General features: G+C 42.3%; 1 protein-coding gene across 1 annotated transcript; it reads right to left on the bottom strand.

Annotated features, from left to right (window-relative positions):
- Positions 1-42915: 42915 nt before the first annotated feature.
- On the bottom strand, positions 42916-59964 carry isoc1 (isochorismatase domain containing 1). The gene is made up of 5 exons (XM_078396090.1): positions 59603-59964; positions 54359-54478; positions 49499-49702; positions 46242-46358; positions 42916-43685 (listed from the first exon to the last, which is right to left on the bottom strand). The coding sequence occupies exons 1-5, from the start codon at positions 59843-59845 to the stop codon at positions 43539-43541; spliced, it is 831 nt and encodes a 276-aa protein (XP_078252216.1). The 5' UTR covers positions 59846-59964; the 3' UTR covers positions 42916-43538.
- Positions 59965-72089: the final 12125 nt, after the last annotated feature.

Raw genomic sequence — 72089 nt, 5'->3', positions numbered from 1 at the left:
TCACAAGTGGAAAGGTACTAAATGTACCAAGAAATAACTTCTACTGGGAGTATATTAAGTGCATAACACTTAGAGAATCTGTTCATGAAGTCAGTTTTGCAGTTCAGATTATACCTTATCTCATATGTTCCTTCATTAGCAGCAAGCTGCGAAGAAACCCCTAGACAATCCTTACATTGATAGCATGTTTCCTTTCTTCTTACCAGCTATTCAAACACTTTCCAAGTTAGTTTGCTAACCAAGTTCCAAATGGAGGCCACCTTTCGGCCCATTTGTCTGAGGTGTACAAAAACGGTTATGTCAATGTTCTTGGTTAAACAAAAATCAAGTGTGCTTGCTTATTGCCTGCGAAGAGATGCATTTATCGTCTGGCCGCTATGTTCTGGTGGCAGAACAATCACATAATTCAGGAAAATAGGTCAGATGAAAATCGGTCCCATTTTTGCCGACATGTTTCCTCAACAAATAACAGCCTGTGGCTCTGGCTTATTACCACTGCACTCTTTATACTTCTCAAGTACTTCACTGGCTATCAAACATTTTCAAATATCCCGAGGTTATGAAATGTGCCATATGAATGCATGTTCTTTCCTTTTTAAAAAACTTCATACCTTACCGTAGTTTAAACTGTGACTGAAATCACTTATTCACAGTACTGATTTTAGTGTACACTTAGTTTAATATTATTTTAAATATAACACTAGTTCTTTTTTATTATGTCAAAATAATAGCCAGAAAGGGTATATTTAAAGAAATACCTTAGTGGCATAACTTAAATACTGCCTCTTTACAAATTAGCTTTTAAATAATGAAAGATTTAGAAGTTAGTATCACAAGGTATGATCGCAATATTTAAGAAACATTTAGACAGGTACACGGATAGGATAGGTTTAGAGGGATATGGGCCAAACACAGGCAGCTGAGACTAGTGTAGATGGGGCTTGTTGGTCAGCATGGGCAAGTTGGGCCGAAGGGCCTGTTTCCATGCTGCTTGACTCTATGAGTCTATGACTAATTTATTTTACAAAATTTGCTGGTTTTGCATTAAATTAACAACCTGTGTTACAATGCTAACAGCAGCTTTAATAGCATTGACCACTACTTGATGAATTAAGTTGAGACCGGTGATTTTATTTAAAGGAATGGGGAAATAGCAAGTGGAACAATTATAGTATTGTAACAGGTGCAGGAAATAAGGTGCACACTCTATTTCTTTCCAACAATTGTAAATCAATTCAAAAAATTATTTTGAGCATCATTGTTATTCTGCAACATCAATATTAAGTTCTTGGTTTATGATTGATGAGACAAGTGTACACTTCACACCTAATATTTAACTAAGAAAACCTGAGTAATAAGCATAGGTGTGAGTCTGAAAAATGGTGCATTAGTTGTCATGCTCAGAAATAATGCCAGTAATAAAAAAATCAAAGCAAATAAATAATTTATGAGCTTGACTGTACAAGATTTTCTAATGTAAGGAAGTGTCCATGAGTTCACTTGCAAAAGAAATCTGTTATTGATGAGTTTTCCAGTCTGTATATGAGGCTCTATAAACTAAAAGCATGAAAATTTTACTGATGCTACTTTTGTTGGCTTAGCTACAATGCGTTGACCCAATCCATTCCTTTATTGCAATGTAACTAGTTGGCAAGGAGCTTGTGGTTTCTTCTGAGCGCTCTATAATGGCCTACAGTTTTACAACAGAACCACAGTGTTTTTATTGAATCTCCAGAGAACAATTTCTATCCTCAGTAAGTAGCTATGGATGGTTATATTAATTTAAAGAAGATTTATCTTTGGCCAAAAGATGAAAAGGAGTCATCCTGACATAAAAATAAAACTTCCAAGAAAGAAATGTTAATCTCACTGATAAAAATTTATCATCTCATTATATTCAGTTATACAGCTTTATTTGACCAAACTTAGTGTTTACAAAACATTAAGTTACATTTCCAACCGGGAGTGGAGTAATGTCAATTGGCAATTCAGTCTGCTGGGTTTTGTAGAATTTCTCCATTTGGCGGTGACTGCTTGGACTCAAATTTAGTCCAGCTAATTTCAGGCAATGTAGCGCCATTTTAAGAGATTGCTGAGATTGTTATGCATTGTGTGGAATGCCCAATGGGATTTTAAACACTTAGTATTTTTAAGTATTCCAAATAAGTGCTCCTGATACCTTCATTTCTACTCATTGCAAATGAAGATCATAGTTTATCTCACCCGGCCACCCACACTGAATATCAGAGTTCTGTCATGTCTGACAGAAGACATGAAATAAACTTAAATGACATTGAGTCTAACGGCAACTCTTCATTGAGCTACTGCCACTACAGCACTCAGTGTCCCAGTCACTTGCCCTGAATAATGCCATTTTTATCATGGTACTGTTTTCATTACAAAATATATCTTAGGCAAAATATATTTGAAACTGCATAGACACAAAATGCTGGAGTAACTCAGCGGGACAGGCAGCATCTCTGGAGAGAAGGAATGGGTAACGTTGCGGGTCAAGACCTTTTTTAGACTGATTAGTTGTGTCCTTTTGAAACTGATAATATAGTTCTACCTTGGTGGTTAATGACAAGGATGAAGCCAACATGGAGCATGCATAGAATATGGTGTTGACTGGACAATTACCTGAAGCAGAACGAGAGTGTATCACCATTTTGTTTCAATGATCGGGATTTACAGTTTGTTCTAATGGGAATATCAAGAATTTGAGTGTATACTCATTTTGTTTGGAAATACAATGTACTTATTCACATTTAGTTAGGGCTCTTTCCCACTTTGATCAGACGACTTACAGGCCAGTAATCCCAATTCCTGCACAAACATTCTGCTCTGCAGTAATTTTCCATATGCCATACAAAATCCATTTGCCAGTTTCTATCACTGCTCATTTCACTTTGTGATCAGCATTCAGCCAACCTGTAAAATTTTGAAGAATGTACATTTATTTTCCTGTGGCTTACAGGTTGGCTGAATGCTCATCGCAAAGTGAAATGAGTAGTGATAGAAACTGGCAAATGGATTTTGCATGGCATATGGAAAATACTTCAAAACTACATTCTTCAAAGGTACTTTTCCCTTGTACTTCTGACACAACTGGAATTGTTCATGAATGTGAGTCAAATCACTTAATAGCAATCTGGATGGGGAAAAAAAATAGTTTAAACCAGTTGAAAACTTTAGTAAGATCTGATCCTTTCTGATTGTTTGGTTGTGAGGTATTTGTCCATGGCTTACATGGTTGAAGGTAATGTGGAATGATTTGCTGTGCCATTCAATGTAGTTAAAAATGCTTCTGCCTGAAATGATCTCACGTCTGCTTCCCATATGTGCAGCGAGCACAATAATAGCAGAATTACTGTAAAGTGAACAGAATTTGTATGAATTTAACTTCTAAGCCCCCCCCCTCGGTCATGGCTGACCATGGGTGATGCATCCTGGTTGTTGGCTGCTTGCTCCAAACCTCGGCTAGAGCAGCATCGATGTGCGGTCGGATGCAAGCCTGGGCGATGTCATATGAAGGACAAGCTGTTGCCCATGCAACACTTCTCCCCTCTCACATCGCTGATCGATCCAAAGGAACAGCAGAGCCGTTACAGTTTGGCACCAGCGCCATCGCAGGAGCTGCCAGAACGAGGTTGTAGACAACGACGAACTGCCTTAGGGACTCCGACTCCAGATTTTTCTTGAGGTTTACTCCTGGAGCCTTTTCCATGACTGGATATGGCCACAAGGCAATGGAGGTTTTAGATCAGAGTTTTCCCTCTCCTAGATGGACTGCCTTCCTAGGCTGCCGAGCCTCATCTGCCCGAGACTCGTGGGGGTGGGAGTGTCTACCTTCCCGTCTATAGCACCTGCCCACTGCAGCCTTCATCCGCCTTCCCAGCATTGTGATGCTCCACTAAAGTCAGCCATCATCCTCCGCCTGTTTCACCGTTGAGGTCATGGTTGGATTGCTCTATGTCAGGGACCTCCCCCTTGACCTTTAACGTAACTATACCTTAAAAGAGGCAATGACCTTTTCCTGTGACAGCAACATAAGCATTCGTATAGATCATTAGGATATTTTTCTGTTCTTACTAAGCAAAGGCATTTTCTCTGCACTTTCCTGATGCCCTCTTTTTGACAATTGAAGTAAGTCATTATTTTCCAGTTCAAAGACTAGTGAGTTGGAAATTCATCTGCAAAATACTGGCAATTAAATCAGTTATTCCATTATTATTATCTTCATTGTATGATGGAATTATTTCAACTTATATTTATCATATTTTTTCAAACAAGCCCCTAAAATCTGGGACATACTGTATAAATTTAAGTATTTGTGTTTTGAAGCCTTCTCCTATGTAGTCAAAACAGTTGCCAGAATTTGAGACAGGAGCAACTGTGCAAATGGTGGGCATCCAAAATAATGCAAAGAAACCCCACTGGAAATAATAAGCAAATCAGGTAGCATCCAGGGGTGAAATTAATTTACATTGTTTATTTGGTCATTCTTATTTTTACAAAATGTTTCAACTACTTTCTTACCAGGAAATCATAGTGGCCAGTTCTAACTTACTTTCACCACTGATAGCATCCATATGGACCGAGTTATCATCAGTTTGATGACCATCGACCTGAAACACTGATGTTTCTTTCTTTATGGATGTTCCCAGATCTGTTGCAATCTGAGACCAGATTTCTGTTAAACGCAGAATGCAATGGAGAGGACAATCTTCTCAGACAGTCCGTTAGGATCAAGGATGACTTCCATTTTTGTCCATTGCGTTCTGAGGTAGGTCATGAGGTCAGTGCAGTGCCGTAGACTCTTCCACAAATGGGGCAGGAGATGGCTGGTGGGGTGGTGGGGTTTGATTAGTATAGGTCATAAAGTCATAAGGGCATAAGTGATAGGAGCATAATTAGGCCATTCAGCCCATCAAGTCTACTCCGCCATTCGATCATGGCTAGTCTATCTCCCCCTCCTAACCCCATTCTCCTGCCTTCTCCCCACAACCCCTGACACCCGTACTAATCAAGAATCTATCTACCTCTGCCTTAAAAATAGCCATTGACGGCCTCCACAGCCTTCTGTGGCAAAGAATTCCACTGATTCACCACCCTCTGACTAGAGAATGTGTCATGGTCCTTTCCTTTTACTGCTTGCATAGGGCTTCTGTATGGTCCTGAGACAAGAGGAGAAGATTAACACACAATCTGATAGGGATTCAAACAAGATGATATATCAAGGTGGTATATTTGTGCCAAGGGCACAAGTGAGTCTTGAACTGTTCATCCCACTTCACATCTGAGAGTTGTAATATTGTAGAATCGTGGCCAATGCGTGTTTGTGTTTTCGTTTGGAGCCTTTAGTAGAAGAGTGACCTAAGAAGCTGTTGTAGCGACCATAGAGAATGGTCCAGGTCGTCGAACCCTCGGATTGGCCAGCGAGGTCACGTGGGAACGCGACCATGGGGATTGGTCCAGGAAACGACATCGCTGATTGGCCAGCGATGTCAGGTGCGCGTTTGGCGCCCGATTTAGGCAGTTCGGCGAAGTCTTCAAGGAAGACAGTAAGTTTATATTGGTTGTCCTGTAACTTGTTGTTTTGATTCTGTATTCGTGTATTGCGGCTGCAATAAACTTCGTCTACAACTAGCAAGTTTCGGACTCGCCATATTGGTGACCCCGAACGTGATCTGGACGATCACCAACTGAGCAGGAACCCGACGCCTCGTTGACGATGACCGAGCAGGGCACACCGGAGTCAAGCGCGGCAGGCGTTCATCTTCCGTTATTTTGGACGTACGCACCGCAAGCTTGGTTTATCCACGCCGAGGCTCAATTCCACATAAAGAAGGTGTCGGACGATTCCACGAAGTACTTCTACCTCGTCAGCGCTCTATCGCCGGACACAACCAAGCGCATGATGCGGTTTATCATAAATTCACCTGCGGAAGACAAATATGAAACCATGAAGAAGGCATTACTGCGAACCTTCGGGTTAAATAAGCATGGTGGTGCGGCAAAACTTCTGCACCTACCGGAGCTTGGAGACCAACTGCCTTCCGTCCGCATGGCCGAAATGATGGTGCTAGCCGGTGAGCATACGGATTGCCCGATGTTTGAACAGGCATTCCGCGAGAAACTTCCCGAGGATGTCCGACTGCTGCTTACGGATTGTTCTTTTAAGGACCCTGAAGCATATGCAGCGAAAGCGGACGCGCTCATAGCGGGAAAAAACAAGGCAAGTGATTCCATCAACAAAGTCTCGACATCGGTGACCACGCCACAGCGACGGCAAGATGGCGCCACGTCTCCCGCCAATTCTCCGAAAGCCCGCCAAAAAGATCCGCACAAGCGCGGCTGGTGCTATTATCACCTACGATGGGGTAACGAATCCCGCAACTGTCGTTTGCCTTGTACCTTCGCGGGAAATGCCTCGGCCGATCGTACATAGGGGCAGTTACGATTGGCCAGAATCGGCGCCTCTATGTCCATGATCGATTCACGGACACAGAATTTTTGGTAGACACCGGAGCCATCGTCAGCATAGTGCCGCCGACCGACCTCGAAACCAGATCGGGTAAGACAGGTCCCACCCTCATCGCGGTTAATGGCAGCCCAATTCGCACTTTCGGCACACGGAAGATGTCCCTTGCGTTAGGCCTCCGCACGTACGAATGGCCATTCATCATAGCCGACGTCAAACAAGCGATCCTGGGCGCAGATTTTCTCTGGGCTTTTTCACTGGTTCCTGATGTCCGCGGTAACGACCTCCGACCCGCTGCTGAAGACGAGCACGTCGCTCCGGCAATCGCCTCCTCGCCCAGTCCTACTGTCCAGGCCGTCGTCGCGGCCCCCGACTCGTATGCTGCGATTCTGGCAGAGTTCCCAGAGCTGCTCGTCCAACGTTTTGACGCACCTTCAGCTAAGCACGGTGTGGTCCATCACATCCGCACCGAAGGCCCTCCCGTTTTCGCTCGGGCCAGGAGACTACCGCCAGACAAACTGGTGGTGGCACGGGCGGAGTTCAGGAAGATGGAGGAAATGGGAATTGTTCGTCAGTCTGACAGCCCGTGGGCCTCGCCGTTACACATGGTCTCCAAGGCATCTGGGGGGTGGAGGCCATGTGGCGATTATCGGCGTCTCAATGCTGTCACCACGGCTGATCGCTACCCCATACCGCACCTACAGGACTTTTCATCTGGACTGGAAGGAGCGGTGGTGTTTTCCAAAATCGATTTGGTGCGAGGATACCATCAGATTCCGGTGCGACCGGAGGACATACAAAAAACTGCAACTATTACTCCGTTCGGGTTGTTTGAATGGTTGCGTATGCCTTTCGGTTTAAAGAACGCGGCACAGGCTTTCCAGCGACTGATGGACCGCGTGGGCAGGGGTTTACCCTTTGTGTTTATTTATTTAGACGACATCCTGGTAGCCAGCCCCTCAGTGCAAGAACACCAGGCCCATTTGCGGACCGTGTTCCAGCGGCTCCAAGACCACGGGCTCATTATTCAACCCTCCAAATGTCAATTCGGCCTGCCTGCTCTCGATTTTCTAGGACACAGAATTACCCCTGCCGGCGCTGTCCCTTTGCCAGAGAAGGTGGAGGCTATCCGGGCTTTCCCCAGGCCCACCACAGTAAAAGGGCTGCAGGAGTTCGTAGGCATGGTTAATTTCTACCATAGATTCGTTCCGGCAGCGGCGCGAGTCCTGCGCCCACTTTTCCAATGCCTTGCAGGTAATCCGGTAGAGTTGTTGTGGTCCCCGACCGCAGAGTCGGCTTTTACGGCAGCTAAGGCAGCCTTGGCAGACGCCACCATGTTGGTCCATCCGAGCCCCTCCGCCCCCACGGCCCTGACGGTTGACGCCTCTGACGTGGCGGTGGGCGGGGTTCTGGAGCAGCAGGTTGGTGGCCGTTGGCAGCCTTTAGCGTTTTTCAGCCGGCAACTAAATTCGGCCGAGCTGAAATATAGCGCATTTGACCGAGAGCTTCTAGCTCTCCATTTAGCTGTCCGTCATTTCAGGTATTTCCTCGAGGGCCGCCCATTTGTGGCATTTACGGACCACAAGCCATTAACATTTGCTTTTTTGAAATTGTCTGACCCATGGTCGGCCCGCCAGCAGCGGCACCTGACTGCTATCTCAGAATTTACCACAGATGTCCGTCATATCGCGGGTAAGCTGAATGCCGTTGCTGACGCCCTGTCTAGACCTGCTTTTCCCCCTATTTCGGCGGTGGACTGCGAAGTGGATCCCCAGGAGCTCGCGGAGGCACAGCTCCTGGCGGATACCGTTTCGACGTACCAGTCCACCACTTCGGGATTGAAGTTGGCCCAGGTAGCTTGTGGGTCGGAGGGCACGAAAGTCTGGTGCGATGTTTCTCTTCCTCGCCCCAGGCCGGTAGTACCGCCCTCCCTTCAGCGCCGGGTTTTCGATGCCATTCATGGGCTGGCGCACCCGTCCATCCGCTCCACCTCTGCCTTGGTGGCAGCGAGGTTTGTCTGGCATGGCCTGCGGAAACAGGTAGCGGGGTGGGCACGTTCCTGCGTGCCCTGTCAGACCGCTAAGGTCCAGCGCCACGTCCAGCCCCCCGTACAGGATTTCGAAGTCCCGGCTTTTCGTTTTTTCCACATCCACGTGGATTTGGTCGGGCCTTTGCCTTCCTCCCGGGGCTACACCCACCTCCTCACGGTGGTGGATCGGTTCACCCGGTGGCCAGAGGCTTTCCCATTGTTTGATATCTCGTCAGCGTCTTGTGCTAGGACTTTGGCCCTTCATTGGGTAGCTCGTTTCGGGGTCCCGGCAGTTATTACAACTGACAGAGGACCACAGTTCACTTCGTCCCTCTGGGCCGCGCTGGCGGAACTGTACGGGTCCAAATTACAACCCACAACTGCATATCACCCCCAGGCAAATGGACTCGTAGAAAGGTTCCACCGCCAACTTAAGGCGTCCCTCTGTGCAAGGCTTGAAGGCCCAGACTGGGTAGACCAACTCCCTTGGGTTCTGTTGGGCATCCGGACGGCTCCTAAGCCAGATCTCGGTGCGTCGTCCGCAGAGCTGGTATATGGCTCGACCCTTCGAGTACCTGGAGATCTGTTTCCGAACACTTCAGCCCTGCTCCCTACAGTCCCATCAGCGTTAGCAGCTCTCCGGGAACGGGTGGGCTCCCTGGCTCCAGTGCCGACTTCACGTCATGGGTGTCCCATGGTACATGAACCGTCTTCCCTGAAGGACTGTGAGTTTGTTTTTTTGCGTAAAGATGCCCATCGCGCCCCGTTGCAGAGGGTCTATCAAGGGCCGTTTCGGGTTTTACGTAAGGGAACGGCTACTTTCACCTTAGACATGGGCGGCAAGAGTGAACTAGTCTCGGTGTCCCGGCTCAAACCTGCCCATTTGGACCCGGATCAACCAATCCTGGTCGGTCAAACCCCTAGAAGAGGCCAACCTCCGTTAGTTCCGCCCAGTCCACAAACCCCCATTCCGACAGTTCCTCCGGGACCCCCAGTTTCGGCAGTTCCCCTAGGACCCCCCGTTTCGGCAGTTCCTCCAGGACCCCCCGTTCCGGTAGTTCCTCCAGAACCTCCCGTTCCGGCTGTTCCACCAAGTCCGGAACCTCCGGCTCCTGTGGTTCAGGCTGTCCCTCTCCGTACTCGTTATGGTCGCGAAATCCGGCTCCCTGCTAGGTTCCGCACCTCGGGTTCTGGGGGGGGTCATGTAGCGACCATAGAGAATGGTCCAGGTCGTCGAACCCTCGGATTGGCCAGCGAGGTCACGTGGGAACGCGACCATGGGGATTGGTCCAGGAAACGACATCGCTGATTGGCCAGCGATGTCAGGTGCGCGTTTGGCGCCCGATTTAGGCAGTTCGGCGAAGTCTTCAAGGAAGACAGTAAGTTTATATTGGTTGTCCTGTAACTTGTTGTTTTGACTCTGTATTCGTGTATTGCGGCTGCAATAAACTTCGTCTACAACTAGCAAGTTTCGGACTCGCCATACTGTCACAGTTTATCTTGTGAGCGAATTTTCAGGGTTGGTCACTCCACTCTATCAATTCACATAATTTTGAAGATATTCAACAGAGCTTTATTTGTCATTCGGTACCAAGGTACCGAACGAAACTACATAGCAGTCACACACAAAAAAGAACACAAGACACATGACCCCAACAAAAACGTCCATCACAGTGACTCCAAACACCCCCTCACTGTGATGGAGGCAACAAAACTTCCACTCTCTTCCCCACGCCCACGGACAGACAGCTCGTCCCCGACCGACCCGCACAGTCCCCGCAAGGGGATGGAAGTCCCCGCGGCCGAGTCGCACCGGGCGCTGAGACGTCTCGCGGCCGAACCGGGCGATGGAAGGCCCCGCGACCGAGCCGTGCGCAGTTAAGTCCCGCGGCCGAGCCGCACCGGGCGATGTTAGGCCCCGCGGCCGAGCCGCACCGGGCGATGGAAGGCCCCGCGGCCAAGCCGCACCGGGCGATGTTAAGTCCAGCGGCCGAGCCGCACCAGCGATGATGTGATGATCGACCTTAGTGATGCATCTCACAATAAAATTATAAAATCTTAATAAACTCTTCCAGCTGCTCTCCTGTACTGCATTATCCCACATCTGTTCTTCAAAGAGCCCCCGCAGTATAGCCTGACTCCAGCCCGTGTGTCTTTCACACAAACCAAACTGCTATTACCAGAAACATTGAAAATAAACAATCCTGTCTAGAATCAAAAGCAGAAAATATTTAAAAATACACAACTGCTTTATCAACATTTGAGAAGAGAAATGGTAAGTTAACAAATCAGATGGGAACATTTCTTCTGAATCAATAGTGTAACTCCTCAACAAGGAATCAAATCTGGATTGCAGCAATGAGAAATCTTAAACATTAGACCACCAAGGAATATAATTCTCCAAAGACTACGTTCAAAGTTTTGTCTGCCCTGATATCTTTGACGCTGATGAAAACATTTGATTTAAGTTGTTTTCTTTTTTTTCCCGGTGGAATTCTTTGGTTTATGGGTTGTTAATCATTCTGTGCATACTATTGCTGTCTCTGGTTATGTTGCACTTGGAGTATTGTGTGCAATTCTGGTTGTCGCTCTCTAAGATAGAGAGTGCAGAGGACGTTCACCACAATATTGTCTGGAGTGGGGAGCTTTAGTTATGGAAAGAGATTGGATAGACTGGGCTTGTTTTGCCTGAAGGAACCTAATAGAAGTAGGTAAGATTATGAGACACATAGAAAGAATAGATGGTCAAAATCTTTTTTCCCACGTTAGGGGTATCAAATACCACAGGATATAAAGTTTAAACTGAGAGAAAATGTAAACAGGATCTAAGGGTTAAGTATTTTTACACAGAGCGTGCTTAATATCTGGAAATTACTGCTAGAGGAGTTGGTGGATTCAGATATGATTACTACGGCAGCACAGTGGCGCAACTGGTAGAAATGCTGCTACATATCGCCAGAGACCCGGGTTCAATCCTGATCTCGGATGGTGTCTGTGTGGAGTTTGCATGGTCTTCCTATAACCACATGGGTTTCCTCCATATGCTCTGGTTTCCTCCCACATCCCAAAGACGGGTGAATTTGTGCATTAATTGGCCTCTTTAAATTGCCCCTAATGTGTAGGGAGTGGATGAGAAAGTGGGATAATGTAGAACAGTATGAACAGGTGATCAGTCGTCAGCATGGACTCAGTGGGCTGGAGGCCCTGCTGTAACTCTAAAACTACTACATTTAACAGGCATCTAGACATATATGTAAATAGTCAAGGCATAGAATTATATGGTTCAAAGAGACTAGTGGACATAGCAGGTCCATGGGCCCATTTCTATGCTTTATGACTCAGCAGCCCTCCTGTTTTTCCTTCCTGCTTCTTTTTTGTATGACTAGAATCATCAGATGCTTTGCCTCCTGTTGCTACTCATGTAAACAGATGACCAAGTATTTGCCTGTCTCTGAGCAGTGCACAGCTCCCTCATATTGGTGTTTGTTAAATCCGACAGAAGAAGTGCGGAAGAGGTTTACCAGAATGCTGCCTGAATTAGAGCATATTAAGTATAAGCTGTTGAACAAACAGGGATAGTTTTCTTTAAAATGTCGGAGGCTAGGAAGGAGGAGACCTGATAGAATTATATATAATTATTAGAGGCATTGATAGGGCAGACAGTGAGAACTTTCCAGGGTGGAAATGTCAAAGGTTAGAGGGTACAGCTTTCAGATGAGTGAGGCAAAGTTTAAAGAAGATGCATGGGGGGGGGGGGGGGGAGTCTTTTAACACAGAGTGTAGTGGCTGCTTGGAATGCTCTGCCAAAGGTGATGGTAGAGGCATATACGATATTGGTGTTTAAGAGGTTTTTAGGTGGGCACATGGATATGCAAGGAATGGAGTGATATAGATCAAATGCTACAGAGCATGTGCTTATCATGTTCACCATGCTCATTGTGGGCCAAAGGGCCTGTTCAAGTTCTGTACCGCTCGACGACGCAGCATAAATTTGTTGAGTTTGATAAACCATTTTCTATTGCAATTATGCAAGTGAGAGAAAGTGGGATATATCTTGCTGGTGACTGCAGATACTGGAATTTTTTATAAAAAACAAAGCGCTGGAGGAAGTCTGAAAAAGGGTCCCTACCCGAAACATTGTTTGTCCATTTCCTTCTACAGATGCTGCCTGGCCCATTGAGTACCACCAGTATTTTGATTTTTGCTCTATCTTGCTGGTGTTGGCTGGTTTAAATTAGGAATCTGGTTCTATTTAGTCAGGCCAGATTATGTCTACAGTTGGCATCTGAATTCTGAAGCAAAACAAAGTCGCTCAACAGAATTACACCTGAACCGCAGACTGAGAATATGATATTTTTTTCCATCTAATTGTGATAAAATATTAAATATATTTTTGAGTGAACCTATTGCCTCAGAGAATCGATGTGGCAAATAGCATGTATTAAATGTATTAAAGTGCTGATGAGATAAATACATAAGGACCAAAGTAAAATAAAGATATGATGGGATAAAAGAGATTGGTGGAAAACTTCATTTGAACCATAAACTTTGCCCAAGAAGCCAGTTTTTGGTTCAATTATATTTTATTGTCACTTGTATCGAGGTACAGTAAAATACCTTTTTTTGCACACAGTTCAGTGAAGGTATTACTATACAATAGTACAATCTTAGTTAAGTACGGGTGTATCTGAATAGCACACTGAGACAGCATACAAGAGTCGCCATGTTTTGACACCATTTTTCATGATCCGTGAGAGGCACCCGATCCAACCAAGCCCCAAGCTGCTGCAGAGCTGTTTTGGGGCTGTGAATTACATTAGTTCTGGATTTTGACCAATTTCTTTCTTCGGCTTCATCAAGATTATATTATGTTACAATCATTATCTTCAGTTTGAAACTTCCCATCCCAACTTCCTGATATACTAGGGTAAAACGCAGAGAGCAAGGAAGACATCCCTTTCCTCAATGATTATTCTTCACAGAAAAGATTATACGGTGAGCTATTGCCAAGTTAAACAATAATGGCAGGACTAAGATTGGAGTAATCAAAGCCAAGTAGAATCTTATTACTATCCTGTATCCAGATTTAATCAGTTTCTACCAGGAATGTTTGCTAATAAAATTAATGGAATAGATATTTGAACATGGTGTGGAAATAAAGGCAGTCAATCAGATTAGCTCAATAACCTACTTTTGTGATGTTAATTGAGCAATAAGTATTGGTCAGAACATCAGGAACAATTTTCTTGTTACTCTTCGGATCTTTTTGATCTTCACTGAGAAAGTGGATGGGGCTTGGTTTAATAACTGCTCCAGCACCTTCAACAGATCCTCAGTGCTGCCCTGGAAAGTGAACTGAGATTCGTACACTCAAGTCTCTGCAGTGGGATTTAAAGCCACAGCCATCTAATCTGGAAGCAAGGAAACTACTGTCTGGCGGCCCACAGTTAGAAATACTGTAATAAAATAAAGTCACCTCCAAAGACTTTCTTCACAGACTATGCAATTCTATTACATCAGATTCAGCATTTTTTTTGTGTTAAACAATTGGAACAACGGAATTTCCATTGGTGTGCAAATTTTTAATAAAAGGGTAGATTTTACAAATAGAATCAGTAGAATAGAAAATGAAGAGCATTGATGATTTGTGCACCCAGTTTCCAAACTTATACTCGCGTTGAGTAACCCTCAGTACTGGGAACACTAAATCAGTATTAATTCATGGTGAGATCATTTTAAAGTGAAGATTTTGCCGAACAAGGGCCAAACAACTCCTGGAGCCCAGGTTCAAACTTGACCTATAACCTTGTTTGTGTGGAGTTAGCACTTTTTTTCTGTCACAAAATTGATTTCATATCATATCATATCATATATATACAGCCGGAAACAGGCCTTTTCGGCCCACCAAGTCCGTGCCGCCCAGCGATCCCCGTACATTAACACTATCCTACACCCACTTGGGACAATTTTCACATTTTTACATTTACCCAGCCAATTAACCTACATACCTGTACGTCTTTGGAGTATGGGAGGAAACCGAAGATCTCGGAGAAAACCCACGCAGGTCAGGGGGAGAACGTACAAACTCCTTACAGTGCAGCACCCGTAGTCAGGATCGAACCTGAGTCTCTGGCGCTGCATTCGCTGTAAAGCAGCAACTCTACCGCTGCGCTACCGTGCCGCCGGGTTCTTCAGTTTCCTCCCAAAAGTAATGGGGGAATAATAAAATGGAATGAGTGTAGCATTACTGTAAATGATAATTGATGGCCAGCATGGACATGATGGGCCAAAGAGCCTATTTCTGTGCCGAATGGTTCTCTGATCCATAATCTATAATATATGACTCAAAATGGATTTAAATTGCTGCCATACTCGTTACTTGTGATGTCCACCCTCCTGTGACTCCAGCATTGGAGCAAAGTGAAGGATGTGGCGGTATGTGGCAGCACCTGTTACTCAGCATATTCTGGACTTACAATAACAGGCGATAACCTATATTTATGCAGGAGTAGCTGATCTTCAGAGATTCCCAACAGTAACAGCCAACTCAATTCAGTCATGTTGTAAATTTCCTCGGTGTGGGACGAATAAAGGACTATATTATTATTATTATTATCATTCACGGATGCTCCCCTCCCCCACACCCCGCAACTACAATCAATCTGAAGAAGGGTTCCCACACGAAACGTCACCAATCCATATTGGCTGGAAATGCTGCCTGACCCACTGAGTTACTCCAGTACTTTGTGACTTCTTTTGTAACCAGCATCTGCAGTTCCTTGTTTCTATGTTCACTATTGCATCTCTGCTTGGCTCATTGATGTGCTCTTAGACTAGACGTCATGTATTTAAACTCCACTTCCAGGACATGATACAGTATAAATATTTGACGGTGGTCAGCGTAGACTCGGTGGGCCAAAGGGACTGTTTTCATGCTGTATCTTTCAATCAAACAAAGAAAACTTCAAGCAGACGCCACTTATTGTAGACAGAGGGAACAGCAGATGCTGGTTTACAAAAAACACACAAAGCATTGAAGTAACTCAATGGGTCAGGCATCTCTGGAAGGATTGGATAAGTGATGTTTCCGGTTGGGACCCTTCTTCAGACTCTTTATAGTAGGGGAAACTGGAAGAGAGGTGTGAGTGGGACAAAGTCAGACAAGTGATAGATGATACTCCCATTGGTTTGTGCTGGAGGTAAACAATATAATTGAACTGTTTGTAGAATGGCATGTTCAATATTTTGATCTATATTGATCTGCGTATATTAGATTTAGTTCGCCGGTTATTTCAATTCATGTTGTAGGATCTTGCTGTGTTTGCGTTGATGATGTCATTTACTATAACAATGACCATATTTAAAAATGTATTCATTAGCTATTAAAAAGCTTCAAAATCGGCAGAAGATGGCAAACAAATCTAAGTTTCTGTTTTTCCCTTTAATTCAAATTTTATTTTCCATGTTACCTTTCTCAGCATTTCAATGTTGGCATTGTCTACCCCTTTGTGCTGGGTTTTGTAATCCCACATTTTAACTTTGTTCAACATCTCTGATCTCTAGTTTTCTCCCACACCTAGATTGCTAACTAGGTGTTTGGTAACATATATAAAACAGTGCAGAAAAGCTTTGTAATTTATTACTTCAGCAATTGGAATAAGTTAGTACTTCTCTGTGTACAAATAAGCATTAATGGAACAGAACAGCAGTTTTGGCTTCAACCAATGTTTATCAAATGAACTATATTTTACAATAAGTGAGCGCATAAATGTGTACAAGTACATTCTCTGTCCATGAGAATATAATGCACCAAAATACCCACCAAGTATTACAACCAGCCTCTTATGATTTATGAAATTTCACTTAATAAAATGTTTTCCAGGAATGAAACCATTTCATAAATCAACGAACACATACATACACAATTTATACATTGCAGTTTCCCAAAAGAACAGTAAATTCTTAATCTCTATCCTAAATAACTACAATTTGGGATTATTATTTTCAAACAATTCCCATATCTTGTTGTGTTCCTTTATACCACATAGGCTAATTTATCTAATTATCTAATAATTTCGCACCAATCTGAACAGGTTCAATTCCTTTAAGTACCTTGAGATAATTGCCCAAGGCCCTTGGATTTAAACAACAGATAATAAAGTTCCATAACTAATGACTAATTAATTCTCACCTCACTTTTCATATTTGAATTAAATGGCTTGATTCCTGTTTGACTCTGAAAATTGTGGTAACAACAATGTAACCACACCTCACAACATTTGTATTAATTTTGGTGATGGACATAAAATCAAATCCAGCTGGCTTTATAGACCCCTGGGTCCTAAGTTCCAGTGGTAGAAGCGGGTGGAATTTAAACACGATCTTAATGGGAGGCCACAATCTGGGATATTCTAATTTAGATTGCCAAGTTTCTGTCAATTCTTGAAAATCCTGATTGGTGTGGAAGCCAGTCATATCTTCCATCCAACACCCTCATCATTTTGTCAGTAATTCCAGGGTATAACTAAGCATATCCCCAAGGCTATCAGTGAACTCATGTATTTTAGGTCAGTAGATGGCATAGTTCTGAAATCCCATGTTCACGAGTCTCCAGAACAATTCAATGAAGGATGAATGTGTGGGAGTCTGAAAACCGTAACATTCAGGCTCAGGAGCAGCTTCTTCCCAACAACGATCAGGCTATTAAACACTACAGCCACCAAACTACATAACGAGACATTGCTTTAATTGTTTTTGTCTTTGCACTATCATTGTTTTTTTTAATATACTGAACTTTTTTGTGTTTATTATGATGTTTACAGAGTATTATGTTTACATATATGTTGTGCTGCTGTAGGTAAGAATTTAATTGTTCCCTTTTGGGACACATGACAACATAACACTCTTGGCTCTCAAATCTTCACAAGTTCACAAGTCATAGAAGTAGAATTAGGCCATTCGACCCATTGAGTCTACTCCGCCATTCAATCATGGCTGATTGCTGCCTCCTAGAACATAACTGCTGGCTTGAGTTGAGCTCAATCTGGCCCTCTGCTGACATAATGAGCAAGGACAGCCAGTTTCCATCCATGCCTAGTTACCCAATATCCCCAGAAACACCTAATGCCATTTTCTATATAATTCCCATTATTTGTTTGCCATCTTAATTATTAAATATTTAAGCTGCATATATTTCTTTAATAATGCCCCTGCTTCAAGTGAAATGCATTTTGTGATTTTTTAAATCTACTTTTCAAACAATAAATTAACCTTGATTCGGTTTTAAATTCTGTGGTCAATTTAATTTGATTGTGGTTTTTACTGAGAGCACTCATCTTCAGTCCACTACAGAGAAGAAATTGGAAAACCATTCTCTCCACTTTGGCATTTCCTCACCTCCTTTAGCAGAAGTTGAATTTATGAATTTGCCAATACAGAATTCATCTTTTGATGATTCCGATTGAAAATGCTGTACAACTTAGTTTTGATATTATTTTGCATTCATGCACAAACATGGATCTCCCAGTTGATTACTTTTCCACATCAAAAAGATTTAGACTGTTTTGATCTCTGCCGTGTGCTCATGTTTGAACTTCTTTCCAATTTTAACTGCAGCTTTGTGCAGACAGTTAAACAAACAAGTCACATGCAAATACTTTGGTTGAAGGACACCTGAATTAAGACAACAAACTTATTCCTCCGTGAGCATTTTAGCAATTAATGCCCAAATCTGTCATTTTCAAAAATTAATGACAAGCTTCTCCTACATTGTTAAATATTTTGGAAGCTGAATGTCAGTATTGTTGTGGACACTCCACAGAGCAGACTCACTTCTGGTAGTGATGGAACCAGTCAGCATTGTGCTGCGAGTGGTCAGAATGAGTGGGAATTCCATTCACCACTCTGAATGGCTTTCCACATACGATACGATACGATACGATAAAACTTTATTCATCCCTGGAGGGAAATTGGTCTGCTGACAGTCATAACACACAGGGTACACAAAAATGTGAAATTAAAAGTGAAAACAAAAAGAAAAAGACAAACGACTGTTGGCTGGCTGCCATGTGCACAACGCCTTCAGTAGAACAAATGAACAAACAAACAAACACAGACTTATCCCCCGGGCAGAAGATTTTAAACTAGAATGCTCCCCTCCCCCACACCTGGTCCCCCTTTCTTCTTCCACTGTCCTTCACAGCGGTTCCCCCCACGCCGGGTCCTCCATTGTTCTTCATGGCGGTCCCCTCACGCTGGGTCCCCATTCTCTTCCCCTCCCCCCTTACGCTCTTCGACCGTGAGGCCCCACTGCCATCGAGGCTCCCATTGCCGCCAAGGCCCACGTTGCCACAGAGGCTCCCGCCGTCTCCGAGGCCCCCGCCGTCTCCGAGGCCCCCGCTGCCGCCGCCGAGTCGCCCGCTGCTTCTGCCAAGGCTACTATTGCCGTCACCTCCGAGGCTCCTTTGGCCCAGACAGGCCTCACCGCCCGGCTTCACCGCAGCTCCCTGGGACGCCTGTGGGGTGAGTTGAGCCTACAGGGGTGCGTTCCGGTGTTTGGCGGGTGGATCGGGCCTGCGCGGCTCCTCGCGACACTCCCGCCGCACACGCAGCTCCCAGGGACACTCCCACCGCACACACACTCCCTGGGACCACCTCAGTGGGTCACAATCTCAGACAGCGATCAGACATCAATGATTTTTCTCAGCTGCTGAGTAGACATGACCTGTTTTAATGAACTTATTTAGTCCTCTTCCCACTTCTGACAAAGGGTCTTGAATTAAAAGGGTAACTCTGCTTTTCTTTCCACAGATGCAGACTGACCTGCCGAGTATTTCCAACATTTTCTGTTCATATTTTTATTTCTTCACAGCCCTCTTGTTTAGTGAATTCCAAAGAGTGACTACTCTCTGGGAGAAATATTTCTGCTCATCTTTGTCCTGGATGCCTGACTTTGAAATCCTGGCCCTCTTGCATATAATACTTTTTATAATCGACCAGAGGGGGGAGAAATGTGCCCATTATTACCGATTGTCCACTATAACCAGTGAAGGATTCGCTCCAACCACCCAGCGGTCACTCCATGTAGCATTGAGTTGTTTTCAAATACAATGTTCTTTTTAACAGCTAAAAATGTATTTTTGTTACTGGAAGCTAAAATTACTAAAGGTTGTTTAATAGAGTATCATTGCACAAGTGTAGATCAAAACAATTGCTTGTCAAGTTCTGTGGCCTGCTGCAATGTAACAAGCAACCTGTGTTCTTAACGAGACAGCGGTGCCTGATTATTGTGGGAATGCTCCATCTGCAATAACCATTATAAAAAGATCCGTAATAAGGAGTGTAGACTGTATCACAACCATGGGAAATATACTCACATCCACACCACAAGCCATGCAAGAATTGCAAATGCATTGTAAATATACAACTATATATATGTAAGCTCTGCTAGAAAACGCAATGTTCATCTTATTATTTTTCTTCCTAAAAACCTATATTGCTGTCCTGCTTCTTCTTCTGTCGTACGTCTTTTAGACCTGCAGCTCCGTTGAGGTGAGCCAGGCCAACGTGTCATTGTCCAGGTCAATCAGACCTCGTTCATCATTCGGTGGCCGTTATTTGGGGCAACTGGTGACTATGTGCTCCACTGTCTGTGTTGGGTCCCCACACTCGCAGAAGGCACTGTCCACGAGACTGTCCACTTCTTCGCTACTCCATAGCGTCCGACGCCTGTCCTCAAGCGATTGAGGGTTATCCATTGCTTTCGGGGCAGGTCCTGGCCAGGGCCGATGTAGCCGATGTCACCGATGTAGCGGTGTAGCCTAGATGGTTCTACTGACTTCCACTGGTCTCTCCATCTCGTCTTGACCCAGGTGGCCTTGAAAGTGTCAACCGGTGTTGTACAGAGCAGCTCGTGGGCTTGCATGGCAAAGGGGCGCCGTGACTTGAGGCTCATTTTGTTGAATAATTATCCAGTACAACGGCTTTCATATCCAGTAGGAGAAAACAAATTATTCCGACAGCAGAAAAAAAGGCCATAGGTTGCGTTGTATGATAAATCAGATGAATGTTTAGAACACAGGACATAGAACAGTACATCGCAGGACCAGCTCCTTTGACCCACAATGTCATAGAACATAGAATATAGAATATAGAACAGACAGCACAGGAACAGACCCTTCGGCTCACAATGTCTGTGCCGAACATGATGGCAAGTCCATTACTTATCAACCTGCACATAATCCGCATCCCTCCATTCCCTGTATATGTCTATCCAAAAGCCTCTTAAATGCCACTATCATATCTGGCTCAACCACCCACCCTGGCAGTGCATTCCAGGCACTCACCACCATCTGTGTAAAAAGGTTGCCCCATCTCATCCCCTTTAAACCTTGCCCCTTCAAAACTACTTGATTTTTCCATCTGGGGAAGAAGCTTCTGACTGCCTACCCTATCTATGCCTCTCATAATTTTATATGTCTGACCATGATGCCAAATTAAAATGCACATCCACCTGCACATGGTCTACGTACCCTCATTTCCTGCCTGTTGTGTTTCCGACCTGTGTTTGCTGTGTGAACATGGGCATGATGTAATGACCATTTGAAATGTATTCCCATTTATTTTTATGTTGTCAATGGCAATCTCAGTTTTAAAGTTTGAAATAGAAAACCCCAGGTCTCTAGTAAATTGGCTCCATTCTTCCACTTTAGTTTTAGTGCTTGACAAGCAAAACCAACAGGAATGGTCAGGGAGACCAAGAGACGACAGATGGTTGAATCTGACATCATTCTGAAGAAGGATCCTGACCCAAAGCGTTATTGCCTCACTTCCCTCCACAGGTGCTGTCTGATCTGCTGAGTTCTTCCGGTACTTTGTTTTTGGCTCAGAAAATGGCAAAGATAGTGCTGGAATTGTCCAGACAGTCCTGAATAAAGCAAAACCTCGACCTAACCTCTTACAAAAAAAAATCATCAGTATACTGAGGGCTTCCACATTACCAATTCCTGCTCTCTATTGCTGCACTGGAGGTAACTTGAGGCTTGACTGCCTGTAGTTTGAGGGAAGTGGGACAAATGTGAGTGGGGTCAGGGTGCAGGATATGCTTTTGACTATCGAAAGACATTAATTTAAAAGACATATACTCACTGGCATGTTTTCCTGCAGTTGTCAGCCTTCATTAAAAATAAACAATGCATGTCAAACCAAAATTTAACTGTAGTTCCAATCACAGGATATCGTGTGAATTCAGTATCTATGGGGAGAGAGCGAGAGGGACAAGACGGGCAAGAGGGGTGAGGGCAAGAGAGTTACAATTAAGGGTTTACTTAATGTAGGGTACTAAGATCATATGAGAGTATGATTGTTGTAATATTTTATATTATACCTTTGGTAATTTCATGTAACGGTGTCTGTCAATTTATTTCGTTTTAACCAGGCTTCAAACCAGAACCATTGAAGGTGCTGAGGCTCACAAGCAGCAATTGGTTTTGCAAGCACAAGGGGCGGCCATTTAAACACAGACCACGGGCAGCCACTTGACAGAGGTGGTTTGGAAGATGATCAGTTTGATCACCATGTTTTATTTCACAAACAACATACAATAGAGGTGTGAAATGTATCAGGTCGCTGGTAACATCCATCAATAGAGAGAGACAATAGATGAATGGGCCATGCATAAGACCCACTGCACAATTTACAATATTTGGCTCGACTGAGACTAAAGTGAATAAAATCTTGTTGCAATTATGGCTCTGACTCTAAATGTGTCTTTAATAATAACAATATTTAAATGTGAGAAGTTCCTATCCCCAGTAGATAGAACACCCATAATCTACTTTATGTTCATAACAACACAATGCAATAGTCGGTAGCTTGTAATGTGTTGTTATTTTTATCACGATTAAACACGCATTATCTGCAATATTTGGTCTTAGCACTTTCCAATTGATTTTTGTTTTTTAAAGAGCACCATTGTTTTTGTGAGCTGATGGACCATGTGATAACAGGTGATCAGTCAGAAATGCTGACTTAGACCAAAGCATTTTTCTATACATGCATTTTCATGTAAAATCATGTTAGTAATACTTTCATTTACAAAGTGCTTTGTCAAGCTGAAACATATGAAAGCACCTCATTTGGTGAATTTCTTTTGAAGAACAGCAATCAAACAAGGAATTCATTGTGCTTCAGCAACTTCCTGCAAACATGCAAAGAGATCAGGTCCCAGTTAACCTCAGGGTTTGTTTCGGTCGCATTAGTTGAGGGAGAAATATTGTCCCGGACATTGGCAGAACTTCCTGCTATTCTTTGAAATAACATCAAATCTTTACCAGCCATCTGAAACACTGTACACTTGAACAGAAGCCGAATTTAAGCTCTTATCTAAAAGGCAAATAAATTATTGATCAAAGTCATAAATTGTGGAAAGAGTGAATTTTCTCTGGTCATCACCAATGTCGCAAATGCCTGCACAGTTGAAACTAGTAGGGGAGCTTAGGGGAGGGATGAGGTATTTTAGGAGGGTGATTGTATTTTCTTTTCTTTACCAGTTGTAGTGGTGTAATGTAATATAAATATGGGTAAGGCAGCCATCAGCTCATTTTTGTTCATTTGTTCCAAAAACACAGTAGACACTCTGACTATTGCAAAATCTGGGTACTACTAAAGGTCTGAAGTGGTTCTGAGTGTGCAAAATTGATCTTTAGCCTGAAATATAATGAGCAAGTACAGATTGGGTGCCTGATATGTATGTACACAACTGTGCGCATCATACTCTACCACATGCTGAATTTGCATTGACTAATGATTAACATGAACAGACCTTTGTAGTGTAATGAAGTCCAGACCATGCATGTACAATCTAAAATGTATCCACTCTCTTCAGAATTCTTCCATTGTGATGAGCAATAGACCAGTTACTTTTATGTATTTTTGTTTTCATTAATATTGGGAAAGCTTGGTGACTGGAGAAATATACATGGTGTTTCCTTTTGTGTGGTAATTTATTTTGTGTTTCATTCTAAATTGCTTTGTAGAGATTTACAGGTTAGCACAGAAACAGGCCATCAGCCCACCATTTCATTGTTATTTTCTGAAATCTTTCCCTATGTTATTACGAACTTTCCTCATTGGTCATTATAATTGAGTTTTTGCTCACTGATTAAATCATTTCTTGCATTTCGTTTTGTGTCGGCTCCCTTTGTCTTCTGAGTTTTGTGCTCTAGAGATGTCTTCAATTTGATTTCCAATACATCCTAATTTCTGCAAAGATTCCTGACTGAATGATTCCTGAATTATTTCAGTAATGATTTAAAATGGTGGGGCAAGTTTAGGTGCTTGAGGCTTCTAAAGGATTTGTTTTTCATGGAACAAAACCATTTCTGTGTGTGCACACATATATTAACTAGACTCACAATTGTTGCTTACGTTGTTGTGCTAATATATCACAAGAATATACAGAAACAAGTAAAAGCCACCTGGCGTGTCCAACCCAACTAATTCTAATAGAATTACTCACCCTGGTGGTGCTTGGCATTTGGTCTGATTAGATTTTGAATGATCCGACAAGCAGAAATGTAACATTTAAACAACACATAATCAACATTTAGGGCAACTGGTAGTCTAAATGGAGTTCTCACCTTTTGGCAAAATACTGATCAGAATAATTGTTCTTTCTAGGTGTTGTATGTGATGATCTTATATCTGGCATTTTCTTTAAAAAAAATCATAGTCACAATTTGAATAATTTTTAATTAATGTCCACTTCAATAAGAAAAAGAGGGCATATGTGACAAATGGTTCATGTGCTGAAGATTGTCACAAACTCAAAGTTGCAACCACTTTCCAAACAAACTGAGCAGTCAATTTATACTTATAAGGGCTCCAGAATTATCTATGAGATAAATGACGTCAAACTTAACTCTCTTGCACTTCCTCAAATCATGCTGTAACCACTTAAATAGACAAGGCATAGAAGGATACAGCCCCAATGCAGGCAAATGGAATTAGTGTAGATAAGCAAAAGGGTTGGTGTGGACATGATGTGCAGAAGGGCTTGTTTCTGCACTGTATGTCAACAATTCTATTAGTCTATGATGCGGTTTAAACCTCTGGAAAAAGTCAGTAAAATTATAAGTGTGCACTTCAGCACAGATCTGAGTAACAGGGAACATATATTTGATGAGTCTGCATAGTTTTGGAGATTGCAAAGATACTGCCAGTCCAAAAACAGGAATCAGATGCCCGGACACATGAAGAGGAGCAAGGTTAGCCAGAGTATTGGCTGCTTATGTTTGAAACAGAGGGAAAGCCTGGAATGCAATTAGGCATAAAATTATTGTTCTGACATCACATCTAGACAGGCTGAATACAGCAGCGCAACTATTTTAGGCCCACCTTACTCGCCATTGGCCTGCGGTTCAAATGGTTGTTATATATTTAAAGTTATTCACTTTTTAAACTTAAAAAATGACTTTTTAAACTTTAATAAATGCCTTTTCCACTTGCCGTGCCCAAGATGGCCGCTGAGTGCGGGACACGCCCGAGTAACGGGAATGACGGCCAATGATGGGGGGGATGAGGAGAGTGGAAGAGGCGGGACAAGGAAGGAGTGGGGGGGGGAACGGGACCCGCACGAGTGTCGGGAGCAGCGGCCAATGAGGGGCGGGGGAGTGGAATGGAAGAGGCAGGATCAGGAGGCAGAATGGCAATCAGGAGAGGCTTGGACTCAACGGGTCAACTCGTAAATTCTAAAATCACAATATTTCTTAACCAGGAAGTTCAAGGTGGTTGGTGAGGGAATCCCGTGATAAGTAATGGTTGGGAGACTTTATGTTTGCAAGGCCTAGGGAAGTGGTGGACACAAAGTGCTGGAGTAACTCAGCGGGTCAGGCAGGACCTCTGGCGAAAAAGGGTGGGTGGCCCTTTTGGTCCCGACCCAAAACGTCACCTATCCTTTTTCTCCAGAGATGCTGCCTGACCTGTTGAGTTACTCCAGCACTTTGTGTACATCTTTGGTATAAACTGGCATCTGCATTTCTTTGTTTCTACACTGGGGCAAGTGGTGCATCGAGTGGACATGCCGGGCAAAGCAAAGGCAGGAGTGAGGGTTTCAACAGCAGATGGGCTGATTAATAAAGCAATATCATCAGTTGATCTCTGCATTGAAGTTGGTAATACTGCTGAATAATTAGCTCATTAATATAATTTCAGAAAGATATTTTTTATTTTTTAAAATAGAGTACAGCAAAGGAACAGGCCCTTTGGCCCACAATGTCTGTGCCGTACATAAAGCTAAGATAAAGTAATTTATTCCGCTTGCACATAATCCATATCCCTCCAAATCTATATGTTTATCTCAAAGCCTCTTAAACACCAGTTTTATATCTCCCTCCACCACCACCTCTGCCACCACCATCCTCTGTGCAAAAAACTTGCCCTGCACATCTTTGTCCCTCTTACCTTAAAGCTATGCCCTTGTAGTTTGTACCATTGCAACACTGGATGTATATCTTCATTGAAATAATGTCTTCTATGAAATATAATGCTTTGGAATTTCCTCAGAATCTCTTACTACCCGAACTCACAGCAGGCCCACTCATTGGATCCCCTTGTACCTTGAGCAGGTTTCCTCCATAAAGTGTTCTCCAGCCGGAACAATGAGGCTGAACTGGTAGCCAATGTTTTAAAGAGCTTAAGTACACGCACCTTTGTCAGTAACAACGATGTATTGATAAATTGCTGGGGAAAAAAATCCAGAGATATGAATTTAAATCCCACAGCTGCAGTTACAGTGTTTAAATCTAGTTAATTAAGACAACTTTTTTAAAAAGTATTGAGTCTTACAAATGTATCAGAGAAAATCTATCTTGTTCACAGGTTCTGCAAGGTATAACAGGTATAACAGAGCTTTATTTGTCGTTCGGCACCGAAGGACCGAACGAAACTACATAGCAGTCATAGAAAAAAAGAACACAAGACACATAACCCCAACACAAACGTCCATCACAGTGACTCCAAACACCCCCTCACTGTGATGGAGGCAACAAAACTTCCACTCTCTTCCCCACGCCCACGGACAGGCAGCTCGTCCCCGACCGACCCGCACAGTCCCCGCACCGGGCGCTGAAACGTCCCGCGGCCGAACCGGGCGATGAAAGGCCCGCGACCAAGCCTTGCGCAGCTAAGTCCCGTGGCCGAGCCGCACCGGGCGATGTAAAGTCCCGTGGTCGAGCCGCACCAGCGATGTTAAGTCCCGTGGCCGAGCCGCACCGGGCGATGTTAAGTCCCGTGGTCGAGCCGCACCGGGCGATGTTAAGTCCCGCAGTCGAGCCGCACCAGCGATGAAAAGACCCGCAGCCGAGCCGCACCGGGCGATGTTAAATCCCGCAGCCGAGCTGCACCGGGCGATGTTAAGTCCCGCAGTCGAGCCGCACCAGCGATGTTAAGTCCCGCGGCCGAGCTGCACCGGGCACTGTTAAGTCCAGCGGCCAAGCCGCACCGGGCGATGTAAAGTCCAGCGGCCAAGCCGCACCGGGCGATGTTAGGCCCCGCAGCCGAGCCGCACCCCGCGCCGTGAGGAAGAGAAAAGTTCCCCCCCCCCCACACCACCACCCCCTCCCACACATACACAACCAAAAAAATATATAAAAACCATCCCAACACCGACACAACAAAAAAAAAGGAAAAAAGACGAACAGACTGCTAGTGAGCCGCTGACGTTAGGCGCCGCCACTTCCACTTCCACTGATCCAGCCATCTAGGTTATTCCAGACATAGACATAGAAGGCTATTTAGTTCAGTTCAGTTAAGTTTATTGTCATGTGTACCGAGGTACAGTGAAAAGCTTTTGGTGCGTGCTAACCTGACAGCAGAAAGACAATACATGATTACAATCGAGCCATTTACAGTGTATAGATACATGATCAGGGAATAACATTTAGTGCAAGGTAAAGCCAGCAGACTCCGATCAAGGATAATCTGAGGGTCATTCTGGTATGTGTAGTGCAACCCAATCACATTCCACAGCCTCAACACTTTGCCTGGAAGACATAGTTCCATCAGTCTGAAAAAAATTGCGACCCAAAACCTCATCTGTCCATTTCCCTCTGTAGATGCTGCCTGGCCCACTGTTAATCCAGCCACGAGCTATATGCTTAAATCTCCAGCTTCTGCAATCTCATATGTCTGCAAGCTATTTGTCTCCTTACCTGACGGAAATACTTATCATACAGAGTGCAACAAAGGTTCACAGACTAATTCCTGAAATGGTGGAACTATTGCACGAGGAGAGATTAGGTTGATTAGATTTATATTCACTCAGGTTTAGAAGAATAAGAGGAGATCAAATTGAAACTTACACATTTCTGACAGGGCTAGACAGGCTGAATGCAGGCAAATGTTTCCTCTAGCTGGAGTGTCTACAACCAAGAATCAGTCTCAGATTACAGTCTGAGAGATTTAGACCGAACTGAGGTGAGCTTGTTTCACCCAGAGGATAGTGAACTAGTGGAATTTGCTACCATAGATGGTGGCAAGAGCCATATCATTTAAAATATTTAAAAGATACATATGTTTCTATATTTATGAATACAAAAGGCATCCAGTAGTTTGAGAAGACAGTGGGAATGTGCTAGTGAAACTTTTGACCAGCTATGACAAGGATAACTTTTTTTGTTTCTCAGAAATTCTTCTGCTCGGTTCATCCTTTTATAAATCCTCACTTGCTCTCCTTAATTCAAATTTTTTCAAGTGCCTGTTCATTTTTCCTGGATATTATTTCCAAAATCCTACCCACCATGGATAGGCCTGTAGTTGCTTGGAAAATCCTTACTCCCTTTCTTGAGCAAGGCCATCACATGCTACTTTCCAATCCTCGGACACCTTCTTCATCTCTGTGGATAATTGGTAAATGGTGCAAGCCCTTCCATTGTATCCAAGTCCAGTGGAGTTCAGGACTGTTCAGTTAACCTTGAATCCTAACCAACAAGACTCAACATTATCTGAACAGTCCTGGACTCCACTATAATTAGCATCTGTGAAGACACTTTAGGCTTCTAAAGCCGAAAGGACCAGAGCTAATTTAATGAGAATAATCAGCAAATCCAGAAGTTAAATTCTTGCAAACACACCTCATCAGCAGCTCTACTTCCTCAGAAATCGTCAAACGTCCACAGGTGTATGGTAGAGAGCATGCCGAAGATAGACACAAAATACTGGAGTATCTCAGCACACCCACACCACAACCTGACCTCACCATCAAACAATTACAGACTTTGTATAGGTTGCACTACATACTTCAGCTTGCACAGATATGATCAGGTTACCTAGTGTTACTGTAATTTACTATATTAATGATTATTGTATATTTATTTGTTGTATTGTTGCAATAACGTACCCTGTAAAGCTGCATCAAGTAAGAATTACATTGTTGCATTATCAGTGCATACGTCATTTAAACACTCTTGAGTCTTCAAAATTAAAATTAAAAACTACAGATGCTGGAAATCTAAAACAAAAACCAGACTTGTTTTTTGATCAGACAGATCAGACTGCATTTGTGGGGAGAGAAACAGAGTCAACATTTTGGGTCAGATATCCCTATCACAACTGGACCTCAGTGAACTGAAGGGCTTGTTCCCATGTTGTATGACTCTATGAGGACCTTGGAGTTGCTGTAAATGTGATGCTCATCTATAATTGCAGCAGTACAGAATGGCGTCCCCACTGTCTGCCATAGGGGAACATCATCACCTCATCTTGATGGACTATCTGGTAGGTCTGATTTTTCTGAACACATCAGCCTCCTTCTCTCCTCCAAAGACTACCCACCTGCTACATGCAGTCTTCTGAGAGCAGATGTAAATAAAACATATGCAACGTTTGATGCCACAAATGTGCAATCCTCCAGGAATTGTAATAGCTGACTGTGTTCTGTATTTTGCAACCACTAATTGCAACAAATTAGTGTGTAGAGTCGAGCACACTAATCTGGGCAGAAAGAATGGAAATGAGGCACAGCAAAAACGCTGAACCTCGCTCAAAGGTTTTCAATGTTTTTTGTTCATTTCAATCTTCAACTATTTTGCAGTATCTCAACAAGAGATAGTGAGAAAGCAGCATATGCGTTGGAAAGAAAATTGGACAATGAATTGTATTAGAGTGCATAGGACAACATCCCCTTTAGTTAAATCTCTCAAGGTTCAGCTGCAAACAATCTTGTGTTTCCATAATACTTTCTGTTTGATACTTGACCCATTTGATGACCAGCATGTCAGCATGGCCTGGTGAAATTGAAAACAATAAGACTGCCTGTACTTTTATGATCAGCATTTGGCAAAGTGCACTGATTTTTCCCTCTGTGATGTTGTTCCAAGTTTACAATACATGTCACCAAACAAGGTGGCAGAACGTCTTTTAAGGTGTTGTCATATATTTGTTCATTTTTACGCTGACAATCTGGGATAATCCAAAATATATTTTCACATACTTGCAGCTCAAACTCCAGATGAGATGGAATTGGCACAAGTCCATCAGTATTCTTTGCCTGCTCTGACTGTTATTAGTAGTACTGTGTGGTCTTCACCTCCAAACAGCTCTCTGCATTGATGCACAATCTCCAGTGTTGCATTACTGATTCACACCATTCCATACTTAGACATCTTCAGCTGTTTGGGGCCAATTCCAGATTTAAAGGCACCCCAGCAGCCAACTGATGGAAATTCTAACCGTATGGTGTTGCCAATGCTTCCTTTGGGAATACTTTTAACTAAAATGAGCTAAAAATATACATTTATTGAAGAAGGGTATCGACTATTCAGTTATGGGGAGAAAGCAGGAGAATGGGGTTAGGAGGGACAGATAGATCAGCCATGATTGAATGGCGGAGTAGACTTGATGGGCCAAATGGCCTAATTCTGCTCTCATCGCCTATGTCCTTTTGACCCAAAACGTCACCTATTCCTTTTCTCCAGAGGTGCTGTCTGACCCACTGAATTACTCCAGCTTTTTGTGTCTATCTTCTTTGATTTTCCACATCTAAATTGACAAGGAACCTCTCCTCATTACAGAAACCTATTAATGTTTAAAATTGTAAATCTATCGCAACTACTCTGCAATGGAAATTAACATTTGCTTAATGCTTAATAATCTTCAAATTTTATAACTAAATAATTAACAGCGGAGCCAAAGTAAGAAGATTGAAGAAGCCAGAAATGCCTCTCCTGGCACACTGCAGCCATTTACAAGTCACTGGTCCTGATCATGCTGAAGGTTAGCTGGTGGCTCTCCATGGAATTTGTGGTGACTCCAAGGATATTCTATAATTTATCGAGCTGCTGGGCTGGATACTATTTCCATCAAGCCTTTCAGATTTATATTAATTATAACTGGCAGATTTGAATGAAGCTGTCAGCCTTAATTAAAACGGTAAGTGAAGTAATGTTTTTTGCAACCAAAAGCTACATATGTTATATTTACATGCTGGAGGCTGTTGTCTTTGGAGGAGAAAAATAGGCTGACAAGTTCAGATAAGATCTTTGTTTATTTTCTTATAGTTAAGTTTTCAATCAATTAACAATAATTTAATGTGCATCTAAACAATGTTATTTAACAATTTAAAATCAATTGTCTTGGATCGTCAAAGGCTGTCAGGTTGTTGTTGGAGGCAGGGTATCAGAAAGCATCATTGAGAGGCCTGGTCACCTCTTGTGATCCTTGAAACTTGCAGGATGCCTCTGGAACCAACTGTCCGAAGTTATTGTCCGAAGTTACACAACACCAAAAGGTAGGAGCCCCTGCGGTGTTTCCACAAACAATCACAGGCAGCCAGATTAAATAGGTATGTGTTGGAAGGAGTGCAGATGCTGAAGAAGGGTCTTGATCCGAAACGTCACCCATTCTTTCTCTCCAGAGATGCTGCCTGTCCCGCTGAGTTACTCCAGCATTTTGGGATCCAGTATCTTTAAATTAAGTAGGATCTGGCCCATTATTTCTTATCAGAACACAATACAAAGTGCTGGGGAAGTTAGTAAGTCAGATAGTATCGGTGTCCCATACTCAGCTGCTGCCTTCCAACATGCCTATGGTCTTGCACAGAAATCCTTAGAAAGATCATCAGCCACCCTCTTACAGCTACCCTTGACCTCAGCAGATTGTAGATTTCTGGTGCATTCAAGGTAGGTTGATGGATGCCAGTTATTTCCCGGCCCATGGAGGCAGATCCATCCAGGGAGCTGAGATCTTCCCATATTGCACAAATCTCCAAGTAAATAAATCCCTAAACAAGGCTCAAACTTCTTGATTGCTCATTTGCCACAAAGACTTGTTCCACTGCTGTAAAAATCTTCTTTTGCATTTTTCTTTGGCTTGTCAAAATCTCTGATTCATTGACTTCCATACACTTAACTCGAAGAAATTCCATTCAAAATAATTTTTCAAAGTAAATTGGCACTGTTTGCTCTAAATGGCGATGGCTTGTTTTGTTCTCACTTCCACACACTTGCTTCCAATGACTTCACTGAAGCTGAATCTGTGGTGGTGAGTGTAACTGGGGGTTGATGTGGCTGCACACATTTACAGCTGGAGACCAAAGACAAATTTCTCCCCTTTGATTCTGCATGGGTTCATTGACATTTAGTTAATATTTAGCAAAGAGTGCAAATAAAAGTAATGACTCAGCAACGAGATCAAAGAGAATCCTTTGACTTATATCAGCATATGAATCTTCAGACTGTTAGCAGCATGAATTGCAGCATAGTGCTTCAGGAAATAGAGCTCCCAATGTGAATACAAGTTTTAAAAGAACACATGGAAGTCATATGCATGGAAGAGGTCGCTATTATTTAGTATCTACCAGTCAATGCCTTCTTCTTAAAAATAATGGGAGTTAAATCTATTGAAGCCCAGGGGGCAAAATCTAAGCTTAAAGCAAACAAAATGAAACTGAACTACTAGGTTAACCTGTTACATTTGATTTACTTTGACTTGCTTTTAAATTCTGGTCTGAAAATTCTGAAACAAAACCTGGCCCTGAAAATATGCCATGGGACATTAATGTGCAAATGTTTAACATGCGCCCGTAAAACTTCTCTCTGCTGCTTTGCAGAGACCTTCATTCCAAAGCAGCTAATATCACACAGCAATATTTCTGGGCTACTGTCTACTCCTTCTTCAAATATCTTGCACAGCACAGCAAATGAAGGGGATTTATTTCTAGAAATAATTACTTTCAGGGTAATCCTTCTCAGTAATATTAATGATTATACAAATTAATATACCAGCTTATCTTAACTGTTCAGATATTCCCTATTCTAACTTTTCAAAAGAAATATCTGATCCATTTAGATCCCACAATGCCATCCACCATTGTTCGAACATGGCAGCACATTTGCTGGTGAAACAGCCTTAAACACTCCCGATGCTGAGTTTACGCCAAATGTTTCCAAATACAGAAGAACTTAATACAGCTTGGTTATTTTCCTCAGAAAATGTCCTTGATGTTTTCCATACAGACACACACTACACACATGCACAAATGTATGCATTAACACACTCACACACACGTAGAGGAAATAAAAGCATTTAACAACTGTTCATTGCTTCATGACTCATTCCAAAAGGAAAATTACCAGTCCTCTGCATGTTTGGAATTTATTTGATAAGCAAAATATCAAAAATGCTTGTAAACAGAAATCAAATGGTTGTACTTTGAAAACTGTCTGCCCCTCGAGTAATTATCTAATTGAAATAAATATTAAAGACACAAATAATAGTTGGGCAATGATCTATAGTGTACATTCTGGAGGTTAAACACTTTAGATAAGTTGGAAGTTAGAGTTAATGGAACCAAAACCATTCTTATTATTAAAATGAAGAGCTGTGTTTGTTCAAAGCTGCAGAGTATCCTGAATGCATTAATTAATGGAAAGTACAACATGCCAATGAGTACATTGAACCTCTGACTGCTGAATGTTCCAAATCAGCCCTTGCCCTTGTACCTGGGAGAAGGTGTCACGAATTCAAGTGAGTTTTTGAAGATGCAACTGAAAGAGATTGATGAAGGCAGAGCTGTAGACGTTGTATGTATGGATTTCAACAAGTCATTTGACAAGGTTCCACATAGTAGGCTTTCCTGGAAGGTTAGATTGCATGGGTTCCAAGGAGAAATAGACTACAGGGTAGACAATTGGTTCCATGGAAGGAAGTGGAGATGGTGGGTGAGGATGATGTCAGAGTGAGGCCAAACGCAAATTGGAAGAACAGCACCTTATATTTTGCTTGGGCGGCTTACAACCCAACGATATGACTATTGATCTCTCTAATTTCAGGTAACCCTTGCATTCCCTCTCTCTCCGTCCCTCTCTCATCCTAGTCGGGTGGACATAGACTAAAGATGAGGGGGAAAGATTTAATAGGAATCTGAAGGGCAATTTCTTTTTTAAACAAAGGGTGATAGGTGTATGGAATAAGCTTCTGGATGAGGTAGTTGAGGCAGGTACTATTGCAATGTTTAAAAAACAATTGGACAGGTACATGGATAGGATAGGTTTAGAGAGATATGGTCTGAACGCAGGTGGGGGGACTAGTGCAGATGGGCACATTGGTTAATGTGAGCAAGTTGGGCCAAAGGGCCTGTTTCCACGCTATATCACTCTAAAATGGCACAGTGTGATCAAGCTACCTGCTGGCACAAATTTGCAGATATTCCAGACAGGGATAAATCAGAGTCACTGATTCGTCAGAGACTCAAAGGCAATTGGTTACATTAATTGTGTGTAGTTCTGGTCACTGAGTTATAAGTAGGATGTCATTGAGCTGGAAAGGATGCAAAAAAGATTCACTGGGATGATACTAGGATTGGAGGCCTTGAATGATAAGGAGAGACTGGGACTTTTACCCTTGGAACAGAGGAGGCTGAGGGGAAACCTTGCAGAGGTATATAAAATCATGAGGGTCATACTTAAGTTGATTAGTATGTCTATTTTCTCAGCATAGGAGAGTCTAACATTAAAGGGAATAGATTTAAGGTGAGAGAGGATAATTTAAAAGAGACCCAAAGGATAGTTTTTCTTTTACCACACAGAGGGTAGTGGGTATATGGGAAGAGGCTGCCAAAGGAAGTGGTGGAGGCAGCTACAATTGCAAAGTCCAAAAGACATTTGACAGATACAAGGATAAAAAGGGTTACAAAAATATGGGATAAACAAGCAAATGGAAATAACTTAAGTAGGCAACCTGGTTGGTATCAACTATTTGGGCCTTAAAGCTTGCTCCCATGATGAATGAATCTATGACTTAAATTTTCCAAAGAGCTCTTGTTCCACATTATACTGCAAGATTACCAGTTACAACACTGCATATAAATGGCAATCTCAGAGTCAATAGAGAATGACTTGTGGGAATGATGGCTCAATGGTTTTTATTAAAAAATACTCCTAATGCTCCTCTGGTATTTTGACCACGGAATTGGATAGTTAAAATAAGTGTGCTCACTAAGGATTGAATATTTTAATAACCAACATCAATGTAAAGGAGGCAACTTAACTGGTCAAAACTATGCATTCATTCATTTGTGCTGGTTTTATATCACAGTGTTAAAAAAAAACTTTGCTCAGCCCTATTCCAAGGCAGCAAAATCTAACATATTTGTTAAATTGTTAAAGGTAAATTGAAGTATTCCCTGATCCACCAGCTCACCGTCTCATTGAATGCCACACATTTTCATAACTTGGCACAAACTCACATTGCAAAGGCTATAGTTATTATAGTAAAGTTTAATGTTTCCGGGAATGTCTGGAAGACTCCATTTCCAGATGCTCCTATACTCCTGGCAAAACAAGATTCCAACTGCTTAAAAATTTACAGTAGCTGAAACACGTTATGCAGTGTATGTGACGTGAATTTGTATTGTGCTTTAAACTGTGGAACCATGGAATTAAGCACTCTTTTTATGAAACCCCACCCTCCAATAAAAACAAATTATTCAGACGAAATTTGCAGCAGGGCACATAAGCCAGTTTTTAGGTTTTTTGGTGCATGTATTTAAAATGTTTGTGCCGATTTGATGAAATAAACTCATCTAAGTAACCAGAAGAAGCAACTATGCATTTTGTTAACTAATAAGACTGAAGATTGTGAAATTAATTGCACAAGGACAGAGCTGAACATAGATTACATAAGATACTGCACAGGCTGCTGTTTCCAGTACATATTTTCTCTTTCTTTCAGATAGCCAACATCTGCAGTGTTTTGCTTTTGCGTTAGAAGTATACAGTGGGGATATTCAAAGCCATGCAGGTGCAGAGAGATAAAGGGGATAGTTTTAAACACCTCAAAATGAGCTGGCTTGGGAAAAGAGGGAAGTAAAATGATTAAAATCTGAAACAGAGACCATAAGTTTGGTTTGGCTTAATTTAGTTTAGAGACACAGCATGGAAATAGGCCCTTTGGCCCACCGAGTTCACACCGACAATTAATCACCCGATTACACTAGTTCTATGGTATCTGACTTTTACATCCACTCCCTACACATTGGGGCAATTTACAGGGTCCACTTAATCTACAAATCCACATGCCTTTGGAAACCCACAGTCACAGGGAGAACATGCACATTCCAGAGTCAGCACCCGCGGTCAGGATCGAACCTGGGTCTCTGGTGCTGTGAGTACCCTCAAACATCATATACTTCCAATTTTAATAGGGACCAGTTGATGAGTGGGAGACCAATCGACTTTCAGAATACAATTGGCAATTGAAGCCCTTGAAGGAAGTCACATGGTTTCATTTTAAGAGGGTTTCATTTTAACAGTAGATAGACATAAGGTCCTGGAGTAACTCAGCAAGTATCTCTGGAGAAAAAGGTTGGATGACTTTTCGGGTCATGGCCGTTCTACAGACTGTGTTAGTTGAGTGTGTTCTGACCAAAAGGAAAGGCAGGTGTCAAAATCTGGTTGCATCAGGTAGCTGCCTTATATTATTGTGTGGTGTGTGTGTGTGTAAAGCTTCTAGCTTTCTCTTCTCTCCCCCCCCCCCCCTTCCCCTCCACCACACATAATCTGTCTGGAGGGTCCTGACCATAAATTTCACCTGTCTATGTTCTCTACAGATACTACCTGACCCGCTGACCTACTCCAGCATTCTGAGTCTTCTTTTGTAAACTGACACCTATAGTTCCTTGTTTCTACATTTTGCCTTCTCCCGAGTAATAATTTCCTGAAGTGCAGCAAATAAATATGCAAGCAATGTGCAGGTTTATTGTATAAAAGCAAGGATTTTTGGTGTGAATTCATTAGATTTTGGTGGACACCTATTTAGTGCAAAATTGGGATTTGGTTTCCATTCCCAAAGATTTACATGCCTTGGAGTCAGTGTAACATAGGTCTGCTTGCTTGATTCCTGGGTTGAGAAGGCTGGCTGTTCTTTGAAGGGGGATAAAAGAAGATTGGCCTTTAGATTCTGGAATTTAAAAGATAAGACAATCTCATTGCGATTACTAGATTCTGAGAGAGGGACAGTCAGTGAAACTGAGAAATTGATACTGTGAAATGGTGGGTGTCAAGCCTAATCACAGAGGGGAATGAACCTATGATTGAGTAAGGTGATCTGCCTTTGATATTCTGTAATAATGTATTAATCTTTAATATTAATATTTATTAAATATTTCAACACAAGGATGCAAAGTCAAAGATCTATTTGGAGTTGGGGAGGCCAAACATTGTAGGCGACAGATACAATTATAGTTTGAGGCAAAGAAAGAACTATTTTTATCTGAAACTTAAAATTTATTTTATTTTTATTGTACAGGTTTAAATTCATTCGTAGAAGGATCAGCAGGTATATTTCCAGTGAAAGACTCACTGCCTTAATGGGTGAAGGCAGAAATATTAACTGCATTTCTCACTTAACTTACTACAGTAAACACTCACCAAATGAGGGCCAGATCCTGCAAGGCTATAGGCCAAGAGACAGTAGAGTGGAGTAACCCCAAATTCCAACCAGCATGGACATGATGACCACATTACCAAAATGTCCTGAATTCAAAGTAGGTTTGTTAATATAGAGAGGCGCTCTATTCACTAAAGCAATATACTTTTTGGTTGACATAATTCAGCTACAAAATGTCATCATAACATAGGATGGAAAGGAATTAACAAGGACTTATGAAGAGAAAATGTTTGATTAATCTGATGGAGGTAGAGAAAATAGGCAAGGAGGAATCCAGCAAAATGTGGTGCATTTGTTCTCATTCCTGGAAATTATCAGTCTCTCCTGAAGCTTTGCTCTGGCCCATGACTCAATACACTGGTGCAATCTGACTTACTTTGTTGGGGTCCATGGTTTGCCATTTGACTTTGCTCTTGTTTTCTTCCCTTTCAGAGTTTCATTCTGGGCTTAATTCCAAGGGCTCAAGATGGGGATTTTTGGGATGTCGGAGGGGTTACTGATAAGGATCTCAGATGTTGTGGCCATTAAGAGGGCTGTGAGGCAGGTGCTCTCTAGGTTGTAGTCTTTGTTTTGGCTTGGGGAAATGGTCCAATTTGGGGGGTGGGGGCACAACTGAATGCTAAGCTATGTTGGGTTAGGCTTACAGTCTGCAAACCTGAAGGTTTTGAAAAGCTTTAGTTCCTTATTGCAATTGTACCGAATCTGGAGTATTTTGTAAAAATCTTATTGTCAAGATAGGAAATACCCCACAGAAAGTGCTTGTGGTAAGGCCTTGACAGACTACTCTGCGTCTCAGTAGAGAAGCATATTCATCTGCTTTTTATCAGTCATTCACCTTGCATTGATGTACAAGTATGCACAGCTGGAGTAAATGGAGACTTGTCTTTTCAGTTTTACTTTATTCTTGCTGATCCAGGGTATGCAATATTGGGAGAACTGCTATTACAATAGTTTTCTTTAACCATTTCAATGATTTTTATAGAGATTATCAGCTAAAAGAGAAGCTGAACAGTCTTGGAATACTTTCTCTGGAACATTAGAGATTGAGGGAGGCCTGATAGAACTAAATAAAATTATGATAGGTATAGATACGGTGGACAGCCAAAAATTCCTCCAAATTCTGAAAATGCCAAATAAAAACAGAAAATGCTGGAAGCACTAATCCAATCAAGCAGCATCCATGGAAAGAGAAAGAGTTCATGTTTCAGGTCAGGGTCCCTTTGTCTGAACCAGAAGAAGAAGAAAAAATTAAGGTTGTAGCAAAATTAACAATTTTTAAAAAAATCACAATTCTAATGAAGAATCTCAGTCCTAAACATTAACCATTTCTCTTTCCATTGATACAGAGTCATATAGCTTTTGGGCCCTTTAGCCCAAATCAACCAAGTTGCCTATCCAAGGCACTTGCTTGTGCCTGGCCCATATCTCTGCAAACTTTCCTATCCATACACCTGTCCAAGTGTCCTTTAAATGTTATAAAAGTACACACTTGTGCCACTTCCTCTCACAGCTCATCCAATGTATGCACCATCCTTTGTGTGAAAAAAAAGTGCCCATCGGGTCACTGTTAAATCTTTTCTCACAAACCTATGCCCTTCAGTTTTATTAATCTCTACAAGTGATCCTTCAGCTTCCCGCACTCCAGAAAAAAAAGACCCAGCCTCTTGAGTGTTGCCAACATCTTCTGTTTTTATTTCAGATTTCAAATATCTGCAATTTTTTTTATTTTCATTTACTAGGAAGGCCAATACCATCAAGAACTACCACAATTCCATACCCTTGTCAATTCTATCCATCTTTGCAGATATCATAAGATACTGAATTAGATGATTGGGATAGGACCCAATCTCATCCGAAACTAAGCTTCCTCTCCATTATCACCATCAACAGGGTACCTTACTTTTACTTCAGTAAAATTGCCCATCTCTACTCATGAGTAGCTCATCTATTTTTGAAATCCTCATCTATGCCTTTTGACTAACATTAGATTGACTTCTCTAATGCCATCTTGGCCAGCGTCTTGTGTTGTACCTTCTGCAAATTTGCACTTATCCAGATCTTTACTACCCATGTCCTACTTAGCATCACCAAAATATTACTTGTGAATCAGTATAAGTATTCGTTTCCAACATTGTTACAAGTGAACATATGTACCTAATTAATGGGATGACTTGCATTATTGTATTCTTAAGGTTGTTGTTGGTTTGAAATCAGTCTGCCCCTTACATCACTTTGCTCGCTTCGAGCTGTTATATTTAGACTGCACTGCCCTCCAAAGGCAAAATTCAAACATTGCACTCTTAAAATATTCTCAATGATTAAAATAGGAACATCGTAGTCAGCTCATTGAAGCCAATATCCTGTGGCTAATGAGTGTGGTTTCTTTTCTTTAATCTTGTTTCCACATTCTTCCATTTCTCTTAAGCTTTTACTTAATATATGTGTCTTATTTGTTAATTGATATTGCATTTAAGTCCTTTTAGTACAATGCATTTCACATCTTAATCTTTTGTCTTGAAAACTTTTCATTGCATTATCTTTTAAAGTGTCTTCATTGCTGCTACAACTTATTGCCTCCATGCCAGCAAAATCAACACACGGATCAGCATATTTTCTTCACATCGGGAAAACCTCGGGACCCTTTTTTCTCAAAGCATTAGATCTCATAATTCCAAGGTCCTAATTAGCACTATTACCTCTGTCATATGTCCCGCTCCCAGCTTAGTTGGGTCCCCTGCTAAGTGCGAAGAATTCTCTAAATTTTTCACTTGCAAAGTTGAGAACATTAGAATGAATATTTCCCCTCCCACCCGTGACCGAGCTGTCTCACTGGTCTGTTCATCTAAATTGGACTGTTTCCAACCCATCACTCTATCCTCCCTTGCAAAGCTTGTCTCTACTATGAAACCTGCAACCTGCTTCCTTGACGCTGTCCCCACTGCCCTTCTGAAGGATGTCATTGCAATAGCCGGTCCCAGCATTCTCTCTATCATCAACAGTTCTCTGTTGAAGAGCAATTATTCCTCTTCCCCAGCTAGCCTCTCCTGCGGGGTTCCACAAGGCTCCATCCTAGGCTTCATTCTCTTCTCTCTGTACATGCTCCCCCTCGGCCAAATCATTCAAAGGCACGGCATTTCTTTCCACTGCTATGCGGATGACACACAGCTTTATCTCCCCCTGAAACCCAACAACCGGTCAAATTTAATCAGCCTCATGTACTGCCTTGAGGATATAAAATGTTGGATGGCACAGAACTTCCTTCAACTAAACGAGAGCGAGTCTGAGGTCATCCTTGGAAGCCTATCCTCCCTAGTCGAACCGCATGTCAAAAACCTTGGCGTGATATTTCACTCTGCATTAAAGTTTGACAAGCAAGTCAACGCTGTGGTAAAAGCCAGCTTCTTCCAGCTTCGTACCATAGCTAAAATCAAAACATTTCTCCAATTTGACATTGAAAAATTCATCCACGCATTCATTTCCTCCCGCCTAGACTACTGCAACTCCCTATACACTGGGATCAGCCAATCATCCCTGTCCCGCCTGCAATTGGTCCAAAACGTCGCAGTGAGACTCCTGACGGGTACCCGTAAAAGGGACCACATCACCCCGATTCTGGCCTCTATCCACTGGCTCCCAGTACAGTACATAATCAACTTCAAGCTCCTCCTATTGACATACAAAGCCCCCCCCCCCCCCCCCCCCATATCAAAAATCTTCTAACCCACCACTCTATCTCCAGGTCCCTCAGGTCGGCCGACTTGGGGCTACTGACTATCCCGTGGTCTAGGCTTAAGCTTAAGGGTGACTGCGCTTATGCGGTTGCAGCTCCTAGACTGCGGAACAGCATCCTTCTCCCCATCAGAACTGCCCCCTCCATCGACTCCTTTAAGACCAGGCTCAAACCTATTTCTACTCCCTAGCGTTTGAGGCCCTCTAAGGGGGCGCTGTGAACTGTTTATGTATGTGCTGATATGTTTGTGTGCCATTGTATGTTTATTCTTAGTACCTGAACTGATGTACAGCACTTTGGTCAACGTGGGTTGTTTTTAAATGCGCTATACAAATAAAATTGACTTAACTCGACACTAGGTCACCGATTTGTCAGGGACATACAGGTAGAAACTTAACAAGTTGGGTGTAGACCCAATTGGTACTTACCTGCAGGAGAGGTGGCAGGTGAGCTCAGAAAGCAGATATAACAGAAGACCCAATTTCTGCACTACTTTTGTACCTAGATATTTTGAAGACTTCTTAATCAAGAATAGAATTTTCCTAAGTAACTAGGCCTGTGCACGGCAGCACAGGGGCACAGCGGTAGAGTTGCTGCCTTGTTGCGCCAGATATGCGGGTTAGATCATGAGTACGGGTGCTGTCCGTCTGTTACCTTGCCGGAGATGCGATTGTTTTGCGGGTCATATCTCCGGTCGCTCTGCGGCCTAACATCGTGGAGCTAGAGGCCTCGCCTGGGACTGACTTTGAGCCCCCACGGGGCACGGACACCATCTGAGCGTGCGATTCCATGCTTGGATCGACGCTCCAACCGCGGCCTACGGACTTTAACATCGCGGAGCTCGCAGTCTCGGGTTGAGAACGGTTGGGAGCTCCAGAAGCCGCACGACGTTCGACTGGTCCCGACCTGGGGTTTGATCGCCCAGCGCGGGGGAGTTGAACCCCCCCCCTCGCAGGAGCTGGATCGCCCCAATGAGGAGGGCCCGCCGCCGTTTACAGTAGTCAAGATCGTCCCGTCAACGGAAGGTTAGAGGCCCCTGACCACTGGAGGACAAAGGGAGAGATTGAACCTTTTTTCGCCTTCCATCACAGTGAGGAATGTGGAGGAGTCACTGTGGTGGATGTTCATGTTAAAATGTATTTTGTGTGTCCTGTTGCTTTTTATTATTATGATTGTATGGCAAATTATGTTGCAAAATATACTTGGCTAATAAAGTATTTTTGTGATTGTATGTACGTTCTCCCTGGGACGCATGGGTTTTCTCTGGGTACTCCCCACCCCCACATTAAAAGACGTACAGGTTTGAAGGTTATTTGGCTGGATAAGATTGTAAATTGTTCCTTGTGTGTAAGATAGTGCTAGTATACAGGGTGATTGCTGGTCAGTGCAGACTCAGTAGACTGAAGTGCCTGTTGAAGTCTAAGTAAAGCCTTGGAAGTAAACTGCTATGGCCACTTTGTTTCTCACCCTTGTTCTGCAGATTAATAGCTTTGCCAATCAGCTGTGCAAATCTTCTTTGATATAGTTGGAAAGGAGCAGCCAAGAACAAATGCGAGCCCTTGCACATGAGATAAAGTACTTTAAACATGAAGGGTAGCCAGGTGAATTGGTGCTGGAAACCATCTAAAATGAACCCATAAGGCCACTAAGAAACTCTCCCTCCATTTTAACAATGGTACACTAACAGCCTCTTTACACAAAGGTCAAGTGTACACAGAATGAGATTTGGTGTTATAGGCACAGAAAGCCATTGCTTGGCTGATTTATTTCATATATATACACAAGCATAACAGAAATGGGATTTTTTTGTTTATGCCATTCAACAACATGATAAAATAATTTTTATGCCAATGGATGTACATTGTTTGAGCAGCCCAGTCTCCTTTCCATACTCAAATCCAATTACAATTTATGCCATCTTGGGCTCAAGTTCAATATTTACTACAAGTCTGATCTCCAATCAAACAAAAATATACTCTGAATAATACATCATATATTTTAGAGCTGTTTAATTGATTGCAATACTTTACAAAATGACTCCACACAATAAAATCTTGCATTTATAATGTGCACAATCAAAAATCATGAACATTTATTCCAGATTTACACAATTTATTCCTGCTTAAATATGCCTCCGCTAACCTTCATGAAATACTCTTCCATAATACACAATATCTATAATATTAAAAGCCTAATAGTAGCAGATGGACAGCAAAATGTGACTATAAAAAGATCATATTGTTACCCGACAATTTTAAGCAGGTGCTTGATGTCCCTTGAATGTCAATATTAAATGCATCTTCAATTTTTTTGGATGAATCCTTTGCCAGATGTTTTATGATACCTATACTTGTTTAGACCTTGGATAAAAGCCCCGACTCTGGTGCACTTGCTTTGATGAGGTTTTGAATTTCCTTGAAATGAGGATGTTCTTTATCACCAATTAGTTGAAGAAGTACAGCTTCACTGGTAGTAACTATAATCCCTGTGAGGGCTAGACGCTTTGAAGAGAAATAAAAGATTAAATTAAAATTTCAGATACTGTACTGTGGTAATGCTGTTGCAAACAAAACTGGCCATTTTAAATTCCCTTCCCCGCAATCTATTTTCTTCTCTCCTGAAGGTCATGGCTTGGACGAGGGAATGAATTGACAGATCCAACCACTCTTTGGGACTAGATCCAAAATACTTTTTTTCCCCATGTGTGAGCTTAAACTGTTCTGGTTTTGTTGCCTCGGAACCATTTCCTATCCTATTCATGTTCAATAGTCATGGCCACAAACTTCAGATATAGCTCAGAAACTAATATTACGCTTCATTCCTACTAAACCAAGAAAATCAAAAGGCATCCATAGCATCCTAACAGACGGTCCAGCAGTTTACAGATGGAATTAGAAATATAACCCTAGGCTACTCCAAGTCAAAACATATCTGTACATGTTATATGTACATGAAAGATTGTAGTCAAGCTGGTAGGATTCCAAGTCAGAAAGTCATGATTAAAGTTGAGCACAAAAACTTACTGAGGGAATATTCTGAAATTCAGAGCACATGTTGAAAACTCACATGGTCACTGGAAGAAAGAGCTAAGTCCACACACAGAGCACCCTTCGTAATTTGTAGTCAACTCTGGTAACTGGTGCTGCAAGATAGTGGTTTTATAAGCTGCTGGACAGAACCACCCTTACGTTAATGCTCCATCCCAGGCAACATACTATCTGCCATCTGAATTCAGAGCATTGCCATCTCTACTGTGCAAATACATCCTTTCTGTAATATAGTGGCCAAAATTGCATAGTTAGATTAGCTAAGGGCCTACTGGGTTCAGTCTCCCCATGATCGTCTGCTTACAGTGCACAAGTGTTGGTCAGTGACTTATTTTGATGTAATTCAGGGGAAAAATAATAACATCCAGGAACATGTCAGGAGGTGTTCCCCCGTTTGTAGAGGAATTACCTCAAAGAGTAAAGGCCTACATACACTCAAGATCTGTAGTATAACATGCTCTAGTCTGTCCCGGTTGAAGGAATCTACACCCAATTATTTATTACAACAATGGTTTCTTTTGCAGAATCTTCCTTGCTTTATTTTCCTGGATTCAATAAGAAGCAAACCCATTGTCAAATAGCACATCCAGCACTCCAATGATATGTATTCCATAAATTCATTATCTCCTGTCACCCATTCCAGCAAGTTTACCTACTAAATAGAATGGCAGTAGGTGTGGCCCAACTCAGGGGTGGCATTGAATAGAAATATGACCAGGAAAAGAAATGGGAACACCCACACCAAGGATGAAGTTACATTCTTCCCCCACCTACACCCGAAAATCATTGAACCCTGAAGCACGAATTCTATTTCAATGTGCGACGTTGCTGAGATAATTAGAACATATTCCCACAAAACAAAACAGCAGGATTGAGTGAGGTGTTGAGGGTTATCAGCCAGAACTAATAGTTATCATTAAACAGCCAATTACACATATTATCTACAGCACAACTTCTTGTCAGAAATGTTAACACAATTTCTTGACAGAAAAGATAACAGTGCCATCTTAGCTTAGGCTATAATTATGCTGCTTCACTGGGCAGAATTTCTGAGTGTCTTGCAAGGGGTTAACATTCAGCATGTAACCATGTGGGTTTTATTGCAGGGGTGCAAAAGCTCCAGCTCGATTATGTTGCCAGGACATCCAGTTGTCAGCATGGAAGTGCGGTTTATGGCTGATCGTATCCTCTGATATCAGCAACTGGCCTCAAAGCTTTGAAGTGTTAAGAAGAACATCTTGCCATATGGACTGCCCTTTGTTCCCAAGAAAGAAGAGGTCACGATGGACACAACGGACACGGAGGTCCCGAAAGACACATAAAGATTTATAGGACATTGTAAAACTTGCCATATAAGGTAGCAACGGAAATGTACTGGCACATGTATTTAGGGTATAAAAGGTGTAAAATGTAAGCTTTCGGGGAGAGAGACTACATTAGCTTCCTGAGCATTTCTAAACGCTCCGGTTTCTAAACTCTCTCCCACCTGGGTGAATAGAATAAAGAGGTTAAACGAATTCGGTTGTCTGCCTGTTTTTTCTAATAGGCCACGGACTACAACAGTCTGCCCAAATGAATTGTGAGATGAGGAAAAATTAACAACATAGTTCTGTCCTTACATTTGTGGCATCTAATCAGCAATTCATAGCGACAAATAATCTGTACCAGACAGGGTAGGGGAGTGCACTGTTGCCAGAACCAGCCTTTGTTAAAATATGGTAAAAATCCAGATGTCAAAACCCTCTTTTTGTCAAAAGAATTGGAGGTACAAGAACTGCAAATGCTGGAATCTTGAGCAAAAGACAAAGAACTGGTGGAACACTGCGGGTCAGGCAGTGTCTGGCGAGGGAATGGACAGGCAAAGTTTCGGGTTAGGACTCTTCGGTCTGAAGAAAGGTCGCCAGCCCATTCCCTTCCCAGATGCAGCCTAACCCACTGAGTTCCTCCAGAACTTTGTTTTTTCCACTTTTTCAATTAGCTTTTTAAATATAATTGAAATTAAACTCTTACCTCCAAAGCAAACATTCTGTCCATCATACTTCTCGAAGAAGTTGCATCAGCTACAATATGCACTTCAAGGCCTCTTCCAATCAGATCCACAGCAGTCTGTTGAATGCAGACATGAGTCTATCCAAAAAAAATAAAATGTGTTCCTAATTCTTCCATGTCAAATTTGTAGAAAAAGGTCAGATTAGCTGGGAACACCAAGTGGGTGGTGGTTTCTATTTGTGTTTGAAGACAAAACAAAAACTAAATTCAGAAGAGTTTGAAGGACTCATCAGATATACATTATGTACTTAACTACTTTAATGTGATTTTTTTGGTGATTATTATGCAAACAGTAGAGTTGGCATCTTTGGGTGCTGTTTTGTTTATGTGAAATAATATGGATCCACTCCAACTTAAAATATGGTTTTACTTCAAAGGAGTAAGTTCCAGATTTCCTCCTGCAGGCTGAACACATCAGAATATGAGACAGCACAACAGGAAAAGCCAATTTCTGGCCAGAACCATCGTTTCCTTGTGCTGGGCTCATTTATGGGGCAAGGTTTGCCCCCTTGCAAAGTCCACAATTTTGCTTTCAATAACGATTTTCCTAATCAATTGCAAAACCCCAAATTTGCATGTATTTAAAGTTAACATTGAAAACCTTCCTAAAACAATTTTTTTTTAAATGTTGTCAACATTGTGATAAAGTGATAAGTGGGTTAAAGAGGGAAGGAATGAATGCCAGAGTGCGAGGCCTACATAGCAACGGTACTCTTGGACAAGGCAGATGGCAGCACAACCAGACAGAGTTCAACAGGTGGTAGAGCCGTAAGAGATTATAAATGTAGGGCTGGCAAGCCTTAAGGGTTTTTAAATCAAGGCACTGGGAATGTTAAATTTAACATTTTGAGAGAAATTGAGACAACGCAGGTCAGAGAAGAATGGAACTTTGGGCAAGCAGCACTGGGACATCAAAACTGCATCAAGGGGAAGATGGGATGGCTGGCCAGGGCAGAACAGAAATAGCCCAATCTTTGTTGGCAAATGCATTGATTCTCAGCTTGGAGACCATAAGACACCAATTGTTTTTTTATCTTTTAAGTGTTCCGATCTTAAATTATTAAAACACAAAAAAGGCAGAAAAGGGTCATTCTGTCCACCAGGTCCATTAGGGTAGCAATGCACATTCCCATTTCATCTCTCCTTAATTCCCTGTAGCCCTGCAACTTGTTCTTTCTCACACATGTCCATCATCTTTCCTTTGATTCTTTTTTGCTATTTAACCATTGCTGGGAGGATAGTCAATCCGCCTACCAATGTTACAGTGCATTCAGAAAGTATTCAGACCCCTTCACTTTTGCCACATTTTGTTACGTTTACAGCATTATTTTAAAATGGATTAAATTCGTTTTTTTTTATCATCAATCTACACACAATACCCCAGAATGAAGAAGCAAAAATAGTTGTTTAGAAATTTTTGCACAGTAATTAAAATGAAATATCACATTTACATAAGTATTCAGACCCTTTGCTATGACACTCAAAATTGAGCTTAGGTTCACCCTGTTTCCATTGATTATCCTTTAGATGTGACTACAACTGGATTGGAGTCCACCAGTGGTAAGTCTGTGAATTATTATGGGGTAATGTGTGTAGATTGATAAAAATACAAATGTAATCCATTTTAAAGACAAAATGTGGAAAAAGTGAAGGGGTCTGAATACTTTCTGAATGCACTGTATTTGAGATGTGGGAGGAATTCAGAGCACGCAGAGGAGACCCACATGGCCCTAAGGAGAGTGTGCAAACACTGCAGAGACAGTGCTTGAGAAGAGGCTCCTGGAGATGTTAAGAAGCAGCACAAATTAGTGGTCCCTCTTGTTAACATTTTGTTGGGCAAATTATTTAAATCAATTCTGAGAGACAGTGTAAATCTATATGTAAAAAGACAAATTAATTAATAACGATCAGTATGGATTGGAGTCCACCAGTGGGAACTTCTTTACTCAGAGGGTTGTGGCTGTATGGAATGGGCTTCCGGTGGAAGTGGTGGAGGCTGGCTCGATTTTATTATTTAAGAGTAAATTGGATAGATATATGGATAGGAGGGGATTGGAGGGTTATGGTCCGAGTGCAGGTAGATGAGACTAGGTCAGGGAGAATGGTCGGCGTGGACTGGTAGGGCCGGACAGGCCTGTTTCCATGCTGTAGTTGTTATATGTTATATGTTATATATGTTAGAATGCCACGATTAACTTGACTGATTTTTTTTTGAGGACGTAACAAGCAGGGTCACTGAAGGCAATGTGTTTGATTGTCTAAGTTGGATTTTAACAAAGCTTAATATAGTTCCACCTACCAGGCTAATTCAGGTCAATTATTTTTCCGTACCTTCTTCACCACATATACCATTTGATACATTACAATATCAACAGATTTTAGGTCACATTTTCAGCAACAGCAGTATTTTTATTTCTGTAATATGTATCGATATTTCAGGATGGAAAAGGCTAGAGAAGTTCGAGTGGCAGAGGTAGACACCCACATTACATTTAAGTACTTTGACATGTAATAAAAGAGTTGTAATTAGCAGGGCTCAAGAACAAGTGCTGAAAAAGTAAAATTAGTCTGGATAGATCATTTTTGATCAGCACAGACATAATGGGCCAAATTACTTTCTACTGTATTATAAATAATCCAGGATTCTATGAGTAAGAATCTTGAACAAAAGAACAAGGCTGGCCTGAATATTTGTAGGGAATAAAGAGGGAGGGTCTTGGGTTATGGGAGACTGAGAAAGGGAGAAACTCAGGAATAAAGTTAGAATGAAATCTAGGAGCTTACAAGATTGCAGAATAGATTACCTATTTTTTAAATCCCCCACAGATGGGTTACCATAATTATTTTTCACACTCTGCAAATTTATAGATAACGATTCTCAACCATTGGGGGAGTAACTTTTACATGGCAAATTTGTTAACATTTGTAAAATTCCTGCAGTCTTGATCCAACATCATGGTCAAATGCCTCTTTAGAACGACAAATATATCGATACTTCCAGCCAGCATTGGCCAGCCTTGCAAACAGATTATCTGTCTGCCTCTCTCAGAACCACAGCTTTTGAGATTCAATTGGCTAAGTGGTTTGAATTTTATCACACCAACCATAAACAGAATTAAAATGTTTATCTCAAAAAGGATATAGACAATAATTCACATACTGAATATACGACAAATGAAGGGCAAAATAAATTTACATAAAAGCAGATATCTACATACCTCCACACCAAATAACACAACACTTTGAATGCCTGGGATATCATTAAGAGCTGCTTCCACCTCTGGTACAACCATTGAAAATTTAGTTTTCGGCACAACCAGCTTGGCTGATGTCACATCAATTTCTGCTACAGTACTCCCAAGTCCTTTTGGATATTGTTCCGTGACAATAACAGGAATTCCCAAAATGTAGGCACCCTGGAGCTTGAGATGCATTCAAAATAATGTTGTATAAATGCACATAGAAATGCAGTAACAATTTTCTCAACACCATTTAGTTATAACTCTATACATCATGTAATATGAGAATCATTTACTAATAATAAAGAGATAATCAACTCTTTGGGAAACTTAAGATGAAGCAGAAAATATGACAGAACAATTAATCATAGATTCAAAAAGATCTATTAATACCCCAGTATGTGGAGCAGCAACGAGGGATTTGTCATTTACTCAGTTATGACTGAAACAAAACTGATTATTTGAATTTCTATATGCAAGTTAACACAAAGATAAAATTCTGTAAGGGATATGTATAGAAGACCTGGCAGGATGAAGTGGAGGCAGATGGTTTAATGAGATTCATGAGGACAAACGTACAGGAGAGAAACAGAAACTTTCGATTTTGGTTTTAACTTAGGGTTCAGCTAAATTGTCTGCAAGATCTCTGGTGTGGCTCTGCATTTCTTGCCTTTTGTGCATGCCTACCAGCCATATCTAAAAGACAGAATTAAACGGACAAAGGCAATTTGATCATCACTATCTACCAGAGTAACAAACATGTCCATATACATGACAATACCCATGGGATTCCCTCGAGACCTCTTCACTGTAACCTCAACAGAAATATCAATTGCTACACAAATGAATTTCCAAACCTCTGCCAAGATGACAACAGCAAATCCTGATGAGATTATCAGCATAAATGTTTGCACCAATCTCTGGCAAAGGATATGACATGCCTCCAACAACCAAAGATATGATTCTGCGGGGAAGAGAGGGGTCTTCCCAATCCAGTTGCTTACAATTCTTCAGTGGTTCACAGCACCCATCCTCATGACAAAGAAGCAGGCCACTTAGACTGTCTGAAGAAGGGTCTCGAACCGAAACACATTCTTTCTCTCCAGAGATGCTGCCTATCATGCTGAGTTACCCCAGCATTTTGTGTCTATCTTCGATTTAAACCAACACTAAAAGATACACAAGATACCACTGGTTTGCAACCACCATAAATAAATACTATCACAGGTAGCACTTAAATAACAGGACCCAGTTTAAGAGGGTAGTTTCCAACTAATGGCATCAATGAAGAAATAAGCAAGAGCTAAAGGAAAGCTTAATAAACATCATTTTTCAGTTTAAGTGGAATGAACATTTAAAGATGTGGTGATTGAATAAGATTGCAGTAGTCATTAAAATGTGTTTGTAAAAGGTACAAAGAGAATGTGGATAGAACTGTATCAGTGCTGGGCAGATTTGAAACCCAGGAGATTTTTATGAAGACGTTTTCTCAATCTCACAATTAAATGTGGCATACAAAGTAAAAGTCATTATGCAAATTAGCTGAAAATCAAAGCAGACAAAGGAAAAGGTAAAGCTTAGCTAAATAAGCGTAAAAAGAACAATGCAATTATCACAGAATACTTTAATCCATGTGTAGATTAGGTTAATCAAATTTGAACGGGTAGCTAGCTTGGAAAACAAATTCATATATTGCATTGACTAATTTCATCATGAGGCAGATAGAGAACACGTAATCTTGGATCCAGTAAGGATAGTGAGACAGATTTAATAAATGATCTTGAAGTAAAAGATTGCCTTGGGAGCAATAATTATAATATGGAGAATTATGTAATCCCATTTCAGAGAGAGAAACTGGGGTCAGAAACAACTATGTTTAACTTAAAGGGAATTACAATAGAGCAAGGATAGAGATGGCTATTATGTTCTGGGATGACAGATTAGCAAGAAAACACAGGCAACACCATGCCAGACACAGCAAAAATATACCTGTGCAAGAAAGAACGATCCAAATGAAGGGATGAACCATCCATGGATAACCAAGGAAGTTAAAGTTAAAACATACAAGGAGGCCAAAAGTTAGCGGTAATACCAAAGATTGGAATAAATTCAAATTGTCGCAAAAATGGAAATAAAAGGGAATAAAATAATAAACAAATGACAAATCAAAAAAAAAAAAAAAATTCTTGAAGTATGCAAAAAGGAAGATAGGTCCAGGTGAACTTTGACCCCCTGTAGAATGAGTCGGAGTAAGCAACTTTTAATACTGAAAAGTGTTGGGGATGAATTAAGTACAATCAACATTATTTCCAAATTGGTAAATGGCAAATAAGTGCAGCTTTAGATTGGTAAATAACTTGACCACTAAACCTGTGGGTGCATTCTAGGATCCGAAAAGATGTGGTTCTAAGACAGTGGATGCAGGAACTACAATGCATGTGTCACGTGCAGAAAGAAAACAAATCTACATCAGACAAATTTTAGAATCACTCCAAAATAAGTGGGACTTTATGATTACAATTTATGAGTAGGAGACAAACAGTTTATAAAAAGATATTGATAGGTTAGGGGAGTGAGCAGAAATTGGGGGGGGGGGGGGGGGTGATGTTGGTCATTTTGGAAGGAACAACAAAAGTATTATTTAAATGGAAAAAGATTGCAGAAAGTTGCAGCAAAGGGGGACGAAGGTCCTATTGATTAAACACAAAAGTTCAGATGGTAATGGAGAAGGCTAATGGAATATTAGCCCTTACCTCAGGGCAACAACGGATTAAAAGTAGAAGTTTCACCATGCTTGCACAAAATTATTAAAAGATTAGATATCTAACAATTCAAGAGTACTGTGAAAAAATTAAGTGTCCTTCTTTAAGGAAAGATATTATCTTAGGCAGTTCGGAGAAAGATCACAAAGATTATCTGTTGTGCCCTATATGGAAAGGATAACCAATTGGGACACAACTCACTAGAGTTCAGAAAAATTAGAAAATGTTTCCTCAGGAGAGATGAGAACCAGAAGATATAGTTTGCATGAATGGAGTTGTTATTTAGGACAGAGAGAAGGAAGGTTCTCCTCACCGAGGCTTGTTAATCTTTGGAACTCCTTGCCACAGAGCCCCATGGGGCATGATTCTTTGAGGAGCTTTTCAGACTAAGATGCTTAGATTCCACATCAGAAAAAGGAAGAGTTATGGGAACTGGGCAGGAAAGTGGACATGAGAAACTTTGAATTAACTATGATTCTACTGAATAACAGCAGGCTTCAAGGATTGAAAAGCCTTTACCTATTCCTTCTTCAAAAGGCTATATTGACCCTAAAATACTCCTCCCTATTAAATTCAATTCAATTCCATTTTTCAGCATCACGCAATTGCCATTTTACGGAAGTGGGTAGATGAATCAGTATTCCCATGTCAAAAGCTTTAGAAATTGCATTTGTGACACAATGACGTTATGGGGAAATCATAACTGTGGGGCATAGAAAAAAACTTCCAAAACACTTGGATATTTCTTGAAAAATGAAACATAACTCTACCAATGCAGACATCCAGCAATGACCAATTTTCCTTTTCTTCCTGGCAGTTCAACTGAACTATTCAAAAAATCTAGGTCATTGCATCAGAATTGCACCAGCTATAAACTATAATCCCTGCACAAATGTTGAGTTCCGCTCAATAAGCTTTGGTTTTCTGCTCCTGCTGAAGACCAGGAGACAGTGATGCCTGTTTACGTGCAATATTAAATAATGATGGAATGTTATTTCTGATATATTCGTACAGAAGTCCGTCAATAACCCAGTACAATAGTTGAAAATCCACTGCAGTGAAGTTGAAAATGTGAGTTCAGAACCTGCCATTTTTGACACATGTTTTACTGTTTCTTTCACAGAATAAGAGGATAAAAACTCATTACACATCTGGACAACAGAAATAAAGACAAAGAATCTGCCTGCCTTCATAAAGCAACCTTTAACTGCCGAATATTTCTATATACTCTGAAGCAAAAAAATTGCATTTGTTTAGTATAATCATTGGTCTAAATTACAAAATAAGGCATCATTTTACACACAAATTCCTTTTCATTTAAGGTAATCAAATCACTTCCCAAGGAAGGCCTGTCCAGTGGGACATCTGTTGCCTCACAGTACCAGAGACTTGGGTATGATCCTAACTTTTGACACTGTCTGTGTGGAGTTTGCACGTTCTCCCTGTGACCAAGTGGGTTTCCTTCAGGTGCTTGTTTCCTCCCACATGCCAATGACTGGTTTGTAGGTTAATTGGCCTCTGCAGAATTTCTTCTAATGTGTAGGGAATGGATGAGAAAGTGGGATAACCTAGAACTAGTGTTATTTGATGGGCGTTGTGAACGTTAGTTCTCCCCCTTAGATGCCATGGTCTCGTTGGGTCAAAAGGCCCGTTTCCATTTTGTACCTGTAATCTAAACCATCGCAATTTGTGGGGATGCTATTAAACAAAATATAAAATAACATAGAAAAGTTGGCCAAAAACATTTTGGGTATTCAGAAGCATTTTAAAGGGAAGGGGTTGAGCTTTGAGAAAGGTATAAGGGTTGGGACCTTGTTAGCTGAAGACTTGATTGATCAATAGGCCAGAATTGGATGTGCAAATGTCAGAAGGTTACATGGCTGAAGGAGATCAAAAAGAGAGGAAGGAACAAGGTCGCAGGAAGGATGATGCAGGAATAAAATGTTTAATTAAGGCATGGGTACAATTGCACAACAAGAAGCACAGATTTGATGGCTGAATGAGACCTGGTGTACAAATGCATTATTGTCATTATATTATAATGCAGAATGAACAATAATAAATATAATAAACTCACCAGTCTTTGGCCCACACTTGTGATATCTCCAAAATACTTGATTGCAGGCCTGAATCTTTCCTGCATATCACAACAGAAAAACACAGTGCTGGAAGCTACGAGGTTTCCAAGTGAAGTCATCTGGGAAAACAAATACAAAAATAATGTTACTACTTGTATTTCTTTCTGTGCTCAAGATAACAAATACTTGTCCATGCAGGACAATAGATGAGGGAAAAGGTCAATTTACAGTACCATAATTGACAAGTGGCGAACAACATTTTCACATTCAGTATCTGGGTAATGAATGCCATATACATTTCAGGATTGCACCTTTATTGTGGTGTGCCCCCAAGGCACTGCATGGGATTGCTATCAAACAAAATACAAGACCACTCAAGGAGATAACATTACAATACCCAAATGCTTTTTAGATCTTCAGAAGTAACCTCCTCCTATCTCTTCAAAAAAGTATAAGCATTTGAAAGTATTTTCTTTACAATTGACAGTTCCAGCAGTAGAGTTTCAAATGATGAATACATTTAAATTCCATCAAATTCTGTTCAAAGATAGTGCTGTACTGTTATTTTGAAACTAACCTGCAAATCCACAAAATGCTCTGGTAATTATTTATAAAGTAAATTATTGAGCCATACAGTTTTTTTTAAAGCTGCTTCCTGATACTTGGGAATGCCAGTCAGATGGTTCTACTTGGATGAAAGCTTCCCCTTTCTTCTGTTTGCAAGAGAACTTTATGAGATTACTACGTGCAGTCTTTATTCCCATTGAATATGCAGTCAGAAGTTCTCTTTACACAGCATACAAGACAAAGAGATAGACTACTCAGCCCAAACAGTCTGCGCTGGACCACTCAAGTCTCTTCCCATCTAAATCCATCAACCTGATCCTCTATCTCCTCGTTCTCTGCCCCAACTCTTGCCTTCCACGTGCTTGTTCAGTAGTTCCTTAAAAGCATTTATACTATTTGATTGTCGAAAGTGCCACATTTATCACCACTCTTTTGGTTAAGAAGTGTCTTCTGAATTCTCTTTTGGACACTTTGGATAACTACGTTATAGGCATTGAGTAATACGAGTCGGATCAAGAACTTTATTTGGTGCTGATTGACTACCTTTAGTTATTTATGCGGAAGCCCTCAAATGAGAAAGTGTTTAATTCCTGAGAACTTGAATTGCTCCTCTTGAAGAGCAACAAAAAAAAATCCCACTGCTTTGATTTTCATAAATTTGCAAAGGTGTATTGCACATGAATATCATTCCAGTAAACAATTAAACAAACTTGATTACACATTAGCATCATTTGGCCCGAAAACAATGTAGCTGATAATTTGGTGCATGTACAAACAAGCAGCTGTGGGTTCCAGTTCATCGTTGCTTAACTTATCATCAGGTGCAAGATATGCCATACAGAGGGGAATTCATTCACATTATTCATGTTTTTTACTTCATAAACAGAAGTGTCACAGTCGATGATATTTTCATGTGTGAAACTTTCTGGCGAGAAAATAATGAAAAGTGTTCACCTCTGTCTACATCAGAGAAACAAAACCTAAGCGTCAAAGACTTACCTGCTGAACAAATGTAATAAAAAATTATCACATTATTTGGAACACAAAACCAAGTGCCTTGATTCAGCAATTCTTTTGAAAGTATGATCAATCTAGAAAGATTATTAAATGTCTTCCTTCAGAAGGAAAAAAGAAACTTATGACTGTCAAAATACCTCAGCTGAAGTCTAGAATATGGTGACTATTATCTAAAATAATTTAAGTTTACAAATAAGCAAAAACAAATCATAAGAACCTTCCAGAAGTCCTGTGTGATTATTTGCTGATGCTGTTTAATTATAAACAAGCCTTCATTATGTACTAGCATGCCTGCAATTAATTCAACTCCTCAAGCATATTAATTGCTACTGGTTCTATTTCTACTGGGAGCACCATATTATGAATATTCATCTTTGTAGAGAAATTTAATTAACTTTCAATTCTCCACATATGATTATTTGGTAGAATCAGACCATATGGCTATATTGATAATGAAATGAACACTAGGTGAGAAGTTAAGCACATACCAACATTAAAAAGATAATCAAGCATGCATGTACCGTGGATCTCACATTGAACTGTTAAACCACAACATGGGTTATCTCCAGGTGCTCCAGTTTGCTCCCACATTCCAAAGACGTGCAAGTTTGTAAGTTAAAGGCTTCTGTAAATTGTCCCTTGTGTGTAGCATGTGAAACTGGGATAACATAGAACCAGTGTACAGGTGATTTATGGTCAGCACAGACTCGGTGAGCTTTAGGACTTGTTTCCATGCTGTATCTCAAAATTAAAACTTCTTAACTTCTTTGGCGAAACATTTAAATTTAAGAACTTTCTTCCACAATGATACATTATCCTTAGTTCTGTCATTGTTTAATGTACATTGTCTTCCATCTCCGCATATTCAGTGATCAGAGAACTGAACATGAAAATTAATGTATATTTTTCCAATGATCCATCCAAACCATTGATGTTAGCAACATAAACATTATCACAAAATGAACTGAAAATACTAAAACTTAGTACAAGTTATTAAAATTAAATTTATGATCTATGAACCATTAAAATATATATTAAAAATTCATTTTCCACAATGGCAATACATTGTAATTAAACAGCATCTTCACGTTTTGCCACGGTAGCGCAGCGGTAGAGTTGCTGCTTTACAGCGAATGCAGCGCCGGAGACTCAGGTTCGATCCTGACTACGGGTGCTGCACTGTAAGGAGTTTGTACGTTCTCCCCGTGACCTGCGTGGGTTTTCTCCGAGATCTTCGGTTTCCTCCCACACTCCAAAGACGTACAGGTATGTAGGTTAATTGGCTGGGTAAATGTAAAAAAAAATAAAAAATTGTCCCTAGTGGGTGTAGGATAGTGTTAATGTACGGGGATCACTGGGCGGCACGGACTTGGTGGGCCGAAAAGGCCTGTTTCCGGCTGTATATATATGATGATGATATGATAAACCACTTCAATCTGCCATATCAAACTATTTTATATCTTTCAACTAATAGTAGACAATAACTACTGCATTAAACCCAGTCTGAATTATGAAATGCATTAACAACTCAACTAGAAATGCACCTATTGCTGCATCTCACCATCACCATAAAAGTTACCAATAGCCCCATAAAGCCAATGATACAATCTACTTTTCTCAAATTACTTTTGTGAATAATGAATAAAGCATTCAGTTACAACCAAAGTCAAATGTAATGTTAGCATTCATATCGAGAGGGCTAGAATATTAAAGCAAGGATGTAGTACCGAGAGGCTGGTCAGACCTCATTGAGAACATAGTTTTTGGCCCCATATCTGGGAAGGATGTGCTGGGGTTGGGGAGGATCCAAAGGAGGTTTACAAGAATGATCCTGGGATGACTGGGTTAATGTATGAGGAGCATTTGATGGCCCTGGGTCTGTACTCACTAGAGTTTAGAAGGGCGAGGAGGAATCTCATTGAAACCTACCGAATAATGGAAGGCGTAAAGTGGATGTGGAGAGGATGTTGCCAGAGTCTAGGGCCGGAGGGCACAGGAGAAGGAAATTGTTTAGCTAGAGGGCGGGGAATCTGTGGAATTCATTGCCACAGATGGATGTGAAGGCCAAATTGTTGGGTATATTAAAGCAAAGACTGATAGGTTCATGATTTGTACGGGTGTCAAAGGTTAATAGAAGGTAGGAGAATGGAGTTGAGAGAAAAATAGATCAGCTATGATCGAATGGTGGAGCAGACAATGGACCGAATGGCCTAATCCTATACTTCATGAACTAATATGTTAAACAAGTTTATTACCTCAATGTCACCCGAAACGTCACCTATTCCTTCTCTCCGAGATGCTGCCTGACCCGCTGAGTTACTCCAACGTTTTGAGTCCATTTTGGACTATGTAACTACTTTGCAGGTCTCAGAAATACAAAGAGGCTGGGACAAGTAAAACTTAAAACAATTCTACATTTTCAATCATTTCACATCTAAAAGACATAATCAGACAACCGCATGCTCCAATTTCCATAGGCTGATTATTTTTCAAAAGAGTGATTCAGTAAGTAGCCTGCTTTGTGTAAATTGTAAACGGTTTGTACTCATTAGATTCATCACTCCCGAGCATCTGTTTCCAGATCAACTGGATTGCCAGTGGAAGTATGAATCTTTCACATCTGTCACTGAACCAGCCTGTGAAATAGAGACAGGGTCTTGTTAGGCATGCAGTTGCAGTTTACCAATCAAGTGGAAATCTAAATGAATGGATGTTGCTTAAAATAAATGTTAACAAATGCATTATATGTTAGCTGGAGTATTGCTTTCAATAAGGTTGCAACAATAACAATCGTCCCACATACAATGTTAACCGATGAAAACACATCGGTCAGTTAATCATTCTTCCATTTCTTTACTGTATTGCCAGTTCAGAATATTTGTAATCAAAAATCTCTGACGTTAGTAATCCTGTTGCACATTATTAAACGAATGGAGACTCATCGGGTTCTTTTTGAATTTGTATGTTTACAACATCAAACTCTGGTACTGTGTAGAAAGAAGGAACTGAGGCCAGATCATCGTGTCTGACACTAGACATGAAGACCAATGCAAGTACGGACAATGTATAGCGCAATATGTTTAACGCAATTGCACATTTAGAACAGTTCCGCAGACTTTTGTTTAATTAAAAAACAACCATTAAATTATTTTGTAGTTTGCAAAATATTAAATTTGTAGTTTGCAAAATATACAGGCGAGTGGAGGCCAGTTCGTTGGATGTTTTCAAGAGAGAGCTGGATAGAGCTCTTAAGGATAGCGGAGTGAGGGGGTATGGGGAGAAGGCAGGAACGGGGTACTGATTGAGAGTGATCAGCCAGATCGCATTGAATGGCGGTGCTAGCTCGAAGGGCTGAATGGCCTACTCCTGCACCTATTGTCTATTGTCTAAATCACATTCAGTACTAAAACGCGAAGGAGATATCGAAGGGTCATTGAAATGTAAGACAGAGAGAAGAAACTCCTTTCTTGACTATCTTTACCTGCATCAGCTGCGACTGCGAGGAAGGTGACCACTTTGCATGCACATCCATGCTCGACACCACAACTCAAATGCTGAGATGGCAACGTGAATATAACCAGTTGATACAGGTGGCACAACACTTTTTATATACGTGCTGGAGCCGGGCAACGGAGTGGCGGCGACCCACCGATACTCACCGGCACCTGCAGGGACACCAGCCGCAGCTTGCACCGCTCACTGACGGCAAACCCCTTGGGCAGGTCGATGTAGTCGTCCCACTCGGCCGAATACTGCTGCATGACGAACTTTCGGTGCACGCCGATCAGGCCGCCGTACAGCGCCAGAAACTTCTGGATCAGCACCTCGTGTCCGGCGCCGGGCGGCACCGCGCACGGCCGGCAGAACGACGCGAAGCACAACAGCACCGGCACCTCCGCCATCTCCAGCTGGGCTGGGTTGCTCCAGCCTCCACCACACCCCGTCAGCTTTAACCCTCTCGGGCCCGGCCCCCGACTCGGCGCTTCCCCATCCGTCGCCTCAAGAGACAGCGGTGCGTCACCGGCCCCGCCCCCGAATATACGTCACCGGCCACACCCCCGGTATACATACGTCATTGGCCCCGCCCTCCCAAAGCACACGCCCGCCCCAATACCAAAGATACTAGAGGAGCAAGATAGACCACTCGACTCTGAAAACCGTAGTAGGTCATGGGTAAATTTCAGCGCCATTTTAGTAGGCAGATTCTGTGTGCGAGACTATTGTGAATGTGTATGGGTCGGCTCTAATGAAATGTATGTGAGAGAACAGTGATCATGATAGGGAGAACCATGTGCTGAGCAATGTGTGCATGACTGATTATATATATATATCTATCTATATATATATATACATGTATATATATATATAGAGAGAGAGAGACAGAGAGAGAGAGAGCGAGATTGAAAGAAGAAGGTTGCTAAACAAGTAACTAGAGGAAATCACAAGAAAGAAACTATATATAAATATATATGTGTGTATATATATATATATATATATATATATATATACATATATATGCATATACATAAACCATAAAGGTCGAATCGCCTCTATGGTTTATGTACATCATGTGAAAAATAAGATGTAGAGAGAAATGAAGCTTCTGATCCATGAGAAGGAACTTTGAAATCTATTTATCTCTACCTTGCCTCTCACACACAAACACACACACACAAACACACATTCATATAAATATAAATAAATATATATTTATATAAATATATAATAAGTTAAATTTGTGCAGAGTGTGTGTTTGAGCAATACAAGGGAAAGTGCACAAAAGAGGGGGCTGGGGAGGAAGGACGAGGGAAATGGGCAGAAAAAGTAAGAAATAATAAAATCTGAGAAATTAAGCAGGGGGAAAACATGTAAAAATAAAAATAACAAAAAAATGTGAGTTGATAGATGAGATATTTCTGCATTTTAATGGCATCATCACACATACTGTTCCCCCACAACACAGATTATACTGCGAGAGGCATAACGAATGGGGGGTTTTGCTTACTAAAATGGCAGATGTTCCGCTCCTTTGCGTACTACACTTCAGTATACGCGATTTCGACATAGTGGTCCATCTTGGTCCTCTATTATCTTTGCGCCCGCCCCAATACAAACTCCATTGAGTTATTCTGTAACAATAAATTCCACCCGTCACCCATTCGTTCTCTCCAGAGATGCTGTCTGTCTCCAGCATTTTGTGTCTATCTGCACACATAGTATTGTGGAGCCGTATAGGATCCATTCAACAACAACAACAAGATCACCCTGGAGAAAGTACAAAGCCGAGCAGCCCGCTTTCTATGTAATGACAACAAGCGCAAATCAAGCGTGAATAATATGCTGACTTCTCTCGGATGGGATACACTGGAGCTCCGCAGAATCAGGATAAGTCTTATTGCAATTTACAAGGAGATTCACAAAATCAAGCCATCAAATCTTCCGTCATCCCAGAGCACCAACTGCCATGAATCACGACAAAATACCGGTCCCTACATCATCAATTCGCTAAATTTCAATAAACTTTGCTACCAATATTCCCTTTACCCAAGGATGATAAGTGAATGGAATATGTTACCACCCAACACACGTGCTGCTCCCAATGTTACGTCATTTGAAAAGGGGATTGAGCAACTAGATCTCCTCAACTTGGTCAAAAAGGCCCACTTCAAAATTTATTCATTACTCTACTCACTCCGATCTGCACGAGATAATCACTTATGAGGTGTTTGCGCAGTAATCAACCAGAACCAGAACCAGTCCACCCTGGTGCATTATGTCCCCAAACCCCGCCCCACCCAGGCCGTCTTCATCAAGCCCCGACTTCTGCCGACTTGGCGTCGCCAGCCCCCTCCCCTTACCACAGGCCCTGCCCCCTCGGCAGCTCTGGGGTGCTACCCTCCTCTGGGGCAGCCCCACCCTCCTCTGGCTCATCGTCGCCAGCTTCTCCACATTCATAAGTGAAAGGAGCAGAATAAGGCCATTCGGCTCATCAAGTCTACTCCGCCATTCAATCATGCCTGATCTACCTTTCCCTTTGAATCCCTCTCTCCTGCCTTTTCCCCATAACCCCTGACACCCGTACTAATCAAGAATCTATCTCTGCCATAAAAATATCCATTGAGTTATTCTGTAACAATAAATTCCACAGACTCATCACCCTCTGACTAAAGAAATTCCTCCTCATCTCCTTCCCAAAGGAACATCCTTTTATTCTGAGGCAATTACCTCGGAGGCAATGGGGCAAAGCATCGTGTCTGATACTAGACATTGAGGACCAATGCAAGTACGGACAATGCACAGTGCACAACGAAAGATAGATCAGCCATGAATGAATGGTGGAGTAGACTTAATGGGCCGAAAGGCCTAATTCTGCTCCGAGAACCTACGAACTGTATTCTGAGACAAATACCCAAGTGGAATATGAGGTGCTGCTCCTCCAGTTTGTGTGTGGTCTTATTCTGGCAAAGGAAAGGGGCCAGGACGGAACGGTCAGTATAAAAAGGGAGGAGGAGTTCAAATGGTTAGTAACTAAGAGATCCACCAGGCCTTGGCAGACTGAGTACAAGTCTTCGGCCAAACGGTCGCCAACATCAAGGAGGCCACATCGGGAATGCCGGATGCAGTAAATGAGGATAAAGAATATGACCAATCACAGACAATTGGGTTTGGTGTAGATCGTCAATTTGGTCAGCATGGACAAGCTAGGCCAAAGAGTATGTTTTGATGCTATACAACTCCATAGATCTAAGATCTACGATAGGTAGGATAAGAACTTGGAATGTCTCACCTGGAAGCACTGCTGATGTACCTGGATGGATATGAGGGAAGAGGTATCAGAATAGGTCTTGCAACTGAGCACACAGGAGGTACAACGCGCTCTGCAAAGGGTCAACCCACGCAAGGCTGCAGGACCGGATGGTGTTCAAGGAAGGGTACTGAAGGACTGTGCTGAACAGCTGGCTGAGGTATTCACCAAGATCTTTAACCTGTCATTATCTCTGGCTACGGTCCCCAAGTGCCTGAAGTCGGCTATCATAGTTCCGGTGCCGAAAAAAGCAAAGATCTCCAACCTGAACGACTACCGCCCGGTTGCCCTAACGCCGATTGTCATGAAGTGCTTTGAGAGGCTAGTCCTCTCACACATCAAATCCAGCATCCCTGACTCACTGGACCCACATCAATTTGCATACAGGGCAAATAGATCTACAGAGGACGCCATCTCTCTGGCTCTTCACACTGTCCTGACTCACCTAGAGAGACAGGGCACGTACGTGAGGATGCTATTCATAGACTATAGCTCCGCCTTCAACACGGTCATCCCCACCAAGCTCATCACCAAACTCCACCAGCTAGGCCTTAGCTCGTCATTATGTGACTGGATCCTGGACTTCCTGCTGGAACGACCGCAGGCAGTGAGAATGGGCCCGCACCTGTCCTCCACTATCACCCTGAGTACCGGCACACCACAGGGCTGTGTTCTGAGCCCCATGCTCTACTCCCTCTTCACACACGACTGTGTTCCTGCATTCGACACCAACACCATTGTCAAGTTTGCAGATGACACAACGGTGATCGGGCTGATCACCAACGGGGATGAAACAAACTATAGAGCGGAGGTGCAGAACCTGGCGGACTGGTGCTCGGATAACAACCTGTCCCTAAATACCACCAAGACCAAGGAGCTGATCATCAACTTCCGTAGGTCACATAACGGGGAATATGCCCCGATCTCTATCAATGGGGTCAGTGTGGAGAGAGTGTCCAGCTTCAAGTTTCTGGGCACTCACATTTCGGAGGACCTAACATGGTCCAATAACACTGCTGCGCTGGTCAAGAAGGCACAACAAAGACTGTTCTACTTAAGAACACTGAAAAAGTCTGGTCTACCCCAACAGCTGCTGAAGACCTTCTACCGCTGCACCATAGAGAGCATCCTAACGCATGGAATCCCTGTGTGGTACCTCAGCTGCACGGAGGCAGAAAGGAAAGCTCTACAGCGGGTAGTCCATAGAGCTCAGAGGGCCATCGGAACACAGCTACCAGACTTGGAGGGCATCTACAACACACGATGCCTCAGAAAAGCCACCAGCATCCACAAAGACTCTTCACACCCCTGCAACAGTCTGTTCGAACTCCTTCCATCGGGCAGACGATACAAGGCCTTCTATGCCCGCACCTCCAGACTCAGGAACAGCTTCATCCCCAGGGCCATAGCTGCTATGAACCGGTCCTGCTGAGCCGGATGGCCACAACGCATAGATCAACTTGCACTTTACCCTGTCCAAAACTGTTACAACTGTTCGTTTCGTTGGGTTGCTGCTGTCTAAATTACCTAAATTAGTGCATCGTATGGGAGGCGCATTCCCAATCTCGTTGTACCCCTGGGTACAATGACAATAAAGATATATTGTATTGTATTGTATTGTATTGTATTGTATAGGATAGAGGACATCATAATACATTTCAGATCAGGACCCTTTAGACTGATAATAGTAGGTTAAGTTGAGTTAAGTTTATTTTTGTCACGCATAACAAAATACATTTGAAAGTGGCGGGACAATTTGTCCCCATTTGCCATGCATTATCAGAGATATTTCTCTGGTCTATCCAAGTATTGCAGAGAACTGACTTTTTTCTCTTTCTGATGAAGGATTCCAAATCCAAATCATTAACTACTTGGTGATCTGGTGAGTATTTCCTACCTATGTTTATTTCATATATGCAATCTGTTTCAATGACCACTACCAAAGAAACTGCCCGCAAAACACAAAGTGCTGGAGGAATTCAATGGGTCAGGCACTGGAATTTGAAGTTCATATATCCTATTGCTTGTTCTTTTTCTTACCTAATGTACATATTACATCCATGCTGTGGTACAGCACTAATACATGCCTTTTGGCTCAGTTTGTGCATACTGACCAAAGTGGCAATCTACACTAATCCCAATTGTTTATGTTTGGCGATATCGCTCTAAATGGCTCCTAGCCATGTACATGTCCAAATATATTGGTGTATAAAATTAAATAAATCCTAAGACATTTTATGCCGATAAAGAGCAAAATTATAATAATTGAGTTTAATAGCACATAATAGGGACCAAACGGGAATCCATCCATATATGACTAATATATTCATATATTTCATATTCATGTGTGAATATGAAATTCATATTCATATTGCTGGTGAATATTAAATACTGGAGAAAAAAAACCAGAATCCCAGAAATCAGCAAAAAAAACACCGAATGGTGCAAATTCACACAAGTCAACAACATCTGTGGAAAGAGAAACAGTTAACATTTCAGATCCAAGACCCATTGCCAGAACTTGGAACCACACTGGTCCCGACTACATTCTTTTTACTCCTCACAGCTTCCTGTACCAGGGTGCCATGGTCGGTTCCACTTCCTCCCCACAGATCCTGCACTTGTTCCCGTGGGTTGTAAGAATCTCAAATCTATTGGACATATGAGGGACTGTGATATCTGAAATAGCACTCCTAGACCCCATACGTGCCTCACTATCAGTCACACCCTTCTGTCCCACATACAAATGTCAAAGTATTTAATCCAAGCAGTGTTGTGCTTCCTGGAACCAAAAGCCCAGCTGCTTTCTCCTTCCCTGATGTTTCACAATGTATGCAGCTGAGATTCCAGCTAGGAGCCAATGTCCTTCAAGCTGCAAACATTTATCACATCTTGGACAAAATTATCTGCAAACTGCCTCATATTGCAGCAGCAACATATCTCCTGTCTTCCTATCACTTAATTTATTTCACAATTCACAATCATACTTTATTAGCCAAGTATGTTTTGCAACATACAAGGAATTTAATTTGCCATACTGTCATAACAATAAAAAGCAACACGACACACAAAATACATAAAATACATTTTAACATGAACATCCACCACAGTGACTCCTCCACATTCCTCACTGTAATGGAAAGCGAAAAAAAGTTCAATCTCTCCCTTCTTTGTCCTCTAGCGGTCGGGGGCCTCTAACCTTCCGTTGACGGGACGATCTTGACTCCCGTAGCCTCCCGTAGCCTCCTGCATCGGGGGGGATCTCAACTCCCCTGCACCGGGCGATCTACCCCAGGTCAGGGCTTGTCGAACATCGTGCGGCTTGGAGCTCCCGACCGGTCTCAACCCGAGACTGCGAGCTCCTTGATAATAAAGTCCACAGGCCGCGGTTGAAGCATCGATCCAGGCAAGGAATCGTACGCTCAGATGGTAAGTCCATGCCCCATGGGGGCTCAAAGTCAGTCCCAGGCAAGGCCTCCAGCTCCACGATGTTAGGCCGCAGAGCGACCGGAGATATGATCCGGAAAACAATCGCAACTCCGGCAAGGTAAGAGATTGAAAAAATGTTTCCCCTACCCCCACATAAAACAGACCAGAACATTAACACAGATTTTTAAAACTTACCAAAAATAACAAAAAACTACAAAAAGGACAGACAGTCTGAAGGCAAGGCTGCCATCGCGGCGCCACACGGTGGAATAATCAGTTGCGTGATAATAAATTATTTACTTCCACATGATTTTTAAATGAGTTAAATTCAATATTTAGAAATCACTTAACTGCTTTAGAAAACTTACCTGCCTTACCAGTAACAACACACTGCAATTTTCATTATGCAGCTTTCAAATTGCTCTGGTGCATTCTCTTTTCCTTTATATAGATGCTCTCTCAATTCCTGCTCTTTTCAACTCACTAGATATGTAGACACAGGAAGAATGAAAGTTTTAAACTGCAGAAAGATATAGATGGATGGTACATTGGATGGTAAATCAAAAAATGAAATTTAGAGTCTGCAGCACAGAAACAAACTCCATTGCCCATCATGTCCATGACAGTAGAGGTACAGCACAGAAACAGGCCTTTCGGCCCACCAAGTCCGCACCAACCAGCGATCCCCGCACATTAACACTATTCGACGCACACTGGGGACAATTTACACATACCAAACCAATTCACCATCAAACTTATACAAAACTGAAGATCTCGGAGTAAACCCACATGGTCACGGGGAGAACGTACAAACTCCGTACAGAAAACACCCATAGTTGGGTTCAAACCCATGTCTCCGTTGCTGCAAGCACTGTAAGGCAGCAACTCTACCATTGCACCACTGTGCCGTCCCTGTTGTACCTATCTACACTAATTTGCCAGCATTATGTCTGTAGCTTCCTATGCCTTATCGCTGAAGCATTGTGTTTGCATCTGCCCCATAACATCCCCAGGCAGCTTGTTCCAGATATCAACCACTGTCTATTGAAAAATGTTCTCCGCTGAATCCCCTCTGAACCTCTTTCCTCTCACCTCTGGACTCACATTTAGTCAGCCCACTGTGGAAATAATGATTCCTACTATCTTTCATACCTATGTCTCTCATATTTTAATATAGCTCCACAGGGTTCCATTCTTAGAATATAGAACAGAGAACAGGCCCTTTGGTCCACAATATCTGTGCCAAACATGATGCCAAGACCATCCCTCCATCCCACGCATATCCATGTGCTTATCCAAAAGCCTCTTAAATGCCACCATAGTATCTGCCTCAACCCACCCTTGCAGCGCGTTCCAGGCACTCTCTATTCTCAGTGTACATAACTTGCCTGGCACATCTCATTTAAACTTTGCCTCTCTCAACTTAAAGCTATGTCCTCTTGTATTTGATTTTTCCATTCAGAGAAAAAGGTTCTGATTTTCTACCCTATCTATGTCTCTCATAAATTTATATACTTCTATCAGGTCTCTCGGCAACATGAGCACTGACCTCACCACCATTGAAAGAATCTACAGGACTCACTGCCTCAAATAGGCAGCCAGCATCATCAGAGACCCACATCACCTGGCCACACTCTCACTTCATTCTTGTCATCGGGAAGAAGTTATAGAAGCTCGAAAATTGTAACATCCAGGTTCACGAGCAGCTTCTCAATAATGACCAGGCTTTTAAACACTACAACCTTGAAATAAGCTCCAAACTATATAGACTTGGGGACATTGTTTTTGTCTTTGCAATATTATTGTTTGTTTGTTTTATACACACACATATATACACAGATACTGAACTTCTGATTTGCTGTTTATTTTGGTGTTTACAAGTACTATGTTTCAATGTCTGTTGTGCTGCTGCAAGTAAGAATTTCATTGTTCCGTTTTGGGACATATGACAATAAAACGCTCTTGAAAGTCCGACTTTCGGGAAAGTACAATCCAAGTCTTCTGAACTGTTTCCGGAGCCCAAACGGTTTGTAGGTCCAAAATGAACAAACACAATTTGTGAGAGAGGATCACAGAAACAGCTGTGATGAGACAGTGAGCAAGCGATGTGAAGAGTGTCCACCAGCTGGTCTCACTGACTCAGTGATTAAGTCTGTTCAATGCTTGCAGCTTTGTTCGGCTCGAGCCAGCCCTCGATTGTTGCAGCTTAGTGAGAGTTGAAAGCACACCAAATGCCTTATTCCTGCCTGGCGGAAGATGCCTGAAGCTCTGCATCAGCCAGCAAATTCATCCCCATCCTTCTCACCAATCTCGCAAACACACACTCATATGTACAGGGTGTCCATATGGTGGGTATTCGTAACCCGGAGAGGTCCTGAATTGGGTTGCCTTCAGCCACCTCCAGTGAATAAGGCCTCAAGTGGTCAAGATGGGGAGACATACTTCTAACCCCCTTACCCAGAACACAGGATCCCCCCAGGGTTGCGTCCTTAGCCCCCTACTGTACTCCCTGTACACACATGACTGTGTGGCCAGGTTCAGCTCCAACTCCATCATCAAGTTTGCTGATGACACTGTGGTGGTGGGCCGGATCTCCAACAACGATGAGAAGGCCTACCGGAAGGAGGTGGTTGATCAGGCACTCTGGTGTCAGGACAACAGCCTCCTCTTGAATGTCACAAAAACTAAGGAGCTGATTGTAGACTTTAGAAGGGCTCAACATCCGAGGACGTACACGCCACTGGAGTTAAATGGGTTTACTGTGGATGGGGGGAGCAGCTTTAAATACCTGGGAGTCCACATCACAGAGGATCTGACATGGACAACACACATTGCCGTACTGGTGAGTAAGGCAAGGCAGCGCCTTTACCACCTCAGACAGTTGAGGAAATTTAGAGTCTCTCTGAGGATCCTTCAGTGCTTCTACTCTGGGGCTGTAGAAAGCATTTTGTCCGGGAACATCACAATCTGGTTTGGGAACAGCTCTGCCCAGGACAGGAAGGCTCTGCGGAGAGTAGTGCGTTCGGCTGAACACACTATGGGAACTACACTTGCCCCCCTGCAGGACCTATACATCAGGAGGTGCAGATCCAGAGCCAGTAACATTATGGGGGACCCCTACCACCCCAGCAATGGACTGTTCCAGCTGCTACAGTCAGGCAAACGCCTCCGCTGTCACGCTGTGAAAACAGAGAGGATGAGACGGAGTTTCTTCCCACAGGTCATCAGGACTGTTAACTCTCATATCAACAGGGACTAATTTAATTTACTGTATTAATTTATTTTTTGTGTTAAAAAACTATTTTCTATTCAGTTTTGTAGTTTAGCACAGTGAATTGCATGTGAATTGCATGTGAAAAGAAAGTATTACATTTATTTGTCATCTTTCTTATTCCTTTCTAGACACTCCAAGGTCATTTATAATCAATTAAGGAATTTTTAAGTGGTGATGCCGTAAACTAACTAGCCAATTTGCACACAGCAAAGTTCCACAAACAATGATTGATACTGACCAGATAATTATTTTAGTGAGGCAGAAGACTGAAGGAGGATCTTAATCTTTAATGTCACCTATTCCTTCTCACCAGAGATGCTGCCTGACCTATTGACTTACTCCACCATTTTGTGTCTGTCCATATGTGTCTATTTTTGTGAGTTTGAATGAGGGGCAAATGTTGGGATTGGGCCTATCTCCTCTGCTCCTCGTTGTTAAAATTACCATGGATTATTTTATGTCCACGCGAGACAGCTCAATTTCATGTCTTACGCAAAAGATGGCATGACTGTAATGGAGTATGAGCCAACAATTTTGTGCTTAAGTTTCTGAAGTAAGTTTTAAACCCACAACACTGAATCAGTGTTGACAACTGAACTACAGCTGTGGCACTCAAACATCTGCTCAAGGTGTTGTGTTTTATCGTGTACAGAGATGATCTTGGATGACCTGTCCTGGGCCCAGTTCATAGAATTAACCACAAAGGTGTATGCCAGCACCTATACTTTGTAGAAATTTAAAGAGGTTCTATGGCGAGTCGTAGGCGATGTGCGTTGAGGTAGACGTTTATTGTAAGATTAACAACCGTGACAACCAACGCACTAAATGACAGACAACCATAAATCTTACTGTCTCTCTCGGTTCTAAACCAGACTGCTCGGTACCTTTACCTGCGCACCACCTCACCTCTTCTACCAATCAGAGGGTTCGATGGTCTGGACCAATCCCTGTGCCCCTACATGACCCCCCCCCCCCAGAACCCTCGGCGCGGTACCGGGCAGGTGCCCGGACCACCCGACCGGAGCGGGTGCGGAGAGGAGAGGGAGGCCCCACCGGGGGTGGGGACGGGGAAGCCGGCACCGCGGGAGGAGGGGGAACTGACGGAGCCGGAGGCGGCAGTGGCAAGGCGACCGGGGGAAGAGGAGTCCATCGGGTCCCCGAAAGTAACGTCTGCTAGGACTACGCGGACGTCCTCTGGCAGCTTTTCGCGGAATGCCTCCTCGAACATGAGGCATTTGGTGTGTTCTCCCACTAGAGTCATCATCTCCGTCATGAGGACCGACGGCGGTCGGTCCCCGAGCTCAGGTAAGTGCAGGAGTGTGCTGGCCCGCTGTTGTTGGCTGCGGCCGAAGGTTTTCAGCAGCAGCGCCTTGAGGCCCGCATACTTGCCGGTCTCTGGCGGGTCGGTGACGTACTGTGCGACCCGTGCGGACGTCTCCGACGGCAGGACGCTCAATAGATGGTAGAACCTGGTCTCGTCCTCCTGTACTCCCCGGAGGTGGAACTGTGCCTCCGCTTGGGCGAACCACAGGCGTGGTTGGTGGGCCCAGAATGGGGGCAGATGAACGCCGACTGCGTGCGGCGTCGATGCCTCCCGATGGGACATCTTGGTGATCTGTGATCACGTCGGGGTCACCACTATGGCGTGTCGTAGGCGATGTGCGTTGAGGTAGACGTTTATTGTAAGATTAACAACCGTGACAACCAACGCACTAAACGACAGACAACCATAAATCTTACTGTCTCTCTTGGAGTTCTAAACCAGACTGCTCGGTACCTTTACCTGCGCACCACCTCACCTCTTCTACCAATCAGAGGGTTCGATGATCTGGACCAATCCCTGTGCCCCTACAGTTTGTTATATCTCCGAATGTTCTAACAAACATCTACAGATATTCTGTAGAAGGCATCCTGACTGGTTGCATTATGATCTAGTTTGACAATTACAAAGACAATTCTTTCATTAATGTAAGAATCTGAGAATGGCGGACTCAGACTGGTCCATCATGGGCACAGTCCCACCCTCCATCCATAGCTTTGACATGAAGTGCTGCCTCTAAAGGCAGTATCTGTCATCACACCCAGGTCTTGCCCTGGTATGCTTGCCATCATTTGCCAGGGCATTGAGTATAAGAGTCAGGAAGACATGTTGCAGTTTTATAGTATTTTGGTTAGGACGCATTTGGAGTATTGCATGCAGTTCTGGTCACCCCATTACAGGAAGGATGTAGAAGCTTTAAAAGGATCCAGGGGAGATTTAGTTTAGTTTAGCTTTGAGGTTTAGCAGAATGATGCCTGGATTAGGAGCCTGTTAGCTATAGGGAAAGGTAGGACAGGCTTGGGACTTTTCTCTGGAATGCTGGAGGTTGTGGAAAGACCTAATAGAAGTATGTAAAATCGAGAGACATGGATGGGGAAGACAGTCAGAATCTTTTTCCCAGTTTAGAAATATCAAATATGAGAGGGCATAATTAACACGAGAGGGGTAAAGTTCAAAGGAGATTTGCAGGGCAGGTTTTTTTTTAATACAAAGAGAGGTGAGTGCCTGAAATGTGTTATTGGGGTGGTGAAGGTGCCAGATATGATAGTGGCATTAAAGAGACTTTTGGATTGGCAATGGATATGTATGGAATGGGGG

The sequence above is a fragment of the Rhinoraja longicauda genome, chromosome 3 (genome assembly GCF_053455715.1).
Source record: "Rhinoraja longicauda isolate Sanriku21f chromosome 3, sRhiLon1.1, whole genome shotgun sequence".
Classification (NCBI taxonomy): domain Eukaryota; kingdom Metazoa; phylum Chordata; class Chondrichthyes; order Rajiformes; family Arhynchobatidae; genus Rhinoraja; species Rhinoraja longicauda.
Note: the sequence above shows the minus strand (reverse complement) of the source record. Positions and strands in the feature narration are given on the sequence as shown.

Bases quoted from the DNA above. Each gene is read 5' to 3' on its own strand.
- isoc1 (XM_078396090.1), bottom strand. From the start codon at position 59,845: ATGGCGGAGGTGCCGGTGCTGTTGTGCTTCGCGTCGTTCTGCCGGCCG. The intron at 54,479-59,602 runs GTGAGTATCGGT...TTGTTTTCCCAG, and splicing joins TGGTGTCCCTGCAGGTGCCG to ATGACTTCACTTGGAAACCT. The intron at 43,686-46,241 runs GTAAGAGTTTAA...TTCTCTTCAAAG, and splicing joins ACAGAATGTTTGCTTTGGAG to CGTCTAGCCCTCACAGGGAT.